This window comes from Rhinoraja longicauda, chromosome 24 (genome assembly GCF_053455715.1).
Source record: "Rhinoraja longicauda isolate Sanriku21f chromosome 24, sRhiLon1.1, whole genome shotgun sequence".
NCBI classification, from domain to species: Eukaryota; Metazoa; Chordata; class Chondrichthyes; order Rajiformes; family Arhynchobatidae; genus Rhinoraja; species Rhinoraja longicauda.
Window position 1 is genome coordinate 20,952,500 of NC_135976.1, and position 69,628 is coordinate 21,022,127.

Genomic DNA, 69,628 nt, shown 5'->3' on the forward strand with positions numbered 1-69,628 from the left:
TAACTTTGACTAACGTACCCAATGGAATCGAAGCCATTAAATGCGTTTGAGCTTTTTTTCGCGGATTTTTGATTCTGTACTCATTTCAGGAAGTGACTTAGTTTGTTTACACCATATAGCTCTAAAATCTTTATGGCTGATGGTGCAAATTAGTCTGAAGTACTTTCTGGGTCAGCAGTGTTGTTTTAACTTTACTTTCCTTGATAGCGTGCAATGACGTGTTTGTTACGATTGTAATTCAGTGTTAGTTCTTTATTTTAAGTAATTTATGGTTATCTCCAGCCGTACGAATTGGGGGACATTTATGCAGCCGCGGTGTTGTTTAACCTGTGGGTCTTTATAGTTACAGATATTGAATTTTATTAATCTATTCACTATTTATTACTGAATTATGAAAATCATGTTCAATTTACTCGTTTGTGGTATTAGTAACATCGCGTGCATCATGGGTCTTGGGTGCTGCATTAATTGATTTACTTCATAGCACCAACATGCTGTAACTTATTAAAGTATTGTACTTGGTTGAGATGTTGACCTGGTAAGGGATCCGCTACGTTTGGATGTTTTATGTTGTAATTAAGAAACCTTGTATGGTTTACAAATGCATTGTCCACCCGAGATGCTGAATTATGGCGTCGTTAAAAGATCTTTCAGGTGTTACTCTATTTAATTTCCTTTGGGTGCCTGAGGTTTAAACAGTGCATTATGGTTCTGGAATTCGTGTTTATGTGAATACACTATTGGAGTTTCCGCTACTGAGTTACTTTGAACGATTCTTTGGATCTAATATCCGTGTCACAGATCAGCGGTCTCAGATGCAGAATTACTTTGTATATCTGTTTGGTGTGCTGGGTGATATTGGGGTGCATATTTTTTTCTTTGTTACAATCCTATTGTAAAGTCTTTTATGTGTCTAACGTTTAAATATCTTTCCTGCTGTCGGGAACATAATTTTGTAATCTTTAATTATTCCTTGTTTCCGCAATTTAAAAAAGAAATTGTGATGAGCAACCTTAATTTGAGATACTTATGTTCTCTGCCTTGACGTACATTAAAAAATATGACCAGCCGGTTATCTTCTTATTTGACTCGGCACTTGCTGTTAGTGTACGATGGGGTTTTGATAAGTTGTGCTGATGATTAATTCTTGGTTAACTTGCGATGCAGCGATATTTCCAGTCGATATCTGTGTCGATGTGCGTTTGAGTTTGTTGCTAACAGGGATGAGTTCTTTAGTATTCTTATCTAAGGTGGTGGGCATTTGGGAAGTGTTTCAAGCACGTGCAGTATTCAGTTGCTCAGTGTCGTTTTAGAACTCTAGACTATATTTGGGGCAGTTTGTGTAACGAAGGTCTAATATCCACCGCGGTCTTTTACAATGTGACAGGTACCCGTGTCGGAGCGTATTTGTTTATATAGGTTTTTTTATTTTTTTATCAATTGAATAACAGAAGTCACCGGATATTTCGCCATATTCTTGAGCTGCTCCCTGAATTTGGACTGAGTCACAGCATATATAAAGGTGTTTGTACAACAATTTAAATTCTGTAGCATTGTTCCCGCTTGGTTAAATATAAGTTCGGAATTGGTGTAGTTATTTGGATCAATTCCTGCAATAGTGTAATACAAAAATTCTAGAACATCCACCAACCACATAAGAATGAAGCTCCCAGATAAGGTGAAGAGCAAAATCACAGACCTCCTTCTGCTCTCCATCTCTGGGTCACATCGATTTTCTCCCTTGCTGTCGCCCCTCAGAGCCTTACGGACTCGGCTGGTCACTAAAATATGTCTGACTGTCAATGCATTTAGCGACAGGATTAAACCAAACGGAAGCAAAGGGATCAACATTGTGTCAAACCAATCAAATCCCATCCATGCAGGATTAGTGTAATAGCTTGGCTTATCAACACAGCCCCACGGGACATTGTCCAGTGTCACCGACGATTCAAGTGTGAAATAAAAGGGAATGTTTTTACAACAGAGCAAAAAGGCAGTTGTTGCCAGAATAGAAGCCGCAACTCTCCCGGTACAATATTTTGTTTTCAGTTTCTGGCAACAAATGGCGATAAACCGATCAAAAGTAAAAGTGACGGTGAACCAAACCGAAGAGTCTCTGGCTTGACGAACCAGGACATAGACAACACTGCACACAGGAGTGATGAAAAGGAAATTCATTGGAAAATAATAAATGTTGACCCGGTATAGGATGACTTCTGTAATTATGGTCAGTAGATCCGCTGCTGCCATAGCGACCAAGTAACGAGTAGTGCAGGTGGAAAGGCCACACTTTCCGCGGGATAGGATCAAAATCGCCACTAAATTGACTAAAAAGAGAGAGAGGAATTACTGTTTGAACATATGTCCAATCAACATGTTAAAGCAGAACTTCATGGGAATCGGGTCCGTCATTACAATATTAGAATTCAAAACCCTCAACAAAGCCGAAAAGTATTATTGTCGTTGGCAAGTGAAGATCAGGCAATAGCTCCAAAAATATTTTGGGACATTAAAATATATTACATCTCCTCTTATCCAATCTAGTTCCAATCTGTGACATGAGAACAATTCAGATGTGAGTGAGAGTTGATTAGGCAACATCTGAAAGAGTGTAGTATTAAATAGTCTTGGTAAATATGACTGCAGTCGGGATTAAAAAGAAACAGCAAAGCATAAGATATTTCTGGTTGAATTTCTGTCTTTCGAGAAAAATATATATTAGATGGTAAAGATCAATCATTCCAGCATCGGTGGAAGCGCTGGGGACGGCAGGTGCTCTAATTTGGCAACATTTAAAAGCGCTCTCGGAACTCAGCGGACCAGCGGACGAAGCGGATATCTGGGGAGCCTAAACCATAGTTGCCTTTTCGTGTCGAGAACAGGTATCAGGAAATCAGATGCAAGGTCTCGACTCGAATGCTCGATTGGAAGCCTCGAGAGCTGATTGGTGGGATGTCAGAGGGGGATATGTCTAGCATTTTTGGATATATCCATAAATCCTTAATGGACTTTAGGATGCTTCCCTAAATCCATTGTCCCCAACCTTAAATCAGGGAAGTCTAATGCGCCTGACCCGACTTTTCCCTCCAGACGTTTACTTTTTTTGTAATGAACATCATGATCAAGCGCACTTTCAGACACTTTCCTAAATCTAATCACAATGACATCAAAAGTGGGAAAGTCCCTTACTTTGTGCACAATGATTCCATCAATTCATATCTCACCGTAAAATCTATGATCGCTTTTAAAAAAATCAAAAGTCAAACATGTGCTGAAAATGTAACAGTGCCAGCACAGAAGTAGCTGCACAGGACAATTTCTAAAGAGTGATAACCTAATTTCCCATCGTTGATATTCAACTGTATCAGTGCGATCAAGACTCGTTGACACTTTTTCGAGAGTGGAATAAGGGTCATTTAGTTATTTTAGGACCTGCCAAAAAAACTGCACCATGGCTAAAACTACAGGTGTATCTGGGTATCTTGCAGCAAAAGACAAGGCCGTCTCCACTAGCTCTTCACGTTTCCAATCATCAGATGTGGAGAATGCTGACCTCTTTTCTGGATGATTCAACAGGAACCAGATGACATCTAGAATGTAGCCTTCCCTTTGAATATTGCGCCACCAACTACCAGAATCACTGATTATCTCCACCACTAGAACACCATTGCTGCAGACTCTATCACCTGCAAAATGGATTGCAGTTGTTGGCGTACCAATTCTGACAGCGCCTCCAAAGGCACACCCACTATTACTATGAAATTCATGGGCAGCATTTGCATGGGAGCGTGGCAACCACCGCGGTTCCCCACAATGTCGATTGGAAATACATCACTTCTTGTATTATCCTTCCTGTGTACCAGTACAATACCCAACATCACTGCAAGGATACGTTCACCAGAAGGAGGTTAGCGGTATCATAAAGTGGCTCGCACTTGTAGTCTCATGCGCACGTAGAAATGGAAAGAAAATAGATTTGACTATTGCGGAAAAATAACAAAATATGCGAAGTTCTCCACAAAGTAGAAAATACTTAAATCAGACATTATTCATATACAACAGTTGTCTGTGCCTGGCATTTGTGCTGAGATCACTGCCACGTTTGTATCCCAGCTTCTCACTTTCGAATGCGTTTGCCTCTTCATTAAAATTGTTTAGCTTGGTTTGTGGGTGAACCTGCCTTGCACTGTGAGATTGCTGCAAGAGTGTGAGTGCTTTACATTCGGGGGCATAGCAGTGTGCAGGTCAGTGAGTCTATTGTACAAGGTTATGAGGTTTTTGTGTGGCCGCATCTGGAGTGCTAGGTACAGCTCTGGTCGCCACTGTGCAGGAATAATGTGATTGCCCCGAAGAAAACCGAGAAGAATAAGATTTTACCTTTGATGGAAACGAATTGAAAGATCGGATAAGCTTTGGTTGTTATCCTTGGGATTGGCTGGGTAAATGTAAAAATTGTCCCTAGTGGGTGTAGGATAGTGTTAATGTACGGGGATCGCTGGGCGGCACGGACTTGGAGGGCCGAAAAGGCCTGTTTCCGGCTGTATATATATGATATGATATGATATGATATGATATGATATGATAAAGAAAATTTCGTGAGGCGACTGGGAAATGTTTGCAAGATTGTGAGGATGGAAAAACACAGCATGCAACACTCCCGAAATCGTGATTAAAGTTAGAGGGTTGAGATAACAAAAGGAAAGGGGCGAGGTAGGGTCGAAGGAAAAAGTTATTCCACTCAGAGAGCGGACGGATTTTGAAAGCATTGTCTGCATGTTTGAAGGAAGCTACTATCCTCACATACCTAAGAAACAGAGAAGTCCGCGGGTGTAACAGAATATTATAGGTCTGTACTTCATGGTCAACTTAGACATCATGGTCCCAAGAATGACTTCTCTGCTATATGATTGTAATTTGACATGCTAGCATATGAATGGGTTAAGCTGCCACTGGCTGTGTGAGAATATTGCTATGTCCGCAAAGGTGTCAAGGAACAATAAAATAAAATAGTCGATGAATATATAAACAGACGGCATAAAGTAGATGGCTGAAATTCACATGGTGTGCGAGATGCGACAGATTATCGTCAAAATAAATCGCTTTTCCATGTATTTGGGGGATATATCTCTAAGAGGTCATTTGTTTTAGGGGCATAGATTCAGAAATCATTTAATGTACCCTCCGAGTTCAGCAAAATGCAAAAGATGTATGTGGGATTACTACTGCGTAATAAGATAGATGAATATAAATACCTTAATTTGAACATTTAGAAAAATAGGTGCCGAGCATGCTGAAAATAAGTTCATAGAAATCTGCTGCAAATGTTTAACAATGCTACACTCAGCCTGATTCTGGGTTTTTTCTTCCACTAAAGGACAGAAACAAAATTAGGCTATCAAAAAATCTGATGTGTTCGATGCTGTCAAAATGATACAATTTCTTAACAATCATATTTCATGAAGTTAGACCATGTTTATTGTGTGCAAACCGAGCGAAATTTGAGATAGGTTTGAAAATCAGGTTCTCACATCTCCGATTTTACAGATTAAGAAACTCCGAAGACACAGCTCTTAACTTTTTTAATTTAGAGATATAGCGCGGAAACAGGCCTTTCGGCCCACCGGGTCCGCTACGACCAGCGATCCCCGCATATTAACACTATCCTACATTTACCAAGCCAATTAACCTACAAACATGTACGTCTTTGGAGTGTGGGAGGAAACCGAAGATCTCGGAGAAAATCCACGCGGTCACGGGGAGAATGTACAAACTTCGTACAGACAGCGGGACCGGATCGAACCCGGGTTTCCGGTGCTGCATTCGCTGCAAGGCAGCAACTCTACCGCTGCCCCACCTTGTTGAATAGAAAAGTGACGACGTTTATTGTGTATGACCCATGGATTCTCCATGGATCAAGAGATTGTTCCTCTCTTAAGGGCAATTACACAAAACAAGTAGGCGTTGTTAGAAATGTTTCAGAAATAAGGCGTTTGTCAAATCGTTGAAACCCGTGCCTGAGAAGAATTGCTCTATATTAATGTCGAACTTCTTTTTGCACATCTTACAGAATATTTTAAACAAGTAGCAAGTGACAAATTCGCTGCAAGCTAAAGTATTAAAACGCTAACGGAAGCTCTGCTATGAAACATCAATGATCTTAAAAATATTATTTCTCAGTAGACGTGATAGGAAAGAACTATAGATGCTGATTTATGCAAAGATAGACGCACATGTCTAGAGTATCTCTGCGAGTCAGGCAGCATCCTCTTTTCTCTAGAGATGCTGCGTAACCCGCTGAGTTATTCCAGCACTTTGTGTCACTTTTATTTTCTACGTAGAACAAGAGCCATTTTGTCAAATGGTTGACCACCAGAAAAGGCACACTACGGTACGTGCAGATAACACCAGTAATATATCATCACCTGCAAGGTTTAGAACACAATGCGCCCTATTATGGCAACGGTGAGTTAAAATTACTCAACGTAATACTGCAGCGACACTTCGACTACTTTCGCCGTCGGAGAATGTCACACACTGTGTTATGATTTAACAGTTCACGATTTTCACTACACATGATAAAGTTTTGGCAACGCCGCAAGTTACTGGTGGTTACGTTCACTGAAGCAATATAATAAATCGCAGATGTAAATCGGGGAAACTGCCTTAAAGGGATAACCGTTTATTATTTTTGTCGGCTACAGTAGCTTTGGGTAGAAATGTCAACGTCACTTACCAATAACCCCAAAAATGGCAAGTGTCAAATAATATATTTTCTTGACACTCTTGAATGCTTCCAGCATTTTCGTCTGAAATGGATTGTCTCCTTACGGCAACAAATATGTCCGGGTGTACAACGTTGACGAAACGATGTTCGGTAAGATAATATATAATTTATGGGCACTCCGCTGGGACATTGCAGCATCGCACAAAATGTTTATCATTACATTTTGAACAGTGATACGGCGGCAGCTAAATTAATTCCCTGGTGTGTGGTTGTTTAGTGGCAATGCCACGTTGTGAAACAAAATGATGGTTGAGCGACTCGGAGCACATTAGTTAGCAATATTTGAAATTTGCATAGTTATAACAAGGGTGGCTCCTTCAGTCTCCAACAAATGCATCTGTTCATGTCATGCTATTTTAGCCATGAACTTCCATCTTCATTGTGCAGTCCACTTACACTTTCTTTGAGATGTTTCCCTCGATTTCCCCGCCCATGAACCTTCTTGAAAATATATCATGTCAACTGACATAAGTCTGAAGAAGGGTCTCGACCCGCAACGTCACCCATTCTTTTTCTCCCGAGATGCTTGCTGGCCCGCTGTTACTCCAGCATTTTGTGTCTACCTTCGATTTAAACCAGCATCTGCGGGTTTTTCCTATACATCTAGTGGCTCCACTGCGTATTCTCATCAAGGTATATTTATTTTGAAGAAGTTCTCCTCTCTTCGACCAGAGTTCAGCAACACGTTCTCTCACTGCTCCCCCTCTGTGATTCCTCCTGCCCACCAACTCAACTACCACGTTTTAACCCAGACTCGCGACTACAGCCACGTCTGTTTTCTCGGGACTTGCCTGCGCCTCCATCTTTTACCTCGGGGTTTCCAGCTCCGGTTCCAGGGTTCCAGACCTCCCAGTTCGGACCCAATTCGGACTACAGGTTCCGACAGTCGATCTGCCGCTTTTCCCAACAATTCTCCTTCGTGCCCTGCGTTCTACACTGGCTGCAATGCGCTAGCACCAGCAGGCCCTCGCTCTGACTCTCCCACAGCTCGGGGCCTCACCCACCCACACCTGCAATGGATTTCAAATGTACTTTATCCAACACCGGATCCACGCCCTCAACAAACGCTTCCTCACCTATTCTGGACTCCATTCAGGATCCAAAACTCGCTCGTCTCCAGCCCACTCCTTCCATCGAAACTCCTCGACTCGACCGCCCGCAAGCCCGGGGCTCCACCGCCTGCCCGAACACCATGAGGCCGAATCCATTGCTGCCACGAGGAGCAGCAATAAGACTCACTGGCTTCCTGGCCGATCTCAGGCCCGGACAACCGAAGTTGCTATCGTTGCCAACCTCCACCACCACCTCCCTGTTGCCACAACTGCCGCTGCTGCCGACCTTCTTCACCTCCCCAGAGCCACAATCACCGCTGCCGTCGACCTTCACCGACTCCACCGGGCCACAACCGCTGCTGCCGCTGACTTCCAAGGCCTCTCCGTGGCCACTGCCACCGACTTCCACGGCCTCTCCGTGGCCACTGCCACCGACCTTCACCGCCTCATCAGGGTCACCGACCTTCACCGCCTCACCGATGGCGCCACCCTCGCTTCCTCCCCGGCCATCCGCTGACCGGGCCTACCGACGCTTCGTCTGCTGACCCGGAATCCAGTTACCTGCAGGCCTCCACCAGAGACTCCGCTGACCCTCGTGACTCCACCGCCCACCAGCGGGCCGCAGCTATCACCTTACCTGAGTCCCACTGTCAGCGCTGGGTTCACAGTCTCCACGAGGCAGAGTCCCACAGCACGTGGTCTGACTGCTGGGTCCTACTGCTTCCCCCTCCTACAGGGAACCTCAGTAGGGGTTCCACTAGGTCTTCCCCCTGCCCCTCTAACCGGGTGGCCATTGCTATCCCCCACCCATACAATGGTCCTCATACCCCCTCCTCTCTGTAAATCAACCACCCCCCCCCCCACCAGACATTGCCTCGGCCTCCATCTGCTCGCGTGCCTTCATCCGACCCCAACCCCCACACTTGCCTGGTGTTCACGACCCCCCCCTATCTATTCCTCTTATGATTTTGTATACCTCAAGAAGATCACCCACTATCCTTCTGCGCTCCAAGTAATGGAGTCTTATTCTGCTCAACCTCTCCCTGTAGCTCAGGACCTCGAGTCCTGACAACATCTCCGTAAATATTCTGAGGGAAATACTCATTAAGGACCTTGCCATCTCCTGTGCTTCCACACAGAGTCGATTGCTTTGATGCCTGAATGGTCTCTCTGGTTACCCTTTTTCCCTTGATGTCCTTATAAAATCTCTTGGGAATATCTTTAATGCTATCTGCTGGACCTGTCTCCTGCCCCCTATTTGCCCTTCTGATTTCCTTTTAGAGCTTGCTCCTCAACACCTGAGACTCATCCAGGGATGCACTGGGGTATCTGCCTCATCTGGCAGTTCGACCATATACTAACCACCCTTGGTGTAAAAGCATTACTCCCTTTGTTCCTATTAAATTTTCCCCTCTCACATTAAACCCAAGTATTCTCATTCTTGAACCCCTAAATTATTTTTAAAAAGAGAGCCTCACGTCGGGAAACTATCGCAGAGGATTTTTTGGGTATGAGTTAGTCGTATTTGGAAGATAATCAGCTGATTAGGAAAACCTAGCACAGGTTTATACGTGGCTGGTCATGTCTCACCAACTATATTGAGTTTCCTGAGGAAGTGCCAAAAGTATTCCATTACGGTTGTAGGTGTTGTCGACATGGTTTAGTTTGGTTTAGAGATACAGTGCAGAAATAGGCTCTTCGGCCCAGGTCCGCGCTGACCAGCGGTCCACATATTAACACTATCCAACACACACCAGGCCAATTTACCTACATACCTGTACATCTTTGGAGTGTGGTGGGAAACCGAAGATCTCTGAGAAAACCAACGGTCACGAAGAGAACCTACAAACTCCGTACAGACAACACCTGTAGTCAGGATCGAACCTGGGTCTCAGGCGGGTCAAGCACCATAAGGCAGCAACTCTACCACTGTGCCACCTTGCCGCCCATGTGATTTCCTTCTTGGTAAGGGATTTCATAAATCTCTCATGTTAAACTGATCTAGAAGCATATTGTGCATGGGATGTGCATGGCACAGTGACTTGGTCATTTATGTTCAGAACAGGCTTACTCAAAAAGACTGTTTGGTGGAAAGGTGTTATTCTGACTAAAGGTGTGTGACCAGTGGACTTCCGCGGATATCTGTGTTGGGCACTCTGTTGTTTGTCATACATATGAAGAACATGGACGTAAATATGGATTGGTTGATTGCTTGGTTAGTTTGCAGAGATCTCACATTTGGAACAATTGCAGACTGGGAAGAATGCTGTCAAAGATTACAGCTGTACACAGGTAAGCTGCTGGAATGGAGGAGCAATGGGAGGTGTCCAATCGGAGATAATTGAAATTGTTGGTCTTTGCTAGATCGAATGTAAGAGGAACATAGACTGTGGATAGCAAAACCTTTAATAGGATTGATGTATGAGGAATTTGGGGATCCAAGTCCATAGTTCCTGAAAGTGGTAACACAATTAGATAGAGTAGTAAATGAAGTGTATGGTATGTTTCCCTTCAGCGTTCAGGGTATTGATTAGAAGTCAGAAAGTCATGGTGCTGCTTTATAGGGATTTGGTTGGGGCACATTTGGAGTACTGTGTGCATTTCTGTTCATGGCATAACAGGAAGCTTGTGGATGGGGTGTGGGGGCTTCACAGCAGAAGTATAGAGGCGTTTTACTACAATGCTGCCCAGATTAGAGGACATTAGCTGTGAGAACACTTTGGACAATTTTGGATTGTTTGCCCTGGAACGTCTGAGAATAAGCGGATATATGACAGAAATACATAACATTATGAGATACATTGATAGGGTATCCAGTCAGAAGCCGTTTCCTCAAGTACAAATATCAAGCACTAGATGGCATATCTTAAGATAAGAGGGGCAACATTTCAAACGGTAGGTGCAGAGCAAATGTTTTACAAATAAATTGTTGGGAGCCAGGGTCGATGGTATAGGCAAGTACATTAGTTGGATTTAAGTGACTTTTAGTAAGGCACATGGATGTGCACAATTGATGGATAGGGCCAGGTGCAGGGATGGAAGATTAAATTAACGACATCATGTTCGTCACGGGCTTCATGGGGCGAAGGTGGATGGCTTCTTTGCTCTCTTTTTCTATGTTCTATCATCCTCATGTCTGACGTTTAAAAGTAATTAAAGTCACGAATGAGCAGCGAAGGTGGATGGATTTGAGGCATTGCCCAACAGCTCATGGAACAAATTCTCTTGACAGGATTAACTCACCTGCAGCACTTACAATCCAACTATTTATATGTGGAGTGAGGACAACCGTTGGAGATTTTTCTCACATTCTGACCTCCCAGTTTAGGTTTATTATTATCTTTTGTGCCGACTGTGACTACGTTCCGCCCCTCATAAGCCGCTGTGATCCCCTTTACCAGCAGACAGGCCTGGAGTAGCTAATGGTCAGAACCAACAACTTCAACTGCCTGACGTAAAACCTGGATAAACCTGGCAGCCTGGCCAACCATCTGGACTGAGCTGCAGCAGCCACAGCCAGAGAAGCAAAAGTTGCATCAAATTATCTGGGATTGGAATGGCTCACCTGCACATCATCAAACCTACCCCTTAAAAACAAGGCATTTCCAATCAGGAGAGGGGACAAAGAGGAGGTGAGAGAAAGCAAGAGTGAAATAAAGAGGCAGAATGGAAGAAGAGAGAGAGAGAGGAAAGGAAAGGAGGTGGGAAGGAATGTGGGGGGTCAACATACTTGCTTTCTTTTCCCTTTGGCCTGTTTGGAGCAAGATTGAGCTGCCGGGTCTTGCTTTAGACCCCCAACACCTCCTCTTGGAGGGCATGATTGTTTTTCAGGACATGTCACAGACAACCAGCGCCTCCTCACCCTCCCACAGCCGATGAGGAACTGCAAAGACTGAGCTACCAGCCTGAGACCGCCAGTGCTTTCTCATCGAGGCCAAGACTCAATGGTCCAATGGTGCTGAGGTTGAGAATAGGACAAGTATAAGACCACCAGAACCATCTCTCAAGCCACTGGGGTTCTTCCGGGTCAAGCTCAAGATCACCAGCACCTCCTCAATCACCCACAGATGACAGGGTACTGTGCCCCCACACTGACCCGGACCTTCGAGTCACTACAGACTTTCACCATAAATAAGCTATATTACGTGTTCACCCTACCATGACTGCCTTGGTGCAGTCATTGTCGACTCTGTGTCGTCCCCAATGCCACACGAGTTATAGTAAAAAGCTATGTTTTGCATGCTATCCAAACAGATTAAATATACCATACATAGATACAGTTAGTTCAAACTGAAATACAATAGATAGAGCAAAGGGGAAGATACAGATTGCAGAATATAGTTTGAATGCCATTGCAACTCTCCTTCCCATTCCCTTACCGAACTATCCTTGTTCGCTCTTTATTACTACTAGGGTGAGCTCCAAACTCAAACTAGAACAACAAGACACCATCTTCGGTCTGGGTAGTCAACAACTTAATTATATGAAATTTGAATTTTCCAATTTCAGTTAACCCTTCCTCCGATATTCCCTTCTCCTCTTCTGATGTTGGCATTTTCGTACCGTTGCTTTCTGCCTCTATCCTATAGAACCCCCGCCCCGATCGCCCATTTTCACCCACCTCCTGTTTATATTGTGATCACCCACCATCTCCACTCCTACATTTGGTTTTATTTGTCTTTCATCTCTCCCTTCATGTCTTCTATTAGCACCTTCGTAACATATCAGTTTCCAGGACACATAGCCTTTGTGCCATCCTCCAGCCTCTGTATCACCATCAAGCCTCTATCTCCAACTTCATCACCCACCCTCCTCGCCAACCTGGTTCTATGTGTATCATGGTTCCCCCGTCAGCTTCCACCTATCATGCTCCCATATATGCATCGCAATTCTACTCATCCCTTCGCCCACCAAGCTCATTGTTCCCATAATCCTTCATTTCCCTTCAGTCCCTCTATCATTTACTGATCCCTGCCTCTCCCTTCTATATACAGGCAACTTTCAGTCTCCTTCTGAGTTCCTCCAGCAGTTCAGTTTTATTTTACTGTATAATCCACAAGCTGCATGCTCATGTCAACTGCAGCTACCTTTCCGTGAGCTGAAACAGAAAGCTAATGGCATGTTGGCCCTCATAATGAGAGGATTTCAGTACAGGAGCAAAGAAGTCCTTCGACAGTTGTATAGGGCCTTGGTGAGACCACATCTGGAGTATTGTGTGCAGTTTTGGTCTCCTAATTTGAGGAAGGATGTCCTTGCTATTGAGGCAACGCAGCGTAGGTTCACGAGGTTAATCCCTGAGATGGAAGGACTGTCATATGAGGAAAGATTGCAAAGACTAGGCTTATATTCACTGGTTTAGAAGGATGAGAGGGAATCTTATAGAGACATATAAAATCATAAAAGGACCAGACAAGCTAGATGCAGGAAAAATGTTCCCATGTAGCGACCATAGAGATTAGTCCTGGGAGTCGAACCCTAAGATTGGCCAGCAAGGTCACGTGTGAGTGCGACCGTAGGGATTGGTCCAGGGAGTTGAGCCCGCTGATTGGACAGCGTCGTCACGTGTGGTTTTGGCGCCCAAAACCAGTCAGTTAGGAGACTTCTTCGAAGTGAACAGTTAGAATGAATGGTTGTCTGTAATCTCGTTCGTTAAACTTTGTAATCGAATGTTGCTGTCGCAATAAACGTCTTCAACAAAGAACGAGCCTCCAGACTCGTCATATTGGTGACCCCAACGTGATCCAGCCGATCACCTACCATGAGTGAACAAGACGCCTCGTCTTTGGTTCCTACGTCCGGCACACCGCAGCTAAACGCGGTCAGCGTTCACCTTCCACCATTTTGGGCACATCAAACGCAATCCTGGTTTGTCCATGCCGAAGCTCAGTTTCACCTAAGAAACATCTCGATGGATGCGACAAAGAACTATTACCTCGTCAGTGCTCTACCGCCGGAGACGTCCGCGCGGGTGATGCGGTTCATCATCGACCTTCCTGCAGACGACAAGTACGAGGCACTGAAGGTACTCTTGTTATGAACCTTCGGATTCAGTAGGCATGACCGAGCTAAGAGGCTTATGCACCTACCGGATCTCGGAGATCGGCTGCCGTCCGCCCTCATGGCTGAAATGTTGGCGTTAGCAGGTGAACACAAGGATTGCCTCATGTTCGAGCAGGCTTTCAGAGAGCAGCTTCCCGAGGATGTCAAGCTCATGCTCACGGATTGTTCTTTTACGGACCCCGTGGCATATGCAGAGAAAGCTGATGCGCTCATGGCGTCCAAATCAAAAAGAAACAGTTCGATCAACAAGGTCTCGGCATCAGCGGGCAGCCCGCAGCGGCATCAAGATGGCGCCGCGTATCCCGCCATTTCTTCAAAAGCCCACCAAAAGGATCCGCACAAGCGCGGCTGGTGTTATTACCATCTACGATGGGGTGGAGAAGCCCGCAACTGCCACTCACCTTGCACCTTCTCGGGAAATGCCTCGGCCGATCGTACATAGAGGCGGTTGCGATTGGCCAGAACCGACACCTCTACATCCGAGATCGATTCACGGACACGGAATTTTTGGTTGACACGGGAGCCATAGTCAGCATCGTGCCGCCGACCGACCTCGAAACCCGATCGGGTAAGTCAGGGCCTACCCTCATCGCGGTTAACGGCAGCCCCATCCGCACGTACTGTACGCGGACAATGTCCCTGGCTTTCGGCACCCGCACGTACGAATGGCCATTCATCATCGCGGAAGTCGGTCAGGCGATCCTGGGCGCAGATTTCCTCTGGGCCTTTTCACTAGTCCCTGATGTCCGCGGTAACGGCCTTCGACCCTCCGCCAGCAGCGATGAGCCCGCCACTCCACCGGCCACCACCCCGCCCAGCCCGACTGTCCAGGCCGTCGTCGCGGCCCCCGACCCGTATGCTGCAGTCCTGGCAGAGTTTCCGGAGCTGCTCGTTCAGCGGTTCGACGCCCCTTCTGCCCGGCACAGTGTAGTCCACCACATCCGCAACGAGGGACCCCCCGTCTTCGCTAGGGCCAGGAGGTTACCGCCCGACAAACTGGTGGTGGCACGGGCAGAATTCCGGAGTCGAACCCTCAGATTGGCCAGCAAGGTCATGTGTGAGTGCAACCGTAGGGATTGGTCCAGGGAGTTGAGCCCGCTGATTGGACAGCGTCGTCACGTGTGGTTTTGGCGCCCAAAACCAGTCAGTTAGGAGACTTCTTCGAAGTGAACAGTTAGAATTAATGGTTGTCTGTAATCTCGTTCGTTAAACTTTGTAATCGAATGTTGCTGTCGCAATAAACTTCTTCAACAAAGAACGAGCCTCCAGACTCGCCATACCCAATGTTGGGGGAGTCCAGAACCAGAGGACACAGTCTATGAATAAAGAGAAGGTCATTTAAAACTGAGGTGAGAAGAAACTTTTTCACCCAGAGAGTTGTGAATTTGTGGAATTCTCTGCCACAGAAGGGAGTTGATGCCTATTCACTGGATGAATTTAAAAGAGAGTTAGATAGAGCTCTCGGGCTAGTGGAATCAAGGGATATGGGGTGAAGGCAGGCATAGGTTACTGATTGTGGATGATCAGCCATAATCACAATGAATGGCGGTGCTGGCTCGAAGGGCCAAATGGCCTCCTCCTGCACCTATTTTCTATGTTTCTCTGTTTGCTCTCAATCCTACACTGGTCCACTCTCTAACTATCCAACTAATGAATTTGCCCCGCATCTTACCCTCATGCAAAACTCATAAATGTTACAGTCCAGTCAAAATACACCTTGCTATTGCCTTGACATGGTCCATCTCTGTCTCCATCTCAGGGAATAAGGTAGCCATTAACAATACGGGCCCACAGGCGTCACGGCTACCTTGACAGCTGCAACACCTTACTAGAAGAATATCTATTGCAGTTACAGGAACTAGGATACAATCACTTGCAAACAACATACGATATGGATATGCAAACATACCAGCTACTATGATTATGCTTCCTCTCTCCCTCATTCTTGCGAGAATATTTAATTTCCCAATCCCTCCATCTGTAAAAATGTTAGGTTTCATAGAGAACCCATCTACATCCACGTCCTAGAACTAAATCAAATACAGTATCCGAATTGTCATTCAGTCACAGGCGAACAAGGAAACAGTCGGTCTAGGCGCAGTCAAAATTTATTACAAGCACTGGGACATCATAAAAGAAGAGACATTCTGGCTATTTTAGCAAATAATTAAGGCTCAAGTGTTAGCATTGCTGCGAAGCCATATTTGTTACTCCTTTCTTCCCTGCACTTTGTGCATATGAGCCTTATGACGCTACGTATCTTTGTATCTGCACCCTTATGGGATGTGCCTTAAATAAGGGGTTAGTGCATCCGAAATGTTAAACTTGGAAAATATATGATTAGTTCAAAAGAAACGGAAGAGAAAATGTTTGATGAAAACGTACGTTCAAACAGGGTAGTGATTGTTAAAACGATGATGAGATGGGCACGAGAGAACGAAGCACAAATTGTGTTCGTTTAATTCCAAGTAGGTGATGTAATTCGAGAAGAACCAAGAGAAGAGTCAAGAGACATGTCTTCTTGAGAAAGTTAGAAAGAAATCTCATCGGTATTTTCACATTCAGAACTTTCCAAAATCTTACTCTTAGTCCTCTTCAACTCAGATCATGCTCAGAAGCACACTGGGAGAGATACATCTCTTGCAGTTGTGCCTGTAGAGATAAATGAAGGGAATTATTTTACCAAAAGTCACTCGAGAAGGAAAGGTATTAACAGCATGACATTATTCACACACCAAGGAAAAAATATATATAGAGAATGCAAATAAATGAAATAATGAAGGAAAATATACTAATACTAAAATGAAGAGAGTATTTTAAAAGCAGACATAAAGATGTTGCCAGGATAGGGCGGGAAATACCTTTTTCTCAAACAAGGTGTTCTGAACATAGCCAAGGTTCACCTGGAGTCTCTTTCTCTCCTTCCTGCATAGTTTAGGTTTGGTGCTGGAGATTAAAAAAGTCAACTTTAGCTAGAACCAGAATACAATTATTAGATTAAACCTGGTGATCTACTGCAGATTATTTGCAAAGAAAACATCTGAGAAGTTATTTAACTCTATGTCTTTGACGGCTGTGGAGGCCAAGTCATTTGGGTATTTTTAAGACAGACTGACAGATATTGATTAGTAAGTGTGTCAAGGGTTATGGGGAGAAGACAGGAGAATGGCATTGAGAGGGAAAGGCAGATCAGCCAAAATTGAATGGCGGAATATACTAGATTGACCGAATGGCCTACTACTCCTATGACTTATAAATTTATGAACTTTTGTCTTGCCTAATTCCTACGAGGAAACACGTGTATTTATAAATACACGTGTATGTCCCACATCCTTTCGTCCGTACCACTATCCAGAAACTGCTCAGCTTTTAGAGACCTATGTTATGTACATAGATTATGGAACTTTTCCTGAAGGTTCTGATTTATATACATGCAGCTGATGCCAGTCCTTCCAGAAATATGCATCTACTACACCTAAAGTAGGTAGTCCGTATTGCACTACTTTAATACATTCATTAAACTTTTATCAAGTCTAGGTGTGCTGACATAAAAGTAAATTGCTGCAGAATTATCTTTAGATTTATTTCAGATTTTAACCATTTGCATCATTTTGCTTTTCGATGGCATGTGTACATCCATCCATATCTTTCAGATCTTAGGTGAATATTTGAGTAGATTGTGTGGTCAATGGTGTACTTTATTTTCTTTTTCTGCAGATATATGGCAAATAATGTGTATTTTGAGGCTGCCTGTGGATGGCGGAAATATAAAACTTATTTGCTTGTAAGATTTCAGGAGCTTTTGAAAACTGCTGAGGATGTTGGGCAGTGCATTGAATTTGTATGTGATTGAGCACAATCAAGTGATTGATTCAGTTAGACACAAAAAGCTGGAGTAACTCAGTGGGGCAGGCAGCATATCTGGAGAAAAGGAATGGATGACGTTTTGGGTCGAGACGCTTCTTCAGACTCAGTTTCATCGGGTCAAGACCCTTCTTCAGACTTCAGATTCAGTTAACTCAACTAATGGAGATAACAGGTCAGCTGAATTTTCCACTCAATCCAATTAAAATGGAAAATATTTCAAGTTCAGTGAATTTGGAGAGAAGTGACAAACACATATAATCAAAGAATGGGAATATGGGAGGAGGTATTAAAAAGAAAATTCAAAAATTATAATAGTACAATATTCTATGGAAAGACATCCGCTTGATAAAATGACAATAACTACGTTGATCTTGGACTATAGTTTGAACCCATATTTCAGTGTTTATTTGTTTACAAATGACAGCATTGATATTATAATTAAAAGGCCCTACAAGGTATAGTGTTCAGTGTGTAGGAAGAAACTGCTGATGTGGGTTTGCACCAAAGTTGGACACAGAATTCTGGAGCAACTCAACAGGTCAGGCAGCATCATTGAAGAAAAGTAGTGGGTGACATTTCGGGCTAGAACTCTTCTTCAGTCTGAATATTAATTAATATAGGAGTGTAAAATATATATTTCTGCATACCAACCTAATACAAATGCTATGCCATGAATCTTAAGGCCATTCTTTGTGTGATAATGTCGCTATTATTTGCAGTTTATCTTACACTCTTCCCTCATTGTCTGCACAACATATTTCCAGCCGTGGCTCTCACTTCCTTGATCCGTCCCACCACAGATTTATGCTAGGTGACTCTTTGTTTACTTGCTCACTTGTTTCTATGCTTTTGCCTTGCTCCCCCTTGCAGTTGTTAGTTTTTAATCGTTGAATCGCCAGTTCAATTAATCCTTTTTGGCCCATCGCCATCATCCTCACCAACTAGTGCCTCTGACAGATTATATTGTCCATTTCCCTTTTTAACCAAAGCTATTTCCCTTCATTGCAACGTTACAAAAATCACCTGCAAAAGCATTTGGAAAGTAGCATCGAAATGACCATAAAACCGATCAGAATAATTAGGCCCAGCAAATAAATGCCTCCAATCAGCCAGTTCCACGTTGTACATACTATCCACTAGCAGGAAAAAAAAAAAAAAAGAACAATGACACATTTGGAATGTCAAGGTTAAACACAGAAAACCCCTCAAATTATACTCTTTATCCAGGTGCAAAGATTATTTTCACAATAGGTCTTAGATCCAGCAGTTTGGAGATGTTTGGTGGCATTGTGGTGGGATTTGGTTAGGATTATGATTTTAGTTGCCTCATTAAGCAGGGCAAGCATAAAATATACGAAATCTTCACTTCCATTAGTAACAAAATATAATCTGTTTCGGTGCATGGTATAAATATACATGTACTTTTCACTCAATGACCACAGAATGATCAGCACCAGGTGGATGTACAGTAAAGACACAACTCTGTTATTAATTCAGTCCGAAGCACTGGAAACAGCTTCACCTGTACAGGAGCCTACTGCCAGTGACTACTGGCATTGCCTTCTGCAACAAAACTCAGTCTGCCAGATAGCATTATATTTAGTCCTCTTATACGCTTCTGAAACATGAACTATCTTCACTGGGCATCTTGAAGTCCTTGCAAGATGCCAACAGTATCCGCAAAATCTTTTCAAATTATATATTCGAAAAGAGGTATTAATAAAGACTTAGTAATTATTTCGTTAGATGCGGAGAAAGCCTTTGACCAAGTGGAATGGTCTTATTTGTTTTCGGTTATGGAATTTTTTAATTTGGGAGAGAAGTTTATCACTTGGGTTAAATTATTATATACCAATCCAACAGCTAGAATAATAACAAATCAAATACTATCAAATAAATTTAATCTATTTCGAGGCTGCAGACAGGGTTGTCCTTTATCCCCACTATTGTTTGCACTTGCATTAGAACCTTTAGCTCAACGGGTGAGAATACATCCTGAAATATATGGATATGACACCACAAATACTGAAAATAAAATTTCTTTATATGCGGATGATGTATTACTTTATATCACAAACCCGGAAATTAGTATTCCAAATTTACTAAAATTAATAACTGAATTTGGATCATATTCAGGATATAGTATTAATTGGAACAAAAGTGAACTTATGCCGATAAGGGTAAATAATCTGCATATATTACAACAATTTCCTTTTAAGATAGCAAACGAAAAAATAAAATATCTTGGAATTTATGTAACAAAAAGATTTGATTCTTTATTTAAATCTAATTTTCCGCTCTTATTGAATAAATTAAATAAAAATATTTTATATTGGAAAACATTACCAATCTCAATGATAGGTAGAATTAATGCAATAAAAATGATTTTTCTTCCACAATTATTATATCTTTTCCAAATGATTCCGATATATCTTCCTAAAAAATTTTTTTTTTAAATTGATTCCATAGTCACTAACTTTATCTGGGATTATAAGAGCCATAGAATAAAAAAAGAACACTTATGTAAACCAAAAATAAATGGAGGTCTAGCTCTACCAAACTTTACGTTTTATTATTGGGCAGTCAATATTAAAAATATTAACTTTTGGTTAGTAGAGACAGATAAACAACCAACCTGGTTAATAATGGAAAAAGAAGATTGTTCGCCCTTTGAAATTAGTTCGATTTTATTCGCCAATAATAAAATAAGTAAGAAAACCTATAGTGAAAACCTTATAATAGATAGTGGAATACGTATTTGGAAACAAATAAAGAAAACATTAAAATTGGAATGTATACCACTAGCTCTTACTATTGTAAATAACATCACATTTAAACCTTCAATGATAGATAAAGGTTTTTTACAATGGAAAAACTGTGGAATTAATAAGATGGGAGATCTCTATAGGGAAAAATTTTTCCTTTCATTTCAAGAATTACAACAAATTTATGGATTACATTCAAAAGATTACTTTAGATATTTACAAATTAGAGATTATGTAAAAGCAAATACACATGAAATTAGAAATAGAAAGACAGAGATTTTAGATGAATGTTTGAATAAACACCCAAATACAGAAAAATTGATATCATATATTTATAATATTCTACTGGAAAACGACGCTCCAAGTACAGAAATATATAGACAATCATGGGAAAATGAATTAGGTCAAATTATTAGACCTGATATATGGGATGAAAGTTTACAACACATACATCACTGTTCGCTAAATGCTAGACACTCTCTTATACAATTTAAAATATTACATAGACTACATTATTCAAAAGCTAAATTACATAGTATTTTTCCAAATATATCTGCCATTTGTGACAAATGTCAGCAATTGGAAGCTAATTTAACGCACACATTCACAAACTGTAAAAAAATCACTAAATTCTGGACAGAAATATTTAAAATAATTTCGAATGTTGTTAATAGGAAGCTGATCCCCGACTCAAATTTAATAATACTGGGAATATTAGAAACAGATCAATTATTAACAACGAATCAAAGAATTTTTATTGATTATAGTTTAATAATTGGGAAAAAATTAATACTGAAATTCTGGAAAGGTCCTACATCCCCCACAATTAAAATGTGGATTACAGGAATGTCGGAGACACTTCATCTGGAAAGATTGAGACTTGTACTAGTGGACAGGTTGAATCTTTTCAGAGGAATATGGTCTCCATTTATTGTATATTTAAAGGGTCAAAATGGCTTGGTTCGAGGACTTGACCGTGGCCTGAATAATGGAATGGAGGAAGAATTATGAATAATAAATTATGGATATATCTCCAATGATAGATAACTTTTTTAATACTCCATTCATTTCTCCAATTTGGATCTCTTATTTTTATTTTATTTTTCTCTATCTTTTCCTCTCTTAAAAAAAAAGTATAGAAATATGTAGGACACAATTGTTAATATTAATAATATCACGAATGTATGTAATAAGTAAATTTTGTTAATATGTATTTATGTTTAATAAAAATATTTATCAAAAAAAAAATCTTTTCAAATTACGGAAATTATAAGAGAACCAAGATTTTTATCCTTTCTAGGCCAAGAAACACATCATTTAACAGCTAATTACAGTGTCAGGTCTATTGTGTTGGCTCGATACCAATCCAGTCTAAATCAAAACTCTTGTCCCGAGCTCTGTCGTGGACAGTAGAAAAGATTCCTGATTGTGCTGAAACCTTCTTTGGAAAATACAACATCCGTGTTTATCTGGGATGAGACATGGCTTTTGAAAGTGGAGAAAGAACAATCGGTAAGATGTTGTGAACCTCCGAGGCCCTGCATTGGGAGCTCACAGGTCGGAGTAGGTGCCGATTGACGCAGCATGATCAATCTCAACTCATACAACTTTAAGGGGTTTCTTAAGGGGTTGGACAGGCTAGATGCAGGAAGATTGTTCCCGATGTTGGGGAAGTCCAGAACAAGGGGTCACAGTTTAAGGATAAGGGGGAAGTCTTTTAGGACCGAGATGAGAACGTTTTTTTTCACACAGAGAGTGGTGAATCTGTGGAATTCTCTGCCACAGAAGGTAGTTGTGGCCAGTTCATTGGCTATATTTAAGAGGGAGTTAGATGTGGCCCTTGTGGCTAAAGGGATCAGGGGGTATGGAGAGAAGGCAGGTACGGGATACTGAGTTGGATGATCAGCCATGATCATATTGAATGGCGGTGCAGGTTCGAAGGGCCGAATGGCCTACTCCTGCACCTATTTTCTATGTTTCTATGTTTCTAATGCAAACAATTCGTCCTCGACCGCCTCGAGAATAGCGAAAAAGATGAAAACAGTGCTCGATGCGGCAACGAAATTCGGGTGCTTGTGAGGCATACTGCGTTTGATGAATACCTCGGTGATGTGATGGGTGTTTTGCCAGGGCCGTCTTAACGCATGGGCCTGATGGGCACTTGCCCGGGGCCCCACGAGCATAGGGGCCCCATGCTGATCTGTGTATGTTAAGTGACGCAATAAATAAATACTACTTTAAAAATGTAGGTTCAATAAGTGCTTTTTTCGCAACATTTTCGGTCACTAAGTGCTTCTCACAGTGATCTGTAAGTGCTTTTCGCAACAATGTAGCACCCTAAGTCCATCGCTAAGTGCTTTTCGGTAAGTGCTTTTCGCCGGCACGACAGGGGGGGGGGGGGGGCTGGTAGGGAAAGGGGGGTGGGGGAGAGTAATGGTAGGGGCCCCAGTACACTGCTTTGCTCGGGGGCCCATAATGCTGTAAAAACGGCCCTGTGTTTTGCTGGAATGTTCCTGAGGGAGCTTTGAGCTATACCTACCTGCCTGTTCAAAACACAAAAACCCCACTTTTTCCCATGAATGACACACAGGAGATGAATTATGCTGATTGCATAAGAAAAGATGTTGAGAGCAGTAACTGTTACAGATATAGACCTATGTTGCTCCATTAAGCATTGGTGCAATCCAGTTTGAACACGGAATAGCTCCGGATGCATTTCTCACAGAAACTAATTGAGTCAGAGGAGTGGAAATGGGTGGTAGATGGGAAAAGACGAGTTTGATATACCATACACCTACTCACCTTACACAATCGATTAACCAGACTCTACCATTCTGGAACACAAACTGTTTATAACAATAATATTAACAAGGAATCATACCGCCCAGATCATCAAAGATTTTGTGACTTCCTCTCCCATAATATCGGGAAGATTTTCTCTTGGTGTATTAGAAATTATGAAACTTGTTAACAGAGTCAGCGGTACCAGGAATGCCGAAGAACTGAAGAATATACGCTTGATCCAGGCTGCCTTATTCTTTGAATTCTGTTCGCTGAAATACAACACAGAATTACTATCCTGAGCAGGCAGCAGAACAAAGCTTCCAAAAACCCACCCAAATCACCATCAATGTCAAAAGTTGGACACGAATCAAGCCCAAATCTAAGTTATTGAGTTGCGCAGAGGTAACTTATTTACGATAAGATACTTGAGGTTAACTTAAACTCAGAATTCTGGGGAACAATAGTTGATGCAGATTTAACGATTGGCACACAACATAGTTTGCAATGTTCCATTTGAGTAAATGTTTGATTGGCAGTTGGGTACCGAGCTTGTCTTTTTACACCATCGCACCAAATCGGAATGATTGTTCGGTTGCGGACATTTATGACACTTGGCATTGGAATGTTAAAATAGGTCTGCACACATTTTGGCTGGCTTTATTCCCGATTGTCTTACTGGATGCAACAATTAATTTGATCATATATTTAAATATGTCATCTTCCCAAGCTCTGCTGGATTGAGGTTCATTTGAATCATTTAATTCCCCTTTACATGCTCTTCAACGTTTTGTTTAATATTATCATTCATAATAATATTTAGCTCAACTATTTTCTGATGCCTATTATATATGTCTCACATTAGAGGCAGATGTTCCTTAGATGACACTATATAAGATGTTAAATAACGAAATAGCTATCCATTATGTGCCCTGGATAATTCATAAGGTCATAAGTGATAGGAGCAGAATTAGGCCATTTGGCCCATCAAGCCTACTCCGCCATTCATCTTGTTGTTTTGTGCAATTCTATTCCGAAGTGACATAACGTTACATGTGATAACGATTTAGCACAAAGTTTCAAATGACATTTTCTTTTGCCACATTCATTTCCCCTTATAATTGTGCTGTTTTTCAAATTTTAATAAAAATGGAATTACATTGAATTTAGAAAAGTTAATCAAATTATGATTTTTTGAGTTCAGTTGGAAACATGTGATCTTTAAAATTGTTTTTGATCTATTCTAAAATTCTGTATTTGACTACATGCAAATCTTATTATGACATAGAATGAGGCCACTTGGCTCACTATTTATAAGCCAGCTTCCAATGGAGCAATCCTGTCAGCCTGATCACCCTTCTACTTATTTCTCCTTACTAAAGCAAACAATAATTTTCAGCAATCAATTCGACACTGGGCATTTTGTACATAGGAGGGAAAAAGAGCCTTCGGCAAGTATCGGCGAGGTTAACGTGAAAGTGTGCATCTCTGTAAACATAGAAACATTGAAACATAGAAAATAGGTGCAGGAGGAGGCCATTAGGCCCTTTGAGCCAGCACCGCCATTCATTTTGATCATGGCTGATCATCCACAATCTGTGCCTGCCTTCTCCCCAAATCCCTGGATTCCACTAGCCACTAGAGCTCTATCTAACCCTCTTTTAAATTCATCCAGTGAATTGGCCTCCACTGCCTTCTATGGCAGAGAATTCCACATTCACAACTCTCTGGTGAAAAAGTTACTTCTCACCTCAGTTTTAAATGGTCTCCCCTTAGACTGTGTCCCCTGGTTCTGGAGTCCCCCAACATTGGGACCATTGTTCGAACATCTTGCTTGTCCAGTCCTTTTATAATTTTATACGTCTCTATAAGATCCCCTCTCATCCTTCTAAACTCCAGTGAATACAAACCCAATCTTTCCAATCTTTCCTCATATGACAGTCCCGCCACCCCAGGGATTAACTTTGTGAACCTACATTGTACTGCCTCAATATCAAGGACGTCCTTCCTCAAATTTGGAGATCAAAACTGCACACAATACTCCAGATGTGGTCTCACCAGGGCCCTATACAACTGCAGAAGGACCTCTTTGCTCCTGTAATGGCAGTTTCTATACCATCTCGAAATCCCACTTCGATAGCCATTACTTCTCGGGGATGAAATGTAGTTATAGCTTACGCACACGTCGCACCCTGATATGACAAAACGAATCTTCCAAACTCCTTTTCTTCATTAATTGGTTTTATTAAAGTAGTACAAATCATAGAGTAATAAACTATTTCCCGTACTTTATCAACTGTTTCTTCTTCAAACAATATCTAGAAATTCTTGCAGTTATTACCGTATGGTTCTTACAAATATAACTGGTGCGAGCGCATGGTGAAGAACTGTATGCCCACCATCCTCCGAGTCTAAACTGACCCACAACCTCTGTTGACACACACTAGCCTCCTCCCATCTAGACACTCCCAATTACGCATTAAGTCACACCCACAAGCAGGCAAAAAAGACATAAACTAGAAATATTAAAACATAGCCATAACACAATGACAATAACTGAATTAAGCATAAATGGCTCCTACATTAAGCATAAATGGCTCCTACAGCTCCTATACTCAAATCCTCTCATTATGAAGGCCAACATGCCATTAGCTTTCCTCACTCCCTGCAGTACCTGCACGCTTACTATCAGTGACTGGTGTACAAGGACACCGAGGTCTCATTGCACTTCCCCTTTACCTAATCTGACACCATTGAGATAATAATCCGCCTCTTTGTTTTTGCCGCCAAAGTGGATAACCTCACATTTATCTACATTATATTGCATCTGCCATGCATCTGCCCACTCACTCAACCTGTCCAAGTCAGCCTGCAACCTCCTAACATCCTCTTTGCAGTTTACACTGCCACCCAGCTTTGTGTCATCTGAAAACTTGCTAGTGTTACTTCTAATTCCATCATCCAAATCATTAATTGCGGCACTCCACTCGCCACTGCCTGCCATTCTGAAAAGGACCCGTTTATCCCTACTCTTTGCTTCCTGCCTACCAACCAATTCTCTATCCATGTCAATACCCTACCCCCAATACCATGTGCTCTAATTTTGTTCACCAATCTCCCGTGTGGGACCTTATCAAAGGCTTTCTGAAAGTTTAGATACACTACATCCACTGGCTCTCCTTCATCCATTTTACTTGTCACATCCTCAAAAAATTCCAGAAGATTAGTCAAGCAGGATTACCCCTTCATAAATCCATGTTGACTTGGATCAATCCTTTTACTGCTATCCAAATGCGCCATTATTACCTCTTTAATAATTGACTCCAGCATCTTCCCCATTACCGGTGTCAGGTCAACTGGTCTATAAATCCCTGTTTTCCCTCTTGCTCCTTTCTTGAAAAGTGGGATAACATTAGCTACCCTCCAATCCACAGGAACAGATCCTGAATCAATTGAACATTGGAAAATGATCACCAATGCGTCCATGATTTCTAGAGCCCCTCCTTGAGTACCCTGGGATGCAGACCATCAGAGCCTGGGGATTCATCAGCATTCAGTCCCACCATTCTACCCAATACTATTTCTTGCCTAATGCAAATTTCTTTCAGTTCCTCTGTTTCCCTAGATCCTCCATCCTCTAGTACATCTGGGAGACGTACACTTAGCATTCAGAGCCAAAGTCAAACCTGGATCCCCGAAGCTGCGAGGCAACAATACACAATCTTTCGATGCTGTTTACCCCAGACTTGAGGGTAGAATTATCCTAAAATAAACATATGTGGACCGCACTTTGTACTTCTGAATTTCGTACAGATTTACCTCTTTCTCTAATTCGTGACATTCTATAAAATGCAGCGGTAATTTTAACGAAGGTATTTGCATTTCTTTAACTTTGTCCAACTAAATTCAATTGAATTGTAGAGGAGAACATTAAATTCAAGAGCCGCAATGGAATCACAATATTGCCATCCACGCTTAAACTTATGCTCCTGTCTGCCTGTCTCCCTTCCAGTCTCTGTCTCCCTGTATCTATCGCTCTCTCTTTGCTTGTCTGTCGGTCTCTCTGCCTGTTCTGTCGGTCTCTTTGTCTACCTCTCTCTCTCTCCCTCACTGTTTTTCTGTGTTTCGCTGTCTCTCCATCCCTCTCACTTTCTTTGTCTCCTCTGAACACCAGCAACAAAAACATAGCTTAAACAGAAGAAAATGTGACATGGCCATCGCTAAAACTGACTCCAGTATGTAAAATAATGGTGCACTGAATTTGTTAGTTGATAAACAAATTCTGCTCATGCAAATATGTTTTAAAAGTCGCTTGATATGCAGATAGTTTGGAAAAGAGGCATCAAGATTCAAGGGCGAGGCAAGTTCTGGCTGTGGAAACAACCGAAGAGCAAGATGTTTTAGAAACCATTGTTGTGAAAACCTGGGGGATATTTATACATACGAATAAGCCCAAAGGGTGGATTTTAACAATGAAATTTAATTTGCCGTTTTTTTAAATGTTGATGGTCAAGATAGGATTGCGAATATATAAAATTTAGTGTGAGTAAGCTATGTAAGGTTGATGGGAGGCCGACAGAAGGACATTTGAATAATGGAGTCCTATCTGAATATTAGTGTCATAAACCAATTGGTGATGTTGCAAAACAAAGGTTTGGAAGCTGGAAAAAAAAGATTTTAGGCCAGTCCGAACTTGAAGTATGTTCCCAATACATTCTGACCAATAATCAACTGTGCTGGGTACTTCGATCGGATCTAGTTCTTGCGTAAGGTACAATATCTTTAATTTCACCATCACTGTTGGATAATATGTTTCTTCCCACTCATTTGCCCATTCTACATTACGATCTGTGGCATTCGAGTAACTGCTAATGGTCACCGTTGCCTGTTCTGTCTAGCTGCTGAACTTCCAATGGATCAAATCGAAGTAAGATGTTGCTGAAATAAGGATGTTCAATTTTCACAACTAAATATTCGTCATATCCAGCTCGGTTGCTTTGTCCATTTCTTCAGTTTATTCCTTTACATAATACTGGTAATGTGATTAATTTCCAATGTTATTAATCCGTTTCACTGCACCAGTCCTGCACACCGTGTGTTGTGGCATTTTACCTGCTCTCCTTGAGCTGCTGCTGTGCTGCGTTGATTATTTGTCCGCAGTCCTTCTCAAGCTGGTCCAACGTGTTCTGAACTGTTCGGTTTATTGTTTTTTCTATGGTTGCACACACCTCTTGGATCTGATTCACACAACGCGATGGCTGTCATTCCAAAAACATAAAAAGGCATGAGAACAGATGTATTAACATACAGAAACACAAAGTATATATCTCCTTATACATATGGATGACTCAAGTGAACCTTTCCGATATCTCTGTTCCTTGCTTATTGAACTGAGAACCCGAGATTGTTTCTTGCATTCGAGAGTGCAAAAATAGTATGACAGCATAAGAAGTGGAATTAGAAATACTTGCAAAGGATGTTTGAACTAATATCTTTTTAAATTGACAGACATTTGAAATTGATGCAACATGTCAAAGAGCCCTTGAATGCTTTTTTTCTTTCTCCACAGATAGACACAAATTGCTGGAGTAGATCAGCGGTTGAAGGAAGCACTGGAAAAAATGGATAAGCAGCATTTCTGATCCATCCGTTCTTCAGTCTGATGGCAGTTGGAGAAACTGAACAAAAAACTGGAAGCAAAACCAGGCAGGACAAAACACTCAGGCAACAGGTGAGCTCAGGCGAGGGGGTTCCCTGTTACGTAGATTGTTGGACAAAGGTTAGATATAGAAATAGGAGTCTGCCCAACATAGTTGCGAACTGTGAAGCTGGCTAATTGACTTTTAGTGCAGTATTTTTTATTAAACAAGGGGAATGGGGCAAAATTATAAAATCTCTCAGTCATTGAGTTTGCTGCCCACTGGTTTCAGTGCATTTTGCTGTCATAAGGTCTTTATGAAAGAAGGCCATTGACTGATTTTGGAATGCTGAACAATGTACGTTTATACATTTCACATGACATATCCGGGAACAAACAAGAAAATACGAAGTAGGTATCCATCCAGTTTGAAATCAACTTCAGAGAAGCAACATAAGGCATCCATCCAAAACCAATCATAATGTATAAAGGAAATCAGTTCACTGCACAAATTCCATGGACATTTATATGATGACAAAACATGCTAACATTCCGTCATTGCGTTAAATTAAGAAATTAATTACAAATCAAACAATAAAAGCACCATCAATTTTAAGGCCAATCTAGCCCATTACTTACTGCTATTTGCCCAGGAAATCGATAGTATTCATTTGTCGTGCTTGCACTTTGGACTATACATGTATACTGCATGGGGATCATTTCTACTGGTTTCTTATATATTGTGTTAAAATTAAAAATCCATTACCCTATCTAGGTCTGGGATGTAGATGGTTGGCATATCAAAGCCGCATTTGTTCAACCCTGGTCGTTTGCACAGTTCTTGTACTATCTGCATCATTACTCTCTGGAAGAAGCAAAGGAAACACATAAATATGCCATATAATTTGCCGTTTTTAGCAAAGAATAACAACTTATTAGGCATTGTCCCATTGACCCGAGTCTATTGTTAACCTCCAAAATCCGACCCCACCCAAAAAAGTGCACGATTCAACAATTGTATTTGAAATAAAGTCGCTCTTGCTGTTCCAACAACCATAAGAAATTAACTACACCATCAGGGCTTGCTGTTCAGTTTGCACAATAATGCAAAAATTGCTTTATAAATTAAGGACTTATTAAAGGAATGAATGTTGTCAACGTCATTGTCTGATTCAAATTCTCCTGCCCCTGACACCCGTAAAAATCAAGAATCTATCAATCTCCACCTTTAAAATATCCATTGACCTGGCCTCCACACCCTTCTGTGGCAATGAATTCTACAGATTAACCTTCCTCTGTCGAAAGGAAATTCTCTTTATCTCCTTTCCAAAAGTACGTTCTTTTATTCTGAGGCTATGGCCTCTGGTCCAGGACTTCCCATTTGTGGAAACATCCTCCCCACATCCACTCAATACAGAACTTTCACTATTCGATAAGTTTCAATGAGGACCCCCTCATCCTTCCAAACAGCGGGTAAAGCCGTCAAAATGCTCGTCATTTATTAATCCAGTCATTCCTGGAATCATTCCTGTAAACCTCCTCTGGACTCTCTACAACACCAGCAGAGACTCCACTTCCTGAGGATCCTCAGGAAAACCAACCTGCAGGAGAAGCTCATGTTGTCCTTCTATCGCTGCTCCATCGAGAGTGTGCTGGCATACTGTATAACCACATGGTATGCCAGCTGCTCAGAAAAGGACAGGAAGGCCCTTCAGAGGGTCATCACGACGGCCCAGAAGATCATCGGCTGCTCACTGCCCTCCCTGGAGCACCTGTTCAGACTACGCTGCCTCAGTAGAGCAGGCAAAATAATTAAAGATCCATCCCACCCCGGCCACCGTCTGTTTGTTCATCTGCCCTCTGGTCGACGTTTCAGGTCGATCAAATCCCGAACAAACAGACTTAAGAACAGTTTTTACCCCAGGGCCATACGAGAACTGAACACTACCTTTGCACTAGGCAACACCGTTAAAAAATCTTGTACTTAATATAATTGTATTTAATTGTATTTATGTATTTATTTGTTTTTGCATTTATTGCATATATGTTTGTACGCACCGTCAGGATTGGCTATTTTTTAATTTCGTTGTACTCGTTGCAATGACAATAAATGAATATTATTATTATTATTATTATCCTTCCTCAGATATATGGTCAAAAACTGCTCACGATACTCCTAATGCGGTCTGACCATTGTCTTATAAAGTCTCAGCATTACATCCCGGTTTTTACATTCTCATCCTCCTGAAATAAATGCAGGCATTGCATTTGGCTACCTTACTACTACCTATTCGACTTACAAATTAACTTTTTGGAAATCCTGCAACAGCACTTGTTTGCACCTCCGATTGCTGAATTCCTCCCCCATTTAGAAAATAGTCTACACCTTTATTACTACTACCAAAATGCATGATTCCACACTTTGCTACACTGTACTCCATCTGCCAGGAAATCACGGAATTTCGCAATGTATGTTGTAAGATTTCTGACAGTACCTGTCTGTCAGTTTCAGGGCCAGCTTCATCAGCTTTGCTGAGGTAGAACTTTAGTTTATTGCCCTGGTTCTCGTTTAGCTTTTCCACAATGTTCAGGGTCCGTTTGCAGAGGGCCTGGCCCATTGGATCAAAGAAGACAAAGATTAAATCAGCCTGTTCACCTGTGGGTCGAAAGCATGACAACAGTCCGGTAAAGCACCAGTTGCAGACTTGCACACATTATTTAATAATAATAATATAATAATAATAATAAGCATTTATTTTATATAGCGCCTTATCGGGTGCTCAAAGCGCTTTACAAAAACAATCAACATAAAAACAAACAGACAAACTATCCTAACGGAAAAGCGGCGAATAAACAACGCCAGCGTCCTCTCACGTCAGGGTCCGGCAGTAGACAACAAAAAAGCACAGGACACACAGATACAATTTTTACACAAACAGCCATCACAGTGATTGCTCTAGGCATACCCTCACTGTGATGGAAGGCAAAGTCTTATCTCCTCCTCATTCTTCTCCCATGGTGCCACGAGGTGATCGAGGCTCCCAACTTTTTGAAGCCCCCACCGGGCGATGGAAAGTCCCAGGGCCGAGCCGAGCAGGCCGATGAAAGTCCTGAGCCCCCACCGGGCGATGGAAAGTGCTGCGGCCGGGCCACGCAGGGCGATGAAGGGCCTGCGAGCGGGTCAATCGTACCTCGCGCTTCGGGGCGGTCGAAGCTGCTACGGCTGGAGCTCCCAAAAACCGGTCGCCAGCCAGGGACCTGCGAACTCCCGATGTTGCGGTCTGCAGGGCCCACGGCCGAAGCCTCCGAGATGGTAAGTCCAGGCCCTGCGACCGGAGTCTTCAAGGTCGATCCCAGCTGGAGGCCGCCGACTCCACGATGTTAGGCCGTAGCGCGAACGGAGATACGACACGGTAAAGGTCGCATCTCCGTTGAGGAAGAGATTAGAAAAAAGATTTCCCCCAACCCCCCCACCACCCCCCCACATACACAGAGTTAAAAATAGAACAAAACGTACATTAAACGATGACAATAGACAAAAAACAGAAAAAAGACAGAGAGACTGCCGGTGAGCCGCAGCTGCAGAACACAGCCACGCCCCCTATTTAAGCATCTCCCTTCCTTAATCCCATTAATCTAAGTTCTCTACAATAATCACTCACCTGGTTTCCTACTGTAAAACAACGTAGGTTTTCATCAAACCCAACGTTAAAGTCACAGAGTTGTACAGCATTCAAGCAACTCTGGCCCACCTCATCCAGTTGACCATCATGCGTATCTATACTACTCCCATTTAACTGCATTAGTTCGCTGCCCTTTATACACAACTTATTCCAGTACCTGTCCTGATGTTTCTTTAATTAAGTTTCTGTCCCTGACACTACCATTTCATCTGATAGCTCATTTCATATACCCAGTATATTATGTGTGCAATGTACCCCTTTTAGTATACTTCCACTCGCCTTAATTTTTATTTTTAAGTAACTTTCTTACTTGAGAATAAATTTCCGAGCTCACATCGGATGATGGGATTGCAACACATCTCCAGATCAATTATCCAGGACTCAGGATATTAGACCAGTAAGTAAGCAACCTAGTATGACATCCCCTTTGCAATATCAACATCCGTCTCACTGAAAGATTTAGTCTCTTACCCAGTTGGGTAAGAGCTTTGTCAACATCGAACTCGTATGTCATGTCACCATCCACGAGCCCTAGGGTATCGATAAAGACCACTAAGTTAAACATCTTCTGCTTAGAAACACTGATCTCGGTGGACAGGTATACTTCCAACCCTGGAGAATAGATAGCGAACAGTGAACCGGAAAAACAGGATATGTTATACCATTGTTTTATGTAGTGTCAGGGAGGGGTGCTGTACGTTTCATAAATGGAAGTATTCTCTATATAACAATATTCCTTCATACCAAATATTTTCATCAGTAAACATATTCATTGCATTATGTCATGTACAAGATACAAAACAACAATGGCATTTCTAAAACACATTAGTGATCCGTGAACTTCCCATCTGCAACTTTTTTTGTGGTAGACCCTTTTCTGGTGTAAATTTTAAATTTAAATATATTTATTGATCCCATATTTATATGTTTCCCTTTCAAAATTTCGGAGCCTTCCGTTATGAAAGGATATCCCTATGCACATCACAAAGAACAACCGACTCTCTGGAAGAAGTCAGCGTGCCAAGCACCATCTGTGGACATGAATAGGGAGTCGACGTTTCAAATTAAGATATTTCGTTCAGATGAAGAGTCTCGACCGAAACATCGATTATTGATCTCTCTCCACAACTGAAGTCTGATCAGTTGAGTTCCTCCAGCAATTAATTTTCCTTTGCTTCAGACACTAGAATTCTCATGCTTTCAGGTGCACATCATGTTGTCTCCCAACTCCCAGGTATTAATCCCGGTGTTACATCAATTCTTATCGACATGCTAATGAACTTAATTCTCAAATACTCCCCTAACACAGACGGGTGTCCTACCCAGAAACAAAAATTGTTTTATAAAGGCCTCATTGTTCCTTTATGCATCTGCGCCCTTAGATATGTATTGTGTGCATGAGCATGCAGAGGAGGGGAAAATAGCAGCATAGAAGATAGTGGGAGAATGTGTGTCTGCTGTTGAAAGAAAGGATGGCAGGGGTGGGGGGTGTATTAATTGAAATGTGCCCTAGACCAATCAAGCAGAATACGACTTGCTGATCTTCTACTTTGCATGTGGCCTCACTAGAGGAGGCCAAGACAGAAATGACCATATGGGAATTGGGTGGAAGATAAAGTGGATAACAATCCTGCGCTTTTTCCCACCTCAGTATATGCAACACAAATCCCTGAAACTCCTCATTTCCTTCTTATTACTGCATAGAAAATTACGGCACAGGAACAGGCTCATCAGCCTACAATGTCTGTGCCAAAAATGATGCCAAGGTAAACTAATTTCATCTGCTTGGATGATCCATATCACTCCAATCCCAGCACATCCATATGCCCATTTAATGCCTATCTGTCTCCACCTGCACTCCCAGCAGCACTAGTCAGCTAGCCATGATCCTCTGGCTAAAAAAATATACCCGTTCATCTCTTTTGAACTTTGCCGCTTTCACCTTGATGTTATGCCCTCTAGTCTTTGGCATTTCCACCATGGTTCTGATTGTTTATTCTCACTATGCCTCTCATGTTATAAACATCTAACATGATGTACAGAAGAAAAAAAATGTACAGAAGAACATCTGATGTACAGAAGAAAAAATCTAAGATTGGTCAGACACTCCTTATAACTAATAACCTCGAAACCAGGCTGCATTCTTGTAACCCTCTTCTGTCTGCATGCTCGCAAAAGTCTCCGCATCTTCCCTTTAATGGGTCAACCAGGACAGCACGTAATGCTCCAAAAGCAGTCTAAATTAAGTCCTATAAAACTGCACCATCACTTCTTGATTCGTATACTCAATGACCCGACCAATGAAGGCAAGCATACTATACACCTTATTTGCTACTCTACTTATGTTGCCAGCTTCAGGGACCTATAGAATTGGACCCACAGTTTCTGTTAAGGGTCTGGCCATTAACTGTAAGCTTTCTCCTTAAATGCGATCTCCCAAAGTGCTACATCTCACACTTGATTGAATTAAACTCCATCTGCTATTTATCCGAAGATTATTTCTGAACCTGATATATACCAGTAGTGTATTTTTACTGCCTCCCTCTTCGTCATTCAATTTTCTTGCGAATGGGAGCAAATCGTATCTTGATGATCCATTCCAATAGCTCCCCTGCCACTGATGTGAGGCTCACCGGCCTACAAGTCCCTGGATTCCCTCGACTTACCTTCTTAGTAAAGGAATATATTGGCTACTCTCTGGTCTTCGAGCTATGGCTAGAGAAAATAGAGATGACTTTATCCTTATCCTTTTGATTTCAAAGAACATATAAAAGGCCTTGGGATTTTCTTTAACCCATCTCACCAAAGGCATTTCATTGCCCATTCTGGCATTTATAATCGCCCGCTTTATTTTTTTCCTGCTTGCTTTATATTACTCAAATGTTCTGTCTGATCGCATCTTCTTAAACCTTACAGATACTTTTTTCCTTTTGACCAGATTTACAACTTTTACACCCATGGTTCCCTTCCTTTGCCATGATTATCTCTTCCCTTTACTGGAACATGTCTGCCCTGTACTTTGATTAACTGGCGTTTAAAGAACACCAACATTTCAGATGTGGATTTATCCAATAACAGCTTGTCCCAATTTATTTTCTCTCGCTCCTGCCTAATAACGATATGATCTGCCTTCCCCCAAGGTCCAGAGTTATCTCTATTCAAACAACCTTAAAACTTATGGAACTGTTGTGATCACTATCCCCCAAATGCTCTTTCCCTGAAACACAAATTCACTACCGCGGTTTGTAAGGAATTGTAACTGAACCCATCTTTTGTCCACAAAGACAATAGAATTCTTGATTTTCAATATCCTCAGGTAGGAAAATTCTATTATTATACATTAAGTGTCATCTCTGAAACATTAATGCTAAGAGCAAATGTAAAGACAATCACTAGCACAAAACAATAGATCTTACCCAAACCTGTCATCACCTTCTACTCAGCCTGCTGGCCGAAGCCTCGGCATTTACCCTGTACACCGCACTTCACCCCAACATAGCCTCGCACCCAATACACCCTATGCCTTCCCTTCTTCTTGTCTGTTGGACGTCCCAGTGAGCCAGTGAAATTTTAAAAGCCCCTACTGGCTTTAAGGGTTGAAATCCACTGCCTCAGCCAATCCAGCAGCTCCTCTTTGAAATTTCCCATTGCTTCTGAAGTTAACTGCACTGGAAATTAGTTTCCTTTACCTGTCACATTCTTCTCTTATTTTTTCATTATCCAATCCTCAATATCCGTGCACATTCACATTCCCTTTTTCTTATTATCCGCAGCTTCCAGCCTTGCATGACCGTTCTGGTCTTGAAATGATCGCCTCTCATTTTATAATAATAATAATAATAATGCATTACATTTATATAGCGCTTTTCATATACTCAAAGACTTTGAATTAACTTTTCAAAGATTTCTCTGATCCGCGAAATGTTTCCAATGTTTTCTGTTTTAACCCCCTCTTCTCATTATTGGGAATATAATACAAGGGGGGGGGGGGATCCCTGCGATTTCTAACTCAGTATAAGAATGATGATCTATGAACAATGTTGTGAGGAGGAATATCTCAATGTAATTCTCCATTTTTCAGAAAAATCTAAATTTTGTTCTCTGTTTTTCTTGAAATTGCTCTGTCAATGCCTCAGATTCTTTCCTTTTTTTAATTTTTTAAAAAAAAATTTGAAAAGCATATGTACAAATAGAAATAAAAGACACATTTGTTACAGAGTTCTTACATAGCTTCAATTTTAAAATTTTTAAAGAGAGAAAATAAAAAAAATAAAGAAGAAAGGAAAAAAAAACAAAAAAAAACTATAAACTATTGGGAAGAGAGAATAAGATGATTAAAAAAAAAAGATATAACTGTAAAAATTAAAGGGAGTAGATCCGGGAGACAATAACCACAGTTGTACATCCAACCCCTAACTCAAGTTTCAACTTTTAATTTAAAATTTTTATTTTAGTCCTGTGCCAAACCCATTTACTTTTCTAAAAATTCAATAAATGGAGACCATATTTTAAAAAATAACTCAGGTTTGTCAATTAAGGCAAATCTTATTTTTTCCTAATGCAGGGTCTCTGTCATTTCCGTAGTCCACATTTTAATTGTGGGGGTTATTGGTTTTTTCCAAAATTTAAGTATTAATTTTTTCGCAGTTATTAGACTGTAATCAAGAAAATGTACCTGACTTGTTGTAAAGTTTGTAGTATGTTCTCATAATCCTAATATAATTAATTTTGGATCCATATCCAATTGCTTGTTAATAACTTTAGAAACTATTTTAAAAATCTCCAACCAGAAGTTTTGCATTTTTATACAAGTTACGAAAATATGAGTTAAATTAGCTTCTTGAAATTGACATTTATCACAAATAGGAGAGATACTAGGAAAAATCCTATTTAATTTCGTCTTCGAATAATGTAACCTATGTATTATTTTAAATTGTATTAAGGAATGTCTAGTATTTAATGAACATTGGTGTATATGTTGTAAACTTTCATCCCATATATCTTGCATTATGAGTTGATTCAATTCGTCCTCCCATGCTCGTCTATAAGATTCTGATGACGGAATGTCAGTGTCTAGGAGAGTATTATAAATAAAGGATATTAATTTATTTGAATTATAATGTCGATTCAGGCATACATCAAGTGTTTCTGGACCTCTAAACTTATATTCTTGCATGTGTAATTTTACATAATCTCTAAGTTGTAAATATCTAAAATAATTATTAACATGTAATCCGTACTTCTGCTGTAAATCCTGAAAAGAAAGAAAAGTTCCCTTATGATAAAGATCTCCCACCCTTTTAATTCCATAACTTTTCCATTGAGCAAATCCTCTATCTAAGACAGACGGTTTAAAAGAAGGGTTATTCGCAATAGGAAGGAAAACAGATAATTTACTCAATTTTAACGTAAGATTTAATTGTTTCCAGGTACGGATAACACTGTGTATAATGGGATTACCTCCATATGTTTTTTTATTTAAATTTATTGGAGCTAAGAGGATCGCACCAATATCAAATGGTAAACAATCCTCTTTCTCCATCTTTAACCAATCCGGTTGTTGATCAGAATCATCCAACCAGCAGGTTATATTTTTAATATTAACCGCCCAATAATAAAATAAGAAGTTAGGTAAGGCAATTCCTCCATTAGCTTTAGACTTACATAGATGTCTTTTGTTTATTCTACGAGTCTTGTAGTCCCAAATAAAATTAGTAACAATTGAATCAATTTAAAAAAAAAACTTTTTTGGAAGATAGATTGGAATTGCTTGAAATAAGTATAGTAGCTGTAGGAGAAAGATCATCTTTATAGCATTACTACGACCAACTAATGATATAGGAAGTGTTTTCCAAAATTGGATATTTCTATGTAATTTAGTGAGTAAAGGAGGAAAATTTAATTTAAATAAAGAAGTATATTTCCTAGTCACGTAGATTCCAAGATATTTAAACTTTTCATAGGCAATTTTAAAAGGAAATTGTTGAAGTATGGCCGGATTATGCTCCATTATTGGCATAATTTCACTTTTGTACCAGTTAATTCTATAACCTGAAAATGAACCAAATTGAGTTATGAGATTTAATAAATTCGGAATGTTAATTTCTGGCTTTGTAATATATATTAATACATCATCCGCATATAAAGAAATTTTATTGGTTGTATGTTTAGTATTATAGCCATGAATATCTGAATTTGATCTAATACTCTCAGCAAGTGGTTCTATAATAAGGGCAAATAGAAGCGGTGATAGTGGACATCCTTGTCTACAACCCCTAGATAAATGAAATTTGGATGACAGCATTTGATTAGTTAATATTCTAGCTGTTGGGAATGTATATAAAAGTTTCACCCATGAACAAAAATTTTCACCTAATTGAAATTTTTCCATCACTGAGAAAAGATAGGGCCATTCTACTTGATCAAATGCTTTTTCAGCATCTAGCGAGATGATTGCTAAATCTTCGTTTAATAGTCTATTTGAATATATTATATTGAACAAGCGTCTCAAATTGAAAAATGAATATCGTTTGGCTATAAAGCCTGATTGATCGCGGTGTATCAATTTATCTATAACTAGACTTAATCTATGAGCTAAAATTTTCGCTAATATCTTCTGATCAGTATTTAAAAGAGCTATCGCCCTATACGAACCAGGGTCTTCAGAATCCTTATCTTTTTTAGGAATGAGGATTATTGTTGATTCAGTCAGAGTTTGCGGTAATCTCTGTTGTTTAAAGGCGTGACTATATACAGTTTGCAAACGTGGAGAGATCAAATCACTAAATTTTTTATAAAATTCATTATTTAAGCCATCAGGGCCAGGAGTCTTCCCATGTTTCATGGATTTAATGGTCTCTTCAACGTCTTTCATAGTTATTTCTGCGCCCAGTGAATTTCTATCACTCACATTCAAACCAGGAAGGTTACATTCCTGCAAAAAGTTTTGCATCTGCGCAGAGCTATCTGTTATTTTTGATGAATATAATGACTGATAAAATTGCAGAAATCTCTGATTAATATCCTTAGGTAATTTAAGCAAATCTCCGTTTTCTGATCTAATTTTATGAATTGTAGAATCATCTTCTAATTTGCGGAGTTGACGTGCTAGCAATTTCTGTGGTTTATCTCCAAATTCAAAATGTTTTTGTTTAGTATATTGAAAAAGCCTTAAAATATGAGCTGAGATAATATAATTTAACTTATATTTGAGAGCTGCAATTTTATTATGTATTTCAATAGAGGGAGCGATGGCATTTGTTATGTCTAACTGTTTTATCTGACTTTCTAGGTCATGTTGTTCAGCCCGCTTCTTCTTGTTTTGAGACGCTTGAAAGGCAATAATACATCCTCTCACAAACGCTTTAAATGTTTCCCAAAGCAGGGACGCAGGTGTTTCAGGGAGGTCATTTGCGTAAAAAAAAGTTTCAAATTGCGATTTAAGATAGTCATAACATGCTTTTTCATTTAAGATTTGCGGATTAAATCTCCAATTAGTCTGTTTCCCCGTTACTCCTTGGAGTTTTACCCTAAATGTTAAAGGGGCATGATCGGATATAATAATATTATGATATTTTGAATTATACGTATAAGGAATAAGTTTGGAGTCCACCAAGAAATAGTCAATTCTTGAGTAAGTTTTATGCACTGGTGAATAAAATGAATACTCTCGGCCTGAAGGATTTTCAATCCTCCAAACATCTTTTATATTTGCACTATTTATATAAGAGTTTAATAATTCACACGACTTGGATTTTGTTTTCCTTTGAGTTGACGATCTATCCAAATAAGGATCTAATGTACAATTTAAATCTCCTCCAATTATCAAGTTATATTGTCCAAATTCTGGAATGGTATTAAATATATATTTTTTAAATAACGGATTATCAAAATTTGGTGCATAGACATTCACCAATATCAATTTTGTACAATATAGTTCTCCCACTAATATAACATATCTACCTTCAGTGTCGACTATAGAGGAAGTATGTATAAATGGTATACCCTTACGAATTAAAATGGCAACACCTCTTGATTTAAAGGGAAACGATGAGTGAAATAATTTATCAATCCATTTGCCTTTTAGTCTATTATGTGCTACATTTTTGAGATGAGTTTCCTGAAGGAACATTATGTCTGCATCAATAGATTTTAAATGTGAAAGTACTTTACCTCTTTTAATTGGTTCATTAACACCCTTGACATTCCAACTACAAAATGTAATACCTTTACCCCCTGTTTTCCTAATAGAATCTTGCATCTTAACCGATAAATAGTCTATAATAAAGCAAATGGCCTGGCACCCGAACTACAACATTTTTCTTGAATGAAGGGTGGATGATCTTTTGTACTACGTAGAATGTCTCCCGGAAATATCTCCCAAAAGTATATAAATTCTGAAAAATGACATAATAATAAAAATTGAATCTAAAAAAAAAATCAATATATAAAAGGTTAAAAGAGTGCAGGAAAAAAGAAGAAACAACTAAAACTACAACTACAATTAGTGCAGTTAGTGTTAGCCACCCTAAGGTGGCAAAAAACCTAAGGACTTCCGTTAAAAAAAATAATACTAGCTCCATTCTTTTTTCAGGATAATTGCATACCTTGCAGTAATTTCGTGCACCGATTTTGTCCCTCAATCAGTTTATTTTTTGCAACTTGTCCATCTAATGCATACCAATTTAAGATGTAGAATTTGACTTTGCACTCTTTTAACAATTATTACCTAACGTGGGGCCCACAATGGCTGTAATTTGATTAGAGTGATGTGATGCACGGGGAGAGATCTCCTCCACTGATATCTGCAATACAAAGATGGTGTGGATGTACCTCTAATCTGTTCCAGTGCTTGGAAATGCGGGTAGAGGTGTAGTGTAGCCTTGCCCTGTGAAGTAATTAAACAAAGTGATTAGAAGCGTTTAAATTAACTGCCTCCCCGAGCCATGAATTAATTAAAGTTTTCGCATTGGACCAATAGTCCAATATTCGTTAAAGCACCAATGTGCACTGATAAAAAGCAAATGTAAATCACTGTTCGCTGCAGTATTTACTCAACCGAATCAGTGATTTTTGGAGTAACACTGTACGATATCACATGCTTTGCCCCCTTTACTCCTACCAATTTCATGCCCACCATTCGCAGTCCACTGTACTCCCAATTCCTGTCAACTCTCTCCAGATCCTATTATTACACAAATGACAATTTCATCCTGGCCTATTAACCAAAACACTGCGCAGACCGCGTGAACGTGCAAGCCCCACACAGACTGCTTCATAAGTAGTTGTGGAGAAATAACTATTGGTGACGCCTCTGTGCTTCCCTGAGAAGATATTGTTAAGAATGAAATTTATTTGCAATAAATTAATCTGCGCCTTGTTTCGAACTGTTGATCATCGATACCGAATGGTTACCGAATAGTGAAAGGCTTGGATAGGGTGGATGTGAAGAGGATGTTTCCACTAGTGGGAGAGTCTATCACTGGAGGATATTGCATCAGAATTAAAGGGTTTTTTAAGAAGGAGATGAGGTGGAATTTCTTTTGTCAGAGGGTGGTGAATCTGTGGAATTATTTGCCACAGAAGGCAGTGGAGGCCAAGTCAATGTAAAGATGGATAGATTCTTGATTATTTCGGGTGTCAGCGGTTATGGGGGGAATGCAGTAAAATAGGGTTAGGAGGGAGATTCATATCAGCTATGATTGAATGGCGGAGTCGACTTAATGGGCCGAATGGCTACTTCGGCTCCTATCACATAACCTTATGACCTTATGACATTATGACCTTATGATGTTATGACCTTTTACTGGCAAATCCATGAGTGTCAATGGCAGGCGAAAAACTTTCATAGTTCGGGTCACCATTCTCAGAATTAACCTTAGCTAATTTCTTAGACTGTTCGGCCTTCAACAGGATCCGAGTGGAATTCGCAGTTCTTCATCAGTCGGGGATGCAGTGCAAGATAGAACTCAAATGCAGTCCGTGGAATTACTTACCGTGAGCGATTCCCTTTTCTTGCCGCTGGTGATAAAAGTGAATCCTTGTGTTTCTGTGGCAACACCTGTTTTCTGTATGTGTTCTTCAATGTACCTGCAAAACGATGAGAAGTGTTTGGTGAAACTCATGGAGTCATACAAAACAGTCACCATAGGCAGAACTTGTCCATGCCGATCATTTGCTTGCAATTGGCCAATATCTCTCGGGACATTTCCTATCCATATATTGTACCTGTACAAATAACATTTGTAAAGTTCAATCGCACCAATGTCAGTGATGGTAATAGATAACATCAGGAAAACCTAAGGGTGAACAATCACATATCCCTCTAAACAGTAACTGAGTTTTGTTTAGTTTAGTTCAGGTGGGACTATTGTAGATGGGACACGTTGGTTGGTGTGGGCAAGTTGGGCCGATGGCCCTGTTTCCACTCTGTATGACTCTATGTCTTGATGACTATTACATAGAAAAGAACAGCACAGAAACCATCCAATCAGCCCATAGTGTCCATGCCGAACACAATGCAGAGACAAATTAATTTTATCTACGCATGATTCATACTGCTCCATTCCCAACATATCTACGTGACTCTTAAACGGTACCTCGTAAAAGTGCATGGAATAAAACACAAAATATTAGCGCAAAAAAACACAATCGGAAAAAACATCTGAGTGGTACAAGAGGAGATTCGTAGTGTTCTGTTACTGAGGTCAGATTAGGATAATACAAAAAATAACATAAAATACTGGAGTAACCTGCGAAACAGACAGCCTTTTAAAAGCCTCTTTGGCAGTGCATTCCAGGCACCCTCCACTCTCTGGGGAAACCTGCAGGGCACATCATCTTCAAAGTTTCCCCCTCTCGTCTTAATCCCCCTCTCCTGGTCCTTTGACAGTTCTACCCTCAGAAAAGGTTTCTGATGGTCTATCTTATCTATGCAAAGCATAATTTTATATACTTCTATCATTGTTTCCTCTCAACCTTCTGAGTTCGGGAGAAAATAATCCAGGTTTGCCCCACCTCTTCTTATAGCACATACCCACTAATCCAGGCAGGATTCTGGTAAACCTCTGTACCTTCTCTGCATTCTTTATGTAATGGGGAGATCAAAACTCCACACAATACTTCAAATGTGGCCAAACCAAATTCATATAGAGCTGCATCATAACTTTCTGAAATCTAACATCCAAATATCTAAATCTTGCCATGTCATTTGCTGAATTAAAATCTTAACATAGCAGAAGACTGTTAAAACAAAATCTACCCATAATAACATTAAACACAGAACGAACGCCCTCCACCTCACTAGCTTACCAGTTTAACTCAAGCCTTTCATGATTGGATTACGATGACTATTTCTGTTCTAATGATTGGGCACCTATATCCTCCTATTCGTGCAGTTTTTTCTTTGACTTGATAGCCCACAAGCAAACAGTTTTCAATGTACCTTGATACATTGTCAAGCTGGAAAGGGTGCAGAGAAGGTTTACATGGATGTTGCAATGATTAGAGGGTCTGAGCTAGAGGCAGAGGCTGAGTAAACTGGGATTCTATTCCTTGGAGCGCAGGAGGCTGAGGGGTGATCTTCATAGTTCAATAGTTCAATAGTCCTTTATTGTCACGTGTACCCTGAGATACAGTTAAATTTGATTTTACCATACAGTCAAACCAAAAATAAGGAACAAGATACAAAATTACATAAAGTTTAAACATAAACAGCCACCACAGCACCATGTGAGAATCCCCAGGGTGCACAGCATTAGCAGAGACCCACAGCCATCAGTTCAATGTCCGGGCCACACGCACGCTCCTTCACCGTGATGTGACCAGATTTGTACCGACCGCTGTCACTTTCTCTGCAGTCCCTGTCCGCCCAAACAGTCAGAAAGCCGTCTGCACTCGCACCAGACTGCAGGACGCTCCCGTGGCACGACGTTCCCGCAAACACTGAGACCACCGCACACACGGCAATCCCTCCTAGTCCCCACCAGCAGCGGCAGCATCCATCTTGTTTTCGGTGACCTCGCACTCCTCACAGTGATGGAAAGCGAATAACTTTTAACTTCTTCCTCCTTTTCTCCTGCAATCGGGGCGATCAAAACATCCGCAGTCAGGGCAATCAAAACTCCCACAGTCAGTGATTGAAGCCCCTGCAATGGGGTGATCAAGGCTCCCGCAATTGGGGCGGTGTAAGCTCCTGTAGCTGGAGTTCCCGAAGTCGGTCCCTAACAAAGGGACCGCCAGCTCCACAATGTTAGGCCGCAGCGCGGACAGAGATACGATACGGAAAAAGTCGCATCTCCATCGAGAGATAAAAAAAAGTTTCCCCCACCCCCCCCCCACATAATACAAAAACTAAAGATTAACTAAAACATACAAATAAAACAGACTAAAAACAACAAAGAAGAAAGGGACAAGACAGGCTGTTGTCAAGGTTGCCTCTCACAGCGCCAACCGGTGATCTTAGAGAGGTGTATAAGACCATGAGAGGAATAGATTGTGTAAATGCACAGAGTTTCTCAGCCAGAGTGCGTGAATCGAGGACCAGAGAACATAGGTTTAAGGTGAAGGGGAAAAGATTAAATAGGAATCTGAGGGGTAACTTTTTCACACAAAGGATGGTGGATGTATGGAACAACTGCCATAGGAGATAGTTGAGGCAGGGACAATCCCGAATCATTTAAGAAGCAGTTAGACAGGCACATGGATAGGACAGGTTTGGACGTATATGGACCAAATGCTGGCAGGTGGGACTCATGCAACTGGGACCTGCGTGTGTAAGTTGGGCGGAAGGACATGTTTCCACACTGTGTCACTCAATGACTCTACGACACGTGACAATAATAAACCAAACTAAACTTATTTAGACGTAACTTTTGTAAACATCACATGATTTGCTCGAGAGGTTTCAGCCTATCAAGAAAGGAAACAGACATGTCCTTTTTGCTTTTCTAAATGAAAGCTCATTCTTACCAGTTGATGAAGGAACTCTTGCCTGACGAATGATTTCCCATCAGCATGACGGTGATCTTCTTCCTTGGAGCCAGGAGACTGAGTCCCAACCGGCTGGCGATGTGCACAATTCCTGTCAATAGCAGAAAGATATGATCATTTAATTTAATATCATCTTTAACAAAAGAAGATTGACTGATTCGTGCACAGTTATATTGTTAATTCCTCCATCTGCATCTCCATCAATATCTTTATCTTTTTGAAGAAAAGAAACCAATATACATATACATGAAATGTGATATATTAACAAAATGCTGACAACACTGGACAGTTCCACTAGCAACTATGGGGAGAAATATCAATAATAGTCTCATTGATTAGAACATTAGCTTTCTTTCTCTCTCCACAGATGCCACCAGACCTGCTCGACATTTGTCAATATTTTCCGATCTACTTCACACTTGTGAATCCATGACATTCATCACATGTCAAAACCCAATTTTCTGTCTCACTTCCATGTTACCGGTTCCATATGCATTCTCCAAATCTAAGTATCAATCTTTAAAAGCTGCCTTCCTCACCCACTAATTGTCTACGCTGTAAGGTTCATTCAAACTGACTCTGTCGGAAAATTCACTTGTAACTCCGATAAAGGGACATAATGTGCTGGAGTACCTTAGCAGGTCAAGCAGCATCTCTGGAGAACATGGATATGTGATGTGTACGGTCAAGACCCTTCTTTAGTTGACTTTAGTTTATTATTGTCATCTGTACCGAGGTACAGTGAAAAGCTTTTGTTTGTGTGTTATGCAGTCAAAGAAAATACTATACGTGAATACAATCAAGCCGTACACAGTGCACAGATAAAGATAAAGTGCAAAGACTGATGCACTGTGATCTAACTCTCACTTCCTCACATTGCAAATTGCCTCCCACACTTTGCTCCTTGAACAACTATTCTATTTATTCTGAGTATATTGTTATTTACTCATTTAATTTGCTAATGTCTTCCGCCTAACACTCAGTCGAGAAATAGACAATTGACAATAGTCAATAAGTGCAGGAGTAGACTATTCGGCCCTTCGAGCCAGCACCACCATTCAATGTGGTCATGGCTGATCATTCTCACTCAGTACACCGTTTCTGCCTTCTCCCCATACCTCCTGACTCCGCTATCCTTAAGAGCTCTATCTAGCTCTCTCTTGAAAGCATTCAGAGAATTGGCCTCCACTGCCTTCTGAGGCAGAGAATTCCACAGATTTACAACTTTCTGACTGAAAAGGTTTTTCCTCATCTCCGTTCTAAATGGTCTACCCCTTATTCTTAAACTGTGGCCCCTAGTTCTGGACTCCCCCAACATTGGGAAAATGTTTCCTGCCTCTAACGTGTCCAACCCCTTAATAATCTTATATGTTTCGATAAGATCCCCTCTCATCCTTCTAAATTCCACTGTATACAAGCCTAGTCGCTCCAGTCTTTCAACATATGACAGTCCCGCCATTCCGGAATTAACCTAGTAAACCTACGCTGTACGCCCACAATAGCAAGAATATCGTTCCTCAGATTTTGAGACCAAAACTGCACACAGTACTCCAGGTGCGGTCTCACTAGGGCCCTGTACAACTGCAGAAGGACCTCTTTGCTCCTATACTCAACTCCTCATGTTATGAAGGCCAACATTCCATTGGCTTTCTTCATTGCCTGCTGTACTTGCATGCTTCCTTTCAGTGACTGATGCACTAGGACACCCAGATCTCATTGTACGTCCCCTTTTCCCAACTTGACACCATTCAGATAATAATCTACCTTACTATTCTTACCACCAAAGTGGATAACCTCACACTTATCCACATTAAACTGCATCTGCCATGCATCCGCCCACTCACACAACCTGTCCAAATCACTCTGCAACCTCATAGCATCTTCCTCACAGTTCACACTGCTTTGGTGTGTACCAGCTTTGTATCATCTGCAAATTTCCTAATAGCACTTTTCATCCAAGTCATTAATGTATATTGTAAATAGCTGCGGTCCCAGCACCGAGCCTTGCGGTACCCCACTGGTCACTACCTGCCATTCTGAAAGGGACCCATTTATCCCCACTCTTTGCTTTCTGTCTGACAACCAATTTTCTATCTATGTCAGTACCCTACCCCCAATACCATGTGCTCTAATTTTACCTGCTAATCTCCTATGTGGGACCTTGTCACAGGCTTTCTGAAAATCAAGGTAGACTACATCCATTGGCTCTCCCCTTTTACATCCTAGTTACATCCTCAAAAAATTCCAGAAGATTAGTCAAGCATGATTTCCCATTCATAAATCTATGCTGACTCGGAACGATCCTGTTACTGCTATCCAAATGCTCCGTAATTTCATCTTTTATAATTGACTCCAGCATCTTCCCCACCAGTGATGTCAGACTAACTGGTCTATAATTTCCTGTTTTCTCTCTCCCTCCTTTCTTAAAAAGTGGGATAACATTAGCTACCCTCCAATCCCCAGGAACTGATCCTGAATCTATAGAACATTGGAAAATGATCACCAATGCGTCCATGATTTCTAGAGCCATCTCCTTAAGTACCCCAGGATGCAGACCATCAGGCTCTGGGTATTTATCAGCCTTCAGTCCCATCAGTCTACCCAACACCATTTCCTGCCTAATGTGAATTTTCTTCAGTTCCTCCATCACCCTAGGATCTCTGGCCACTAGAACATCTGGGAGATTGTTTGTATCTTCCTTAGTGAAGGCAGATCCAAAGTACCGGTTCAACTCGTCTGCCATTTCCTTGTTCCCCATAATAAATTTTCCTGCTTCTGTCTTCAAGGGACCCACATTTGCCTTCACTATTTTTTTCCTCTTCACATACCTAAAAAAGCTTTTACAATCCTCCTTTATATTATTGGCTAGCTTACCCTCATACCTCATCTTTTCTCCCAGTATTGACTTAGTTATCTTCTGTTGTTCTTTAAAAGTGTCCCAATTCTCTGGCTTCCCACTCTTCTTTGCTATATTATACTTCTCTTTTATTTTTATGCTGTCCTTGACTTCCCTTGTCAGCCACGGGTGCCTCTTATTCCCCTTAGAATCTTTCCTCCTCTTTGGGATAAATTGATCCTGCAACTTCTGCATTATTCCCAGGAATACCTGCCATTGCTGTTTCACCGTCTTCCCTGCTAGGGCCTCCTTCCAGTCAAATCTGGCCAGCTCCTGCCTCAAGCCTCTGTAATCCCCTTTGCTCTACTGTAATACTGACACTTCCGATTTTCCCTTCTCCCTCTCAATTTTTAGAGTAAAACATCATATTATGATCACTGCCACCTAATGGCTCTTTTACCACGAGTTCCCTTATCAGATCAGGTTTATTACACAACACTAAATCCAGAATTGCCTTCTCCCTGGTAGGCTCCAGTACAAGCTGTTCTAAGAATCCATCTCGGAGGCACTCCACAAACTCCCTATCCTGGGGTCCAGTACCAACCTGATTTTCCTAATCTACCTGCATGTTGAAATCTCCCATAACCACCATAGCATTACATTTGTGACATGCCAATTTTAGCTCTTGATTCAACTTGCACCCTCTGTCGAGGCTACTGTTTGGGGGCCTGTAGATAACTCCCATTAGGGTCTTTTTAACCTTACAATTCCTCATTTCTATCTATACTGATTCTACATCTCCTGATTCTATGTCAACCCTTGGAAGGTAGTGAATTTCATTCCTTACCAACAGAGCGACCCCATCCCCTCTGCCCACCTGTCTGTCTTTTCTATACGTTGGGTACCCCTGAATATTCAGTTCCCAGCCCTGGTCCTCTTGTAGCCATGTCTCTGCAATTCCCACAACATCATACTTGCCAATGACTAACCGAGCCTCAAGCTCATCCACTTTATTTTGTTATACTTCGAGCATTTAAATACAACACTTTAACTTTGGTATTCACCTCCCCTCTCAAACAGACCATCCTCAAGTCACGCCTGCCACCATTGGCCCTGACCTTACTCTCTTATCCCATCGAGAACTTTCCTTCCTATTTATTCGAGAGTCTTTTGCAATTTGTCCTGTATTCGCTTCCCCTTTAACTCCATCTTCATATTCTCAATTTGTCAACCCCTCCCCCCACTAATTAGTTTAAACCCACACGTGTAGCACTAGCAAACCTGCCTGCCAGAATGTTGGTCCTCCTGCTGTTAAGGTGTAACCCGTCCCTTTTGTACAGGTCACCCCTACCCCAGAAGAGATCCCAGTGGTCTAGAAATCTAAATCCCTGCTCCCTGCACCAGCCCTTCAGCCATACATTCATTTCCCCGATCTCTCTGTTCTTGCCCTTCCTAGCACGAGGTACAGGTAGCAATCCAGAGATAACCACCCTCGACGTCCTACTTCTCAGTCTTCTTCCGAACTCTCTAAACTCACGTTGCAGTACCTCCTTCCTCTTCCTCCGACGTTGTTCGTGCCCACATGCACAACTACTTCTGGTTGATCACCTTCCCTCGCTAGGATGTTCTGAAGCCGGTCCGTGATGTCTTGAAACCTGGCACCAGGGAGGCAACAGACCATCCTCAAGTCACGCATGCCACCACAGAATCTACTGTCCGTACCTCAGACAATGGAGTCACCCACTACAATGGCTCTTCCTGACTTTGGTCTCCCCGGTCGAGTCTCCTTGCCTGGAGAGAGCTGGATAGAGCTCTTAAGAATAGCGGAGTCAGGGGGTATGGGGAGAAGGCAGGAACGGGGTACTGATTGAGAATGATCAGCCATGATCACATTGAATGGCGGTGCTGGTTCGAAGGGCCGAATGGCCTCCTCCTGCACCTATTGTCTATTAGAGCCACCAACCTGTCCGCCGCTTGGACTGGAAGCGTCTTCTGCCCCGACAGCTCCCAAGAGGGTGTACCTGTTTGCAATAGGCACAGCCACTGGGGTCTCCTGTAGTTCACGTTCACTCCCCTTTGAAACGGTCTCCCACCTTTGCTCGACCTGGACCCTTGGCGTGACAGCCTCACAGTTGGTCCTGTCCAGGAAACTCTCGCATTCCCGGATGGCTTTGAGGTCATCCAGCTGCTTTTCCAACTCCACCACATGTCCATTCAGGAGCTGCACCCGGACACAGTTCTTGCAGGTGTAGCTCCCAGAAGCTCCAGCTGAGTCCCTACCTTCCCACATCCTCCAGTAAACACACTGCACCAACTTGTCCTCCATTACTTTAGTGTCAAAGAACAAATCGGGCTTAAAAACAAACGTATCCTCCTCACCTCAGCCTCCCCGCAGCCAAAGACTCGCACTTTTCTCACAGGGCACTTCCCTCGACAGGTCCGCACCCCTTGTGCAAGCCGTGTTTATATCAGTCACTAAATTGACTAATTTACCAGACTTCTAATTTAATTGATCAGCCAATCCCTCACTATCCTGCCTACCTCTGACTAGCTGGGAGGTACGCGCTTCACTGAATGACTGCAAGCGTCCCTTTGGCGCTCTTTTTCAAACTGACTTTTACCTGCAATTCACACTTACTTACTTTCAACCAATGGTTGTCCTTGCTGCTATTGCTGCTCTCCCGACCTTTACTGAATGACTGCTCGCGTCCCTTTGGCGCTCTTTTTTAAACGGACTTTTACCTGCAATTCACACTTACTTACTTTCAGCCGACGGTCGTCCTTGCTGCTACTGCTGCTCTCCCAACCTTTATTAAATCAAACGTTAATATCTTCCTTCTGGAAATTTCACTCCGATTCCTTTGGGTAATCCATTCAATTACTCCGAGAATGGAACTCCCTTTTCTTCCCATCTTGACACCACTTCAATTACCTTACTCTGTAAATTTTGTAAATCCATGTTGAATATTTTATTCCCATTTTGGCTCTGGGAATATCACTTCCATTCCCTTACTCTAAGAGTGCTGCATGGATTCAGTCTGAGAATGTCACTCAAATTCATTGCTGAGAATCTCATTGCCACCATTTGCATTCTCTATTCTATGAACCTTACTTCCAATTGCTCTGTGAGCATATAAATTCCATTTATTCATTTCCTATGAGTTGTTCACTATATATATTATCGCATTTGTCTTGAAAGATCAATTTCAAGCCCCCACAAATCATTCTCTGACGGGAAATGCATCACTCCCATTGCCTCGCCTTTGAATCATGCACCCCTTATTCCTTCTGAGGGCAAGAGCTTTCCTGTTGTCACTATCTCACTCAGAGAATTACATTTGTATCTCCTTACAATGTAAATCGGCAATCCATTTCAGCGTTAAAAAGTTCACTCCCATTCTTTCACGCTGTGAATCTCATTTGCATCACAATACTCTGTAAATTTCACTTTCTCTGATACTGAGAATAACAGTATCATACTGCATTTCCATTCACTCCCTCGGATAGTCTTGTGTCCACACCATTACATTGAGTGCCCCACGTTTATTTTCCTTTACTGAACAATTTCCTACTTTTGTTATTTCCACTTACCTTCCTGCACTGAGAATATCACTCCTAATTCATTACTTAGAGAATGTCACACTGATTCTATCACCCCAAGAATCCCATTTGATACAGTCAGGATCGAACCCGGGTTTCCTGCGCTAAAAGGCAGCAACTCTACCGATGCACCAGTATCCACCACCAATCCTTCACTCAGAATCGCACTTATTTCTTTACAGCAAGGATATCACGACTTTCCCATCATTGAAAAACACTCTCAGTTTCCTCACTGTGTGGTCCTGCATCCCTTCATACTGAGTTTCTTGTTGCCATAAGATTTAATTTGAATCTGAGGGACAACTTTTACACAGAGGATGGTGGGTATATGGAGTTACCTGCTGGAAGAGGTAGCTGAACAGACACTATGATAATATGTTAAAGTTATTTGGAAGAGGTACTTGTTTAGGAAAGGTTTAGAGGAATATTGGCGAAACACAGGGAAGTGAGATTAGTATATATGGTACACCTTGGCCCGGCCTGGGCAAAGTGGGCCAAAGGCACTATTCTATGCTGTGTGACTCAATCTCCATCTTGTACTCCTTCTCGTCCTCGTCCGTGATTTAGCCCATCACAATGGTGTCATCTGCAAACGTAAAAGGGGGTAGAGGCGATTTTGGCTGGACAGTCGTGAGTTCATAGGGAGTCTTGGTATTTTACCTGTCACTAAGTAAGGTGCTTCACATAACCCATATTGATTCATTCCCTGCATATCCAATATGCCTATCCAAAAGTATTTTACCTGTAAGGTGCTTCAAACACTATTCCCGGCAGCACGTTCCAGCCACTCAGCACTCTGTTTAAACACCTTGCCCCGCACATCCCTTTTAAACTATGTCCCTCTCACCTTAAATCTAACATTTGCCTTCTTCACTCTGTAAATATTATTCCGAGTCCGCTGTAAATCTCATTCTTAACAGCGTTACAGTGCCAGAGACCCGGGTTCGATTCTGACTACGGGTGCTGTCATACGGAGTTTATGCGTTCTCCCTGTAACCCCATGGATTTTCTCTGGGTGCTCCAGTTTCCTGCCACATTCCAAAGACGTACAGCTTTGTAGGTTAATTGGCTTCTAAAAATTGTAAATTGTCCCTATTGGGCACGGAGTGATTGCTGGTAGGTGTGGACTCGGTGGGCCGAAGGGCCTGTATCTCAAAAGCAAAATAAAGCTAAAGATAAAACAAGAATTTCACCAGTATTCCCTCTCAATTAGAATGCGATTTTCACTATGCAACCATGACTCTAATTCCCATTTGCCCTTTCTGATGAATTCGTGCTCATTCCGTAATTATGAGCTGTACATCCATTCCCTGAATCAAAGCTCGCTCCCATTACCCTTCAGTAGTTCGCATTACACTTCGCCTAAATTGTAAATATCTCACTGTTCCCGAACTGTGATCATTATATTCTCTAACTTGCCTAAAGTAGCTTGCTTTGCCCGATTTAGAGAATCTCCAGCATTCCCAGTCATTAAAGCTCACTCGTAATAATTTGCTCTAGCTCAACTCGATACCCCAAATTTGACCATCTCATCCCAATTCTCTCTATCTCCGAAAATCTCCCTATTATTACTGCACTTTGAAGCATTGAGATCCGAATGTGAACAGATTCACTCCCAGATCTTCAGTCTGAGAATCTCAGAATTGCTCAGTCTCAGATATTCACCCATATTTCCTCAATTAGAAACATAATGCAACTCCCCCACATTGCAAATCTTATTCTTATCCCATCTGTTTGGGAATCACTGTCCAATTTCCTCATTTAGAATCTTACTCCAATTTCCCCCATTGTGTAAACAATAGCACTGTTCTCGATCTCTGTAAATATTATTCCCAACGACCTTCTTTGTTGCCTAGCTGTGCCTAGATCATAGGATGTGAGTGAGGAATGATAGTGGGAGAGGGGTGGGTGGCCGCTTGCATATCTAAGAGAACACAACAAAATACCTGAATGTTCCACAAGGATCAACTTTACATTGGTAATATGCATGAGAAGCGGTTTTGTTCAGATGAGAGGGAAGAAAAGAGAGAGATAGAGATAAAGAGAGCACAAGGCAGACAGTTCAACAAAATGGAAATGTACAAAATTAAATCAGTGCCGCATCCAACATGTTGAAACCCGAGAGCCACGTGACAGATAATGCAAAAATAGAGCTGTTGATCACTCATGTTCACACAGGCCCACTTTGGAAGGACTGCACTACGAGCTATAAATATATTTATTTTATTTTGTCACCAAGGTACTTACCGCACTCAGAGTCCATATACAGCAAGTGACATTGCCTCAGGATCATCTCATTAATGGAGAGAGACATATTTTCCAAAGTGTTTGAACACATTCGCAGGTTCAGACTTCCTGACATTGTCAAGGGTTGGAGTACCGCAACCTGCCTCGGATAGCTGACTTGTCCGTGAAAGGTAGCAGGCGGAGTTACATGTTCACATGTGAGTGACTGCGTAGGTTGGAAATGTTTTCCCTTGAGCAAAGTCAAGGCTGAGCATGTTCATAAGTTCATGAGTCACAGGAACAGAATTAGGTCATTCGGCCCATCAAGAATACTACGTCATTCAATAGTGGCTGATCTACCTTTCCCTCTCAACCCCAATACTCCTGCCTTCTTCCTATAACCCTTGACACCCTTACTAATACACCCTTACCAATCGCGAATCTGTCAATCTCCGTCTTAAAAATGTTCAAGAACTTGGCCTCCACAGCCGTCTATGGCCATGAATTCCACAGCTCCACTGACTGAAGAAATTCCTCCTCATCTCCTTTCTAAAGGCACATCCTTTATTCTAAGACAATGCCCTGGACCTAGAATTTCCCACATCCGCTGCACATTCACTCTATCAAGGCCTTACACTATTCGGTAAGATTCAATGAGGTCCCCTCTCATCCCCTTATAAACTAGCGAGTACAGACACACTGCCATCAAATGCTCATCATACATTAACCCAATCATCCCTGAGATCATTCTCCTAAACCTCCTGTGGACCCTTTCCAATGCCAGCACATCTTTCCTCAGATATGGGGCCAAAAACTGCTCACAGTACTCCAAAAGCGGTCTGACCAGTGACTTATAAAGCTTAAGCATTACTTCCCGGTTTTTATATTCTAGCCCTCTCGGAATAAATGCTAAAATCGCATTTGCCTTCCTCTCTACCGATTCAACTTGTAAATTGAATTTTTGGGAACCTGCACAAACACTCCCGAGTCCCTTTGCACCTCAGAATTTTATATCCTCTCGCCATTTAGAAAATAGTCGATGTCTTTATCTGTATACTAAAACTGTTGTATGTTTGTTTGTTTGTTCCTGAACTACAGGCAAAACGGTACACGATAGCACAACAATTTTAGGCCCACCTTACTCAGCGTTGTCCCTTTGGTGCTAATGGAGAGTTTCATTGAAATCAGTGTTATAGTTTTAAAGTTATTCACATTTTAAAGTTTAAATCTATCTCCTAGGGAGGGGGAGGGGGGAGGGGGGACAAGGAGGGTTGAGGGGGTGGAGTTGTGTGGGGAGGGGAAAGGGGGAGGGGAAGGGGAAGCGAGGGGAGTGGGAGGGGGAGGGGTTGGAGGGAAGGGGAGGGGGGAGGAGTGAGGGGGAGGGGAAGAGGGAGGTAGGGGGGAAGGTGGGATGGAGGGGGAGGGAGGGAGAGGAGGGGCAAGGAGGGGGAGGAGTGGATGGGGAGGAGGGGGGGAAGGGCGAGGGGGTGGAGAGGGTGCTGCACCAATGCAGGAGAGGTTTGGGCCCAACAGGTCCACTTGATCTAGTTCCTACCAAAATCCACCGGGTGGTGCCAGGCAATGGCAGCCTCGCCAACCATCTGTCTCATCCTTTTCATTCCTCGTTGTTTTTAGTATGTTGTTGATTGTATGTTTACTTTTTTAACTTTTTTTAATCTCTTTCCTCGACGGAGATGCAATTTATTTCCATATCGTATCTCCATTCGTGATACGGCCTAACATTGAGGAGCTGGTGGTCTGTTGCTGGGGATCGACTTTGGGGGCTCTAACCATGGGAGCCTGCGGACAACATCTTGGAGCTGGCGATCCCTTGGTTAGTGACCGACTTCGGGAGGTCCAACCGCAGGAGCTTTCATCACCCCGATCGCAGGAATTTCGATCGCCGGCTGCGGGAGCTTCGATCGCCCCAACTGCCGATGGTTCGACTGCTCCGTCCGCGGGATAATAAGGAGGAAAGAAGATAACACTTTATTGCTTTGCATCACAGTGAGGAATGTGGGGGAGCCACTGTGACAATAGACAATAGGTGCAGGAGGAGGCCATTCGGCCCTTCGAGCCAGCACCGCCATTCAATGTGATCATGGCTGATCATTCTCAATCAGTACCCCATTCCTGCCTTCTCCCCATACCCCTGACTCCGCTATCCTTAAGAGCTCTATCCAGCTCTCTCTTGAATGCATTCAGAGAATTGGCCTCCACTGCCTTCTGAGGCAGAGAATTCCACAGATTCACAACTCTCTGACTGAAAAAGTTTTTCCTCATCTCAGTTCTAAATGGCCTTCCCCTTATTCTTAAACTGTGGCCCCTTGTTCTGGCCTCCCCCAACATTGGGAACATGTTTCCTGCCTCTAACGTGTCCAACCCCCTAATAATCTTATACGTTTCGATAAGATCTCCTCTCATCCTTCTAAATTCAAGTGTATACAAGCCTAGTCGCTCCTGTCTTTCAACATATGATAGTCCCGCCATTCCAGGAATTAACCTAGTAAACCTACGCTGCACGCCCTCAATAGCAAGAATATCCTTCCTCAAATTTGGAGACCAAAACTGCGCACAGTACTCCAGGTGCGGTTTCACTAGGGCCCTGTACAACTGCAGAAGGACCTCTTTGCTCCTATACTCGACTCCTCATGTTATGAAGGTCAACATTCCATTGGCTTTCTTCATTGCGTACTGTACCTGCATGCTTCCTTTCAGTGACTGATGCACTAGGACACCCAGATCTCGTTGTACGTCCCTTGTTCCTAACTTGACACCATTCAGATAATACTCTGCCTTCCTATTCTTACCATCAAAGTGGATAACCTCACACTTATCCACATTAAACTGCATCTGCCATGCATCCGCCCACTCACACAACCTGTCCAAGTCACCCTGCAACCTCATAGCATCTTCCTCACAGTTCACACTACCACCCAGCTTTGTATCATCTGCAAATTTGCTAATTTGCTGTGGTGGATGTTTATGTTAACTTCTATGTAGTTGTGTGCCTTGTTGCTTTTTCCTGGTATGACATAATGGTAAATCAAATTTCACTGTACCTTAAATGGTACATGTGACAATAAGGGACCATTGAACCATTGATTCCACACTTTGCTACCTACACAAAATGTTGGAGTAACTCAGCGGGTCAGGCAGCATCTCTGGAGAGAAGGGTGATGTTTTGGGTCAAGACACTTCTTCATCCTGAGCGTCAGGGGAGAGGGAGACATAGAGAAATGGAAGGGTAAGGTCTGAGATTTCTGCTTTCCGCAGAGAACATTCCCCCTACAACCCCCTGATTAACGCATCCCTCCCAAGATACCTTCCCCTGCAACTGCAAGAGATGCAACCCCTATCCCTGTTCCTCCTCCATCGACTCCATCCATGGACCCTGATAGTCTTTTCAAGTGAGGCAGGGGTTCCCTTACACCTCTCCAACCTCATCTACTGTATCCGCTGTTCCAGGTGTGGACTCCGATATATCGGTGAAACCAAGCACAGGCTCGGCGATCGTTTCGTTGGCCACCTCTGCTCAGTCCGCCTAGGCCAACGTGATCTCCCAATTGCTTTAGCCCCACTCATTCCCATACTAAACTTTCTGTCCTAGACCTCCTCCACTGTCAGAGTGAGGCCCAACGCAAATTGGAGGAACAGCCTCAGACTTCACTTGGGTAGCTTATAATCCAGTGGTATGAATATTGATTTCTCGAACTTCGTAACCCTTGATTTCCCTCTCTCTCCGTGCCTCCCCATCCTAGTTCTCCAACTAGTTTCACTGACCTCCTGATTAAATTTTAGTGGTTTGTGCCTCATTGTCACTTTTCCCTCAGCTAACAATGAACCATTTTCCATTTTCCTTGAACATTGTCCCCTTTTATCTGTGTTTTGACACCTTACCCTTCCATATCTCTATGTCTCCCTCTCTCCTGACTGTCAGTCTGAAGAAGGATCTCAACCCGAAACGTCACCCATTCCTTCTCTCCAGAGATGCTGCCTGCCCCGCTATTACTCCAGCATTTTGAATTTATCTTCAGTGTAAATCAGCATTTGCAGTTCCTTCCTACACCTTGACCAAACAGATTGCTTTCTCTGCAGCATTCAAGGCTCATGGGGAAACCTGATAGAAGTATATATAATTATTAGAGGTATAAATAAGGTAGATAGTCAGAACCTTCTTCACAAGGTGGAAATTTTAAAGACAAGATGACATAGCTTTAAGGTGACAGGGATAAAGTTTAAAAATGCGCAGGGCATTTTTTCTTTTTTCAATTAAGAGTAGTGGGTGCCTGGAATGCTCTGCCAGATTTGGTGGTGGAAGCAGATAAGGGCATTTAACAGACTTCTAGATAAACACGGATATGCAGCCGCTGGAAGGATATGAATTACATACAGACAGAAGAGATTAGTTTCATTCTGAATCATGTTTGGAATGGAAGTTGTGGGCTGTGGTCCCTGGGCTTTGCTGTTCGCTCTCTACAGTCAACACAGCTGTTTTGGGAAAGATCATGCCTGATCATGTTGATAGGGCAGGGCAGCTCATGTGCAGTAGTCTTTGGCAAACTGGGAGATTAATCTAATAAGCTTTGGCTTCTGCCTACACCATTTGTTTTGGTCAGGGAATATCATGTGTGATTATATTGTTTTATTTTTGATATAATGATTTCGTACTATTTAACCTTCACAACTGTATGGTCAATCTGTTGTATTGTATTGACTAGATAGATAGATAGGTAGGTAGGTAGGTAGATAGGTAGATAGGTAGGTAGGTAGATAGGTAGATAGGTAGATAGGTAGATAGGTAGATAGGTAGGTAGGTAGGTAGGTAGGTAGGTAGGTAGGTAGGTAGGTAGGTAGGTAGGTAGGTAGGTAGGTAGGTAGGTAGGTAGATAGGTAGATAGGTAGATAGATAGATAGGTAGATAGATAGATAGATAGATAGATAGATAGATAGATAGATAGATAGATAGATAGATAGATAGATAGATAGATAGATAGATAGATAGATAGATAGATAGATAGATAGATAGATAGATAGATAGATAGATAGATAGATAGATAGATAGATAGATAGATAGATAGATAGAGATAGAGAGAGAGAGAGAGAGAGAGAGAGAGAGAGAGAGAGAGAGAGAGAGAGAGAGAGAGAGAGAGAGAGAGAGAGAGAGAGAGAGAGAGAGATAGAGAGATAGATAGATAGATAGATAGATAGATAGATAGATAGATAGATAGATAGATAGATAGATAGATAGATAGATAGATAGATAGATAGATAGATAGATAGATAGATAGATAGATAGATAGATAGATAGATAGATAGATAGATAGATTGGAGACTATTGGATGCAAGACAATTTGGATCAAAAATTGGCTTGTGATAGAGAGGCAGAGGGCAATTTTATAGGATAACTTGTTATTGGAAGCATATGACTACTGGTACACCACAAAATCTGGAACTGGAACACCTAGAATTTGTGATATACATTAATATTCTGGACATACGTACAAGAGGTATAGGTTTATAAATGACACAAACCATAGCCTAGTTGACAGTGAGGCAATTCTAGGTTACAGGAATGAATATGATTAACTGGGAAATGGTAGGAAGTAATGACTGAGCTAGAGGGTTCAAATTCATCATTCAGCATTTTACAAATGAGCCGAGATTGAATCAGCATAGCTCATTTTACTTCGTGCAGAAGGTGTGAGGAAAGGGGTGGAAGTGGAAAGAGATCTACAAATTTTAAAGTAATTGACAGGGTGAACAGAAAGAAACCTTTCTTTTGAACAAGTACTGGAGAATGTAGGTTATCATGTCAGGCCAAAGATTAGAGGGAATGCAAATAATTTCTTCCTTGTAAGGAGCAATCTGAACATGGAACATATTGCCCACATTAATGGAGGTGGAGATTCAACATCAAAGAATTTGGACAAAGAATTTTATTCCCAAGACAGGTATGACTGTGCTAATACACGGAATTAATGTTGATGAGAAAATCAGTGGTTGGCATGGACATGGTGATGCAAAGGCCATGTTTCTGTGTTGTATATGATAATAGCCCATTTAAAGCACATTTGGTCATGGCTGATGCAAAAAGGTATATTTTTTAAACAGGGTATTTATTCACAAAATGCTGGAGTAACTCAGCAGGTCAGGCAGCATCTCAGGAGAGAAGGAATGGGTGACGTTTCGGGTCGAGACCCTTCCTCAGACTGATGTCAGGGGGCGGGACAAAGGAAGGATATAGGTGGAGACAGGAAGAAAGAGGGAGATCTGGGAAGGAGGAGGGGAAGAGAGGGACAGAGGAACTATCTAAAGTTGGAGAAGTCGATGTTCATACCACAGGGCTGCAAGCTGCCCAGGCGAAATATGAGGTGCTGTTCCTCCAATTTCCGGTGGGCCTCACTATGGCACTGGAGGAGGCCCATGACGGAAAGGTCAGACTGGGAATGGGAGGGGGAGTTGAAGTGCTCGGCCACCGGGAGATCAGTTTGGCCAACGCGGACCGAGCGCAGGTGTTGAGCGAAGCGATCGCCGAGCCTGCGCTTGGTTTTGCCGATGTAAATAAGTTGACATCTAGAGCAGCGGATGCAATAGATGAGGTTGGAGGAGGTGTAGGTGAACCTCTGTCTCACCTGGAAAGACTGTTTGGGTCCTTGGATGGAGTTGAGGGGCGACGTAAAGGGACAGGTGTTGCATCTCTTGCGGTTGCAGGGGAAAGTGCCCAGGGATGGGGTGGTTTGGGTAGGAAGGGACGAGTGGACCAGGGAGTTACGGAGGGAACGGTCTCTGCGGAACGCAGAGAGGGGAGGGGATGGGAAGATATGGCCAGTGGTGGGGTCCGTTGTAGGTGACGGAAATGTTGGTGGATGATTTGTTGGATCCGCTGGCTGTTGGGGTGGAAGGTGAGAACGAGGGGGATTCTGTCCTTGTTGCGAGTGGGGGGAGGGGGAGCAATAGCGGAGCTGCGGGATGTAGAAGAGACCCTAGTGAGAGCCTCATCTATAATGGAAGAGGGGAAGCCCCGTTTCCTGAAGAATGTTTTGGGTAGGAGGTAGAATCGGGCCGTGCGGGGCTGGGGAACTATAAGTTTGGAGGCAGATCGCTGGAAATGGTGAAGTCCGTGATGGTGCTGATGATAAACGTCTGGTGTTTGTCGGTGGGGTCATGGTCCAGGGATAAGTAGGAAGAGGTGTCTGAGAGTTGTCGTCTGGCCTCGGTCCGGTAGAGGTCAGCACGCCAGACTACCACAGCACCTCCCTTGTCAGCGATTAAGTCCGGGTTGTTGCGGAGTGAGTGGAGGGCTGCACGTTCAGGAGGGGAGAGGTTAAAGTTAGTCAGGGGAGTGGAGAATTTGAGGCAGTTAATGTCACGATGGCAGTTGGAGATGAAAAGTTCTAGTTCTAAACAGGGAATCTGTTTATATTAGGATAGGACCCAGACCAATTCAAACAATTTGGTCAGGGAAACAAAAACCAGGAAAATAAAACCTGGATAGCAATACTGTGGGATGGGATAAGATGTGGAATGGATTAGATTTTTTTCTGGAACCAGCATACACCCTGCCTTGGTTGGGCTATTCCCCATGAGATCCGATTCTACAATTTTAGAACAGGAGAAAGTGGTACCGGAGAAAGCACTAAACCAATCATCTTCCTGGACCATATCAGTAAAAAAACAAGGAAATGATGTGAAAGTTGGCTCTCATCTTGTAAAGATTGGGGTGACCTTATTTGGGTCTGCCAGAGGCCACTCAATTAGAAATGTTCATAAGATCATAAAATCATGTGACAGGAGTAGAATAAGGGCATTTGGTCCATCAAGTCTCTTCTGCCATTCAATCATGGCTGATCTATCTCCCTCCTAACCCCATTCTCCTGCTTTCTCCCCATAACCTCTGACACCCATACTAATCAAGAATGTATCTATCACTGCCTTAAAAATATCCACTGACTTGGCCTCCACAGCCTTCTGTGGCAAAGAATTCCACAGATTCACCACCCTCTGACTAAAAAAAACTCTCATCTCCTTCCTAAAAGAATGTCCTTTAATTCTGAGGCTATGACCTCTAGACCCTGACTTGCCCACTAGTGGAAACATCCTCTCTACATCCACTTTATACAAGCATTGCACTATTCTGTACGTTTCAATGAGCCCCCCCCCTCATTCTTCTAAACTCCAGTGAATATAGGCCCAGTGCTGTCAAACCCACATCATATGTTAACCTACTCACTCCTGGAGTAATTCATGTAAAGCTCTGGACCCCTCCAGAGCCAGCACATCGTTCCTCAGATATGGTGCCCAAAATTGCACACAATATTCCAAATGCGGCCTGCCCAGCACCTTATTGAGATTCAGCATTACATCTCTATTTTTGTATATAAGCCCTCTCGAAATAAATGCTAGTATTGCATTTGCTTTCTTTACTATTGATTCGACTTGCAGTTTAACTTTTTGAGAATCCTGCACGAGCACTCCCAAATCCATTTGCACCTCTGTTTTCCAGATTCTCTCCCCATTTAGAAAATAATCTACGCCTTTATTCCTTCTACCAAAATGTATGACTCCACACTTTGTTGCACTATATTCCATCTGCCACTTATCTGCCACTCTCACAACCTGTCCAATTCCTTCTGCAGCGTCGCTGCTTTATCTGCACTACCTGCCCCTCCACTTATTTTCATATACTTGGCCACAAAGCCTTCAATCCCCTCATCCAAATCATTAATAAACAACGTCAAGAGCAGCGGCCCCAGCACCGAGCCCTGCAAAACTCCTCTAGTCACTGGCGGACAACCAGTAAAAAGCCCCTTTTATTGCCACCTTTTGCTTTCTGCCTTCCACCCAATGTGAAATCCATGCTAGTATCTGTCCTTTGATGCCATGGGCTCTCATTTTCCTTAACAGTCTCCTATGTGGCACCTTATCAAAGGTTGTCTGAAAATCGAAGTATACAACACCTATTGACTGTCTGTCCTGCTATTTGTTTCTTCAAAGAATTCCAGCAAATTTGTCAAGGAAGACATTTTCTATGTAAGACCTCCCCTTCACAAATTCATGCTGACTTCAGCCTACTTTATCATGAACTTTCAAGTACTCCGTAACCTCATCCTTTATAAAGAATCTAAAATCTTACCAACCACCGAAATCAGACTAACCGGCTCATAGTTCCCACTTTTCTGCTTTGCTCCCATCTTGTGCAGCGGGGTAATATTGGCAATTTTCCAATCATCTGGAACAACTCCTGACCATAGTGATTCTTGAAATATCACTATCAATGCCTCCATAATCTCTAAAGCCACTCCTTATAGAACCCAGCGTGCAGTCCATTTGGTCCAGGTGACATTTGCTTTCAGCCCTTTCTGTTTCCCAAGCACCTTCTCCCTAGTAATAGCCACTCCACTAACTTCCACCCCAACTCTCTTGATATTCATGCACATTGCTGGTGTCTTCCACTGTGAAGACTGATGCTAAAAGGTTATTCAACTCCTCTACCATTTCTTTATTCCCCATTATCTCTTCTCCTGTATTATTTTCCAGCGGTCCAACGTCCACTGTTGCCTCTTTCTGAATCTTTATATAACTGAAGAAACTCTTGCTGTCCACTTTTATATTATTAGCTAGCTTATCTTCGTATTTCATCTCTTCTCCCCATATTGCCTTTTCAGTTACCTTCTATTGTTCTTTAAAAGCTTCCCAATCCTCTGGCTTCCCACTAATCTTTGCAATGTTATATGCCTTCTCTTTTAGTTTTATACTGTCCTTGAATTTTCTTGTCAGCCACGGTCGCCTCTTTCTCCCCCTGAAATCTTTCTTCCTCTTTGGAAAGAAAAGGTCCTGCATCTTCCAAATTATTCTCAGAAATTCCTGCCATTGCTGTTCCACCCTTTCCAGCCAACTTCTGCCAACTTTTGCATCCCTTTCCAGTCAACTTTTGCCAGCTGCTCCCTCATGCCTTTGTAATCCCCTTTGCTCAGCTGCAACATCGACACATCCACTTTCACCTTCTCTCTCTTGGGGGCCAGTAAATAACTTCCATTAGGGTCTTTTTACCCACAATGACTCTACATCTTCTGATCCGATGACACCTCTGGCTAAGGACTGAATTTAATTCCTTACCAACAGTGTTAGCCCACCCCCTCTGCGACCTGTGTCTTCCCGGTAGGACTTATAACCTTGAAGATTCAGCTCCAAGCTCTGATCCTCTTGCAGCGACGTCTGTGTAATTCCAACATCATAACTACCAATTTCTAACCGTGCCACAAGCTCATCCACTGTGTTTCTTATACTGTGCGCATTCAAATACAACCCATTTAATTTAGTATTCTCCTCCCCTCTCACACCGGTCCTGATTTTACCTGACCTTACTCTCTTATCCCTTCTTAACCTTTCCGCCCCGTTAGTTCTGGAGACCTGTAACATTACCTGCATTATCTTTCCCTTTAACTCCACCCTTAAACTTCCAATTTGTTGACCCCCATTCCCCCACTATTTAGTTTAAAGCTCTATCTATGGCCTGGTTATATGGTTTGCCAGGAGTGTGGTTCCAGTCGGGTTCAAGTCGAGTCCCTACCGTTGGGAAAATTCCCTGCTTCCCCAATACTGGTGCCAAAGTCACACAAATTCAAAACCACTTCTTCCACACGAGTCTTTGAGCCACGCGTTCAACTCTCTCATCCTCTCAGCCCTATGCCGTTTTGCATGTGGCTCAGGTAGCAATCCAGAGATTATTACCTTCTCGGTTCTGCTTTTCAATTTGGTACCACTCTGTTCAAATTCCTTTAGTAAAACCTCTTTCCTGGTTCTGCCTACATCATTGGTACCCACATGGACCACGACGACATAATATTTCTTCTCCCACTCCAAGTTCCTCTGCATGTCAGACAAAATGTCCTGAAACCGGGCACCAGGGAAGCAACACACCCTTTGGGACTCTCAATCCTCACAACTGAGAATAGTGTCAATATCGCCAACTAAACTGTCCCAAATGACAACTCTGATTTTCTTCCCTGTTCCCTCTTGAATGGCTCTCTGACCCACGGTGCCCTGGTCAGGTTGCTCATCCTTCCTACAGTCCTCTAACTCAGTCCTCACCTCTGTCCCCTGCCTGCCTCACCAGCAGTCACGCCCGCTATGTCACCATGAACAACGTTGGTAGTAGTTACTCTAGCAGGCATAACTGTCTCCAGAAACACGGCATCCAGATAATTCTCCCCATCTCTGATATACCTCAGCGTTTGAAGCTCAGACTCCAGGTCATCCACTTTCAATCTTAGTTCTTCAATCAACCAGCATTTGCTGCAGATGTGGTCACCATCTAAGTTAACTACATATATGGAGAATTCAGAGGAAACTTTATCCAGCACGCATTGTGATGGAAAACTCAAGTGTGGTATGGATATGTAACGACAAGCTGGAGTAGCAAGAGTCGGGACAGGCAGCATCTGGATAGATGATGTTTTGGGTCGCGAACCTTCTAAATGCTGATTATCATTTGGGGGGGGGGGGGGTCAGGGGTGGAGTCTGGAAGCAAGAAAAGACCAGGACAAATCAGGGCCGGCAACAGATGACCTCCAGCAGGGTGGTTCCCTGATCGGCCGATTGTTAGCTAGGGTCAGTATGCTCCCAAATGGGATACTTCATTGCAAACAGTGGAATTTGTTAACCAACCTTTAGTAGAGGAAGGGGGGGAGGGGGGGGGGGGAGGGGAGTGTTTGTACGAGTTACCTAAAATTAGAGAATTCAACATACATACCACTGGGTTGCAAGCTACTGAAGCGAAATATGAGGTGCTGTTTCTCCAATGTACTTGTGGCCTCACTCTGAAAATAGTTTCGGCCCAAGACAGAAAAATTGGTATGGGAATGGGAACGAGAGCTAAAATGGTTAGCAATCGGGAGACTAAATCAATTTATTTATTTATTTATTTTTCCGGTCAATACAATGCAACAGATTGACCATACAGTTGTGAAAGTTAAATAGTACAAAATCATTATATCAAAAATAAAACAATATAATCACACATGATATTCTCTGACCAAAAAAAAGATGTAGGCAGAGGCCAAAGCTTATTGTGCCTCCCCTTAATACTTAACAAAGCATTACCCTAACTAGCCAAAATAGCAGTGAAACCAAACAATAAAACAAAATAAAATTTTAAAAAATCATGTCAGAAGCAGATAAACAAAACATAGAAAGAAACACAATTATAATCAAGAAACGTCATTTCTGTCATGTCAGTCATTTCTCAGTGTTGATCACATATTTTGTATCTTTCAAATATAATATATATATATATTTTTTTGAAATATTTTATTTTTGAAAAGCATATGTACAAATCGAAATAAGAAAAAACACATTTGTTACAAAGTTCTTACATAGCTTCAATTTTTAAATTTTTGAAGAGAGAAAGTAAAAATAAAAATATAAAACTATAAACTTGGGGAGAGAGAGTAAGAGGGTTAAAAAAAAAAAAAAAAGGATCTAACAATAAAAATGAACGGGAGTAGATCCGGGAGACAAAAACCACAGCTGTACATCCAACCCCCAACTCAAGTTTCAACTTTTTATTTAAATTTTTTTTATTTTAGTCCTGTGCCAAACCCATTTACTTTTCTAAAAATTCAATAAATGGAGACCATATTTTTAAAAATAACTCAGGTTTGTCGATTAAGGCAAACCTTATTTTTTCCAAATGCAGGGTCTCTGTCATTTCCATAGTCCACATTTTAATTGTGGGGGTTATTGGTTTTTTCCAAAATTTAAGTATTAGTTTTTTCGCAGTTATTAGACTGTAATCAAGAAAATGTACCTGACTTACTGTAAAATTTGTAGTATGTTCTGATAATCCTAATATAATTAATTTTGGGTCCATATCTAATTTTTTATTAATAACTTTAGAAACTATTTTAAAAATCTCCAACCAGAAGTTTTGCATTTTTATACAAGTTACGAAAATATGAGTTAAATTAGCTTCTTGAAATTGACATTTATCACACATAGGAGAGATACTAGGAAAAATCCTATTTAATTTCGTCTTCGAATAATGTAATCTATGTATTATTTTAAATTGTATTAAGGAATGTCTAGTATTCAATGAACATTGATGTATATGTTGTAAACTTTCATCCCATATATCTTGCATTATAAATTGATTCAATTCGTCCTCCAATGCTCGTCTATAAGATTCTGATGACGGAATGTCAATGTCAAGGAGAATATTGTAAATAAAAGATATTAATTTATTTGAGTTATAATGTCGATTCAGGCATACATCAAGTGTTTCTGGACCTCTAAACTTATATTCTTGCATGTGTGATTTTACATAATCTTTAAGTTGTAAATATCTAAAATAATTATTAACATGTAATCCGTACTTCTGCTGTAACTCCTGAAACGAAAGAAAAGTTCCCTTATGATAAAGATCTCCCACCCTTTTGATTCCATAACTTTTCCATTGAGCAAAGCCTCTATCTAAGACAGACGGTTTAAAAGAAGGATTATTCGCAATAGGAAGGAAAACAGATAATTTACTCAATTTTAACGTAAGCTTTAATTGTTTCCAGGTACGGATAACACTATGTATAATGGGATTACCTCCATATGTTTTTTTATTTAAATTTATTGGAGCTAAGAGGATCGCACCAATATCGAATGGTAAACAATCCTCTTTCTCCATCTTTAACCAATCCGATTGTTGATCAGAATCATCCAACCAGCAGGTTATATTTTTAATATTAACCGCCCAATAATAAAATAAAAAGTTAGGTAAAGCAATTCCTCCATTAATTTTAGACTTACATAAGTGTCTTTTATTTATTCTATGAGTCTTGTAGTCCCAAATAAAATTAGTAACAATTGAATCAATTTTTAAAAAAAACTTTTTTGGAAGGTAGATCGGAATTGCTTGAAATAAGTATAATAGCTGTGGAAGAAAGATCATCTTTATAGCATTACTACGACCAACTAATGATATAGGAAGTGTTTTCCAAAATTGGATATTTCTGTGTAATTTAGCAAGTAAAGGAGGAAAATTTGATTTAAATAAAGAAGTATATTTCCTAGTCACGTAAATTCCAAGATATTTAAACTTTTCATAGGCAATTTTAAAAGGAAATTGTTGAAGTATGGCCGGATTATGCTCCATTATTGGCATAATTTCACTTTTATACCAGTTAATTCTATAACCTGAAAATGAACCAAATTGAGTTATGAGATTTAATAAATTCGGAATGCTAATTTCTGGCTTTGTAATATATATTAATACATCATCCGCATGTAAAGAAATTTTATTGGTTGTATGTTTAGTGTTGTAGCCATAAATATCTGAATTTGATCTAATACTCTCAGCAAGTGGTTCTATAATAAGGGCAAATAAAAGTGGTGATAGTGGACATCCTTGTCTACAACCCCTAGCTAAATGAAATTTAGATGACAGCATTTGATTAGTTAATATTCTAGCTGTTGGGGATGTATATAAAAGTTTCACCCATGCACAAAAATTTTCACCTAGTTGAAATTTTTCCATCACTGAGAAAAGATAGGGCCATTCTACTTGATCAAATGCTTTTTCAGCATCTAGCGAGATGATTGCTAAATCTTCATTTAATAGTCTATTTGAATAAATTATATTAAACAAGCGTCTCAAGTTGAAAAATGAATATCGTTTGGCTATAAAGCCTGATTGATCGGGGTGTATCAATTTGTCTATAACTAGACTTAATCTCTGAGCTAAGATTTTCGCTAATATCTTCTGATCAGTATTTAAAAGAGCTATCGCCCTATACGAACCAGGGTCTTCAGAATCCTTATCTTTTTTAGGAATGAGGATTATTGTTGATTCAGTCAGAGTTTGTGGCAATCTCTGTTGTTTAAAGGCGTGACTATATACAGTTTGCAAACGTGGAGAGATCAAACCACTGAATTTTTTATAAAATTCATTATTTAAGCCATCAGGGCCAGGAGTCTTCCCATTTTTCATGGATTTAATAGTCTCTTCAACGTCTTTCATAGTTATTTCTGCGCCCAGTAAATTTCTATCACTCACATTCAAACCAGGAAGGTTACATTCCTGCAAAAACATTTGCATCTGCGCAGAAGTATCTGTTATTTTTGATGAATATAATGACTGATAAAATTGCAAAAATCTCTGATTAATATCCTTAGGTAGTTTAAGCAAATCTCCATTTTCTGATCTAATTTTATGAATTGTAGAATCATCTTCTAATTTACGGAGTTGACGTGCTAGCAATTTCTGTGGTTTATCTCCAAATTCAAAATGTTTTTGTTTAGTATATTGAAAAAGCCTTAAAATATGAGCTGAAAGGATATAATTTAACTTATATTT

At 41.4% G+C, this 69,628-nt stretch overlaps 1 protein-coding gene across 1 annotated transcript; it reads right to left on the reverse strand.

The window, feature by feature from the left end:
• Positions 1-15,987: 15,987 nt before the first annotated feature.
• LOC144605219 (uncharacterized) lies at positions 15,988-54,418 on the reverse strand. Its single transcript, XM_078420318.1, has 10 exons — positions 54,304-54,418; positions 45,600-45,711; positions 42,626-42,719; positions 41,463-41,517; positions 33,102-33,242; positions 31,443-31,603; positions 29,714-29,812; positions 28,422-28,567; positions 16,758-16,842; positions 15,988-16,047 (listed from the first exon to the last, which is right to left on the reverse strand). Exons 1-10 carry the CDS (start codon positions 54,416-54,418, stop codon positions 15,988-15,990), a joined length of 1,068 nt encoding a protein of 355 aa, XP_078276444.1.
• Positions 54,419-69,628: the final 15,210 nt, after the last annotated feature.

Coding starts and splice junctions, on each gene's coding strand:
- LOC144605219 (XM_078420318.1), bottom strand. CDS start 54,418: ATGTCAGGAAGTCTGAACCTGCGAATGTGTTCAAACACTTTGGAAAAT. Junction 41,518..42,625: donor AGAAAAGGGAATCGCTCACG/GTAAGTAATTCC, acceptor ATTACTTCACAG/GGCAAGGCTACACTACACCT. Junction 29,813..31,442: donor GCCCTGAAACTGACAGACAG/GTACTGTCAGAA, acceptor TGCTTCTTCCAG/AGAGTAATGATGCAGATAGT.